Genomic DNA, 72089 nt, shown 5'->3' on the forward strand with positions numbered 1-72089 from the left:
CCCGTGTCGAGAGGTATGAGACCTCTGACAGTACTTTGCCTACAAGATGGGGGAGAATAGCTCAACCAATGAGCATGTGCTCAGATTGTCTGAGTACTACAATTGCTTGAATCAAGTGGGAGTTAATCTTCCAGATAAAATAGTGATTGACAGAGTTCTCTAGTCACTATCACCAAGTTACTAGAACTTCGTGATGAACTATAATATGAAAGGGATGATGAAAATAATTCCCAAGCTCTTCGCGATGCTGAAATCAGCGAAGGTAGAAATCAAGAAAAGCATCAAGTGTTGATGGTTGGCAAGACCACTAGTTTCAAGTAAAAGGGTAAAGGGAAGAAGGGGGACTTCAAAACGAACAGCAAGCCAGTTGCTACTCAAGTGAAGAAACCCAAGTCTGGACCTAAGCCTGAGACTGAGTGCTTCTACTGCAAAGGAACTGGTCACTGGAAGCGGAACTGCCCCAAGTATTTGGCGGAGAAGAAGGATGGCAAAGTGAAAGGTATATTTGATATACATGTTATTAATGTGCACCTTACTAATGCTCGCAGTAGTGCCTGTGTATTTGATACTGGTTCAGTTGCTAACATTTGCAACTCGAAACAGGGGCTACGGATTAAGCAAAGATTGGCTAAGGACGAGGTGACGATGCACGTGGTAAATGGTTCCAAAGTCGATGTGATCACTGTCGGCACGCTACCTCTACATCTACCTTCGGGATTAGTTTTAGGCCTGGATAATTGTTATTTGGTGCCAGCATTGAGCATGAACATTATATCTAGATCTTGTTTAATGCGAGATGGTTATTCATTTCAATCAAAGAATAATGGTTGTTCTATTTATATGAGTAATATCTTTTATGGTCATGCACCCTTGATGAGTGGTCTATTTTTACTAAATCTTGATAGTAGTGATACACATGTTCATAGTATTGAAGCCAAAAGATGCATAATTGATAATGATAGTGCAACTTATTTGTGGCACTGCCGTTTAGGTCATATTGGTGTAAAGCGCATGAAGAAACTCCATTTTGATGGACTTCTGGAATCACTTGATTATGAATCACTTCGTACATGTGAACCATGCCTCATGGGCAAGATGACTAAAACTCCGTTCTCCTAAACAATGGAGCGAGCAACAGAGTTATTGGAAATCATACATACTGATGTATGTGGTCCAATGAACATTGCTCACGGCGAATATCGTTATTTTCTCACCTTCATAAATGATTTGAGAAGATATGGGTGTATCTACTTGATGAAACATAAGTCTGAAACATTTGAAAAGTTCAAAGAATTTCAGAGTGAAGTGGAAAATCATCATAACAAGAAAATCAAGTTTCTACGATCTGATCGTGGAGGTGAATATTTGAGTTATGAGTTTGGACTTCATTTGAAACAATGTGGAATAGTTTCGCAACTCACGCCAACTGGAACAACACAGCGTAATGGTGTGTCCGAACATCGTAATCGTACTTTACTAGATATGGTGCGATCTATGATGTCTCTCACTGATTTACCGCTATTATTTTGGGGTTACGCTTTAGAGACAGCTACATTCACGTTAAATAGGGCACCATCTAAATCCGTCGAGACGACACCTTATGTACTGTGGTTTGGCAAGAAACCCAAGTTGTCGTTTCTTAAAGTTTGGGGTTGCGATGCTTATGTGAAAAAGCTTCAACCTGATAAGCTCGAACCCAAATCGGAGAAATGTGTCTTCATAGGATACCCAAAGGAGACTGTTGGGTACACCTTCTATCATAGATCCGAAGGCAAGATATTTGTTGCTAAGAATGGATCCTTTCTAGAAAAGGAGTTTCTCTCGAAAGAAGTGAGTGGGAGGAAAGTAGAACTTGATGAGGTAATTGTACCTTCTCCCTTATTGGAAAGTAGTTCATCACTAAAATCAGTTCTAGTGATTCCTACACCAGTAAGTGAGGAAGCTAATGATGATGATCATGAAACTTCTGATCAAGTTACTACCAAACCTCGTAGGTCAATCAGAGTAAGATCCGCACCAGAGTGGTATGGTAATCCTTTTATGGAAGTCATGTTACTAGACCATGACGAACCTACGAACTATTAGGAAGCGATGATGAGCCCAGATTCTGCAAAATGGCTTGAGGCCATGAAATCTGAGATGGGATCCATGTATGAGAACCTCGTAGGTCAATCAGAGTAAGATCCGCACCAGAGTGGTATGGTAATCCTTTTATGGAAGTCATGTTACTAGACCATGACGAACCTACGAACTATTAGGAAGCGATGATGAGCCCAGATTCTGCAAAATGGCTTGAGGCCATGAAATCTGAGATGGGATCCATGTATGAGAACAAAGTATGGACTTTGATTGACTTGCCCGATGATCTGTGAGTCATTGAGAATAAATGGATCTTCAAGAGGAAGACGGACGATGATAGTAGTGTTACTATCTACAAAGTTTGAATTGTCGCAAAATGTTTTCGACAAGATCAAGGTGTTGACTACGATGAGATTTTCTCACACGTATCGATGCTTAAAAGTATGTCCGAATCATGTTAGCAGTTGCCACATTTTATGAAATCTGGCAAATGGATGTCAAAACTGCATTCCTTAATGGATTTCTTAAAGAAGAGTTGTATATGATGCAACCAGAAGGTTTTGTCAATCCTAAAGGTGCTAATAAAGTGAGCAAGCTCCAGCGATCCATCTATGGACTGGTGCAAGCATCTCGGAGTTGGAATATATGCTTTGATAAAGTGATCAAAGCATATGGTTTTATACAGACTTGCGATGAAGCCTGTGTTTACAAGAAAGTGAGTGGGAGCACTACAGCATTTCTGATAAGTATATGTGAATGACATATTGTTGATCGGAAATAATGTAGAATTTTCTGAAAAGCATAAAGGAATGTTTGAAAGGAGTTTTTCAAAGAAAGACCTCGGTGAAGCTACTTACATATTGAGCATCAAGATCTATAGAGATAGATCAAGACGCTTGATATATTTTCAATGAGTACATACCTTGACAAGATTTTGAAGTAGTTCAATAGAACAGTCAAAGAAGGAGTTCTTGCCTGTGTTGAAAGGTGTGAAGTTGAGTAAAGACTCAAAACCCGACCACAGAAGGAAATAGAAAGAAAATGAGAAGTCATTCCCTATGCCTCAGTCATAGGTTCTATAAAATATGCTATGTTGTGTACCAGACCTATTGTGTACCTCACCATAAGATTGGCAAGAGGGTACAATAGTGATCCAGGAGTGGATCACTGGAATAAGGAAATGTTTCTCGGTTATGGAGGTGACAAAGAGTTTGTCGTAAAGAGATACGTTGATGCAAGCTTTAACACCGATCTGGATGACTCTAAGTCTTGATCTAGATACATATTAAAAGTGGGAGCAATTAGCTAGAGTAGCTCCATGCAAAGCATTGTAGACATAGAAAAATTGCAAAATACATACGGCTCTGAATGTGGCTGACCCGTTGACTAAATTTCTCTGACAAACAAAACATGATCACTCTTTGGGTGTTAATCACATAGCGATGTGAACTAGATTATCGACTCTAGTAAACCCTTTGGGTGTTAGTCACATGGAGATGTGAACTAATCACATAAAGATGTGCACTATTCGTGTTAAATCACATGACGATGTGAACTAGATTATTGACTCTAGTGCAAGTGGGAGACTGAAGGAAATATGCCCTAGAGGCAATAATAAAGTTGTTATTTATATTTCCTTATATCATGATAAATGTTTATTATTCATGCTAGAATTGTATTAACCGGAAACTTAGTACATGTGTGAGTACATAGACAACCAGAGTGTCACTAGTTTGCCTCTACTTGACTAGCTCATTGAATCAATGATGGTTATGTTTCCTAACCATAGACATGAGTTGTCATTTGGTTAATGGGATCACATCATTACAGAATGATGTGATTGACTTGATCACATCAACAGGAAGCTTACCCTGGGTAAAACTACATAACTCTTCCCTCTTGCGGTCAATGAGAGCCTGAGGAATGTGGTGCTCCCGAAAAGCCTTGGTGAAATCCTTCCAGGTAGGAATCTGGCCAGCTGGAAGCACAGCCTCATAGCTCTGCCACCAAATACTAGCAGGACCTTCCAGGTGATAGGTAGCATAGGTGACCTTGTCACCTTCAGCTATGTTCGCAGAATGCAACTTGTGAGTGATGCTTCGGAGCCAGTCATCTGCATCGAGTGGCTCAATGGAATGATGGAAGGTGGGTGGTTTTAGACCAATGAAGTCAGTGATGGAAACCAACTTCTTACGCTGATGTGCGGTGTTCTGCTCAATCTGTGCCAGCAAGCGGTTAGTCTCACGCTTATTCCTCTCGGATGCTAACAAGAACTCTGCCATCAAAGGTTGGTCAGGAGGATCCTCGTCCCTACCATCTCCGTGGTTCTTTCTATGAGCAACTGAACCTCGGTTAGCAGATGACATCCTGACACAGAAACCAAGGAAACAAGGATGGAATTAGCATCGACATAAGGATGTGGAATGTAATGCAAAAGCATTGGAAACTCTTGAAATCCTGGGACAATTTCAGCAGCATAACGGCTGTAAATGCTCAAAAGGATTTTGAGACATTCATCAAAGGAATAGCATAATCAATCAGCATCATAATATCAAGGTTCTGGGTCAACCTGAGGACACACGGAAGTAGTAAAACTGAACAGAGACACAAACCCAACAATCGTAAGACTTTACGGTTTAGTAACACGTCATCCTGAGAGATGGAGGAGAAGCCTAGGCCTTAACCCTCGTAGAAAAGAAGAGGCTGACTCAGAAAGAATGACATGAGGTAAAGGAGTAAAAAGAACATTACGTTCCCTTCCACAATCAATTCCCTTATATAACTAAAGCATTTCTAGACTCAACTTCGACCAGTTTGGCTTGGTAATCCTATAGTCAGTCAGGCTCTGATACCAACGCTATCGGGACCCCGATCCTAAGTCACACCGATCTAGCATGTAACACTTCATATCACTTTGCGGCCTCACGCATGGTATTCCCACGGGTGCCACCTTAACTGGCCCAGGACCATTTGCGCCTTTTGGCTCACGTATATGATAGTGTCGCTAGCATCCATAGGACAGAGAACCCGGGCCGACATGACTAGTCGTGAACCCAAAGTGGCACTAACCTACAGGGACATGCATACATGATTCAACCTCGAGCATGTCGGTCAACAGTGTATGAATCCGGGCTATAGCACTGGGCTAACAGGACTCCGGGAACCCGGGCTGTAGCAGGCTAGGCAGGACTCCGGATGTCACCGCGTGACATTTCCCCGAAGGGACAGACACAGGAACGAAGTGATTCACATGCCGGCCAGTCAAGTGTTTCGGAGCAGTAGTGCTGGGCTAGCAGGACTCCGGTGAACCGGGCTGTAGCGGGCTACTATGGCTCATGGAAGCAGAAGACTACATTTCCCCATAAGAGAGGCTACCAGGGATAAACAACTAGGTTGTCGGATCCAACACATAGCAATACACGCTACACGTACGCATAACATGCAAGTATGTGTTGTGCAACATGGCATCACAACATAACTCAAACTCATATAGATAAAGGCCCAGAAGAGCCTCATAGCATTCAATACAAACAGGGGTCTCATGACCCATCATTCAGAGCATACAAGCAACGGAAGCATTACATGTCTGCGTACAGACAACTACAAAAGGAAAAGACTAAGAAGCCTGACTAAACATGACCCTCCCAAGGGTACAAGATCGTAGCTGGGATACAAGCTACTCATCGAAGTCACTAGTGTAACCAACTGCAAAACATAAATAAGCAAACGTGAGTACAAAGGTACTCAGCAAGTCTTACATCAGAACTATCTACATATGCAACATTATCAACAAAGGGGTTGGTGGAGTTTTAACAGCAGCAAGCCAGCTTTGACTCAGTGGCTAACCTATACTACGAGTATCAGAAACTTCTTTGAGGTAAGAAGACGCACACGAGTCCACATGTTCACCATATCAATACTCCACTATGGATCCGTTCCCGTCTCCCTATGAGAAGGCCATCCATAGCAATCACGCTTATCTTGCAGATTTTAGGGTATCCACTTCAAGTTGTCTATGTACTACATAAGTCCTCCAAGTTTCCATATCTGGGGAAAACGGCTATTCGAATAGATAATGTTAACCCTGCAGGGGTGTACTTCTTCACACACGCTCTCGCCACTTATAGCCCTGTACACGTCATGTACCTTGGCAACCTTCAAGCGGAAGCCGGGCGAGGGTGTCGGCCACGACCTGACTAACCGCACAAGTCTCTCATCCAGGTTTATCGCCTATTCGGGTTCCATCCGCAAGGAGATCCGGCCGGGGTGTCGCTCACGGCCCCAAATGATGTGTGCAGGGTTCCCAAGCCCACCATCCGGGTGCCACTTGGTACACCGTGCCATGGTGCCTAGTCTGTCCCGAGCCCGTCCCGTCGAACACCACCTGGTAGACAAGTAGCACTACCTACAAACGCCAGAAACTAGTTGCAACTCCTGGACAGAGATCAAGTGGATTAATAAGCCGAGAGGGGCCGGATAACCGGAACCCAATGTGTGGTAGTAACTGGCCTTGGATAACATACACAGATCTCAGTGCTTAGGGACGGTTCCAATAAGACAACCCACCATGTACTCCTACATGGCCTCTCATCGCTACCTTTACCAAAACGTGTTCACACACTTAGCCTTTATCGGTAGGACATGTTCACCACTCCGATTCATTCCCGATGAATCAGACCTGACACAACTTTAAGCATAGCCAGCATAAAGAAAGCAAGCATGGATGAGTAGGCACAACAGGGCTCAAGCAACTCCTACTCATGCTAGTGGGTTTCAACTATTTACTGTGGCAATGACAGGTCATGCAGAGGAATGAGTTCAACTACCGCAGCAGAAAAGTAGCAGTTGAATCATTGTTGTCCTAATGCAGTAAAAGGAGCAGGAGCGAGAGATTGGGATTTATCGAAATGCTCAAGGGGGTTTGCTTGCCTGATAGAACGACGAAGGGGTACGGCTCCTCTGACAGGTACTCGGAAACACCTTCCGGAGTGGAACCTATCGAGAAGAAACGGTGCCGGCGATCAACAGGTGCCGGCGATCAACACACAACCAAATGCAACAAAATGATTCATGAACATGACATGTGCAAATGCTAGTGTTTGGGCTAATGCAAGATGCTACCAAGTTGGTTGAAGCCCATTTGAATTAAAGATTCAAATGCAATTCAAAATGAAGCATTTAAAATGCCCATATTATGTTTTCACTTATACAGCATGTATAAGTTAGTTTTTCATGCATGTAACTGGCATAAATGGATTCCTTGCATTTTTCTGATGATTTTTCATATATAAATTATTTCATTCTGAGGTACGGTTGAATTTCTATGATTTTTAGAAGTTTTAGACATTTTCTGGAATTTTCTAATTATTTAACCCCAGAAAATGATTTAATGCGTCAGCATGACATAGATGTGACGTCAGCAGGTCAACTGGGTCGGCCAGGTCAAACCTGACCTGTGGGACCCATACGTCAGTGTCTCAGACTGGTTTGGTGGATGACAGGTGGGACCGGTCCACGTTGACTTGACCAAAGTCAAAGCTGACACATGGGGTCCACACGTATTAGTACTGATCTTAACAGAAAAATTAGACTAACGTAACTATGCTCGGGGACCCACATGTCATTGACACAGGCAATAACTAAAAGTGATTAGCACCTAACTAATGGTGCCACGTCAGCTACAGGCGTTTAACCGCCGGCGACGACAGGCCGCGGCGGTGCCCTCGTCGGGCTTGCTCTACAGGCCACCGTTCGACGAGCGGTTTGTGGCTACGGGTTGCTGGCGCTTCCGCGCATCCAGTGGTGCCCTCAGCTTCACCGGAGATGGCCCAGAATGACGGCGGTGATGGCAAGTGCGGCGGCCGGCGTTCGGGCGTCGAACGAGTCGACGGTGCAGGGCATGACAGGATCCGCGGTTAGGCGCGTTGGACTCGTGGGGGTGCGGTGAGCTCAGTGATAAGCTTGGACATGTGCTTGCACGGCCGTAGCCGCGGTGGCGACATGGCCGGCGGCAAGGAGCAATCGGCTCCGATGGCCACGGTGGCTAGAAGGCGCGGACGAGCACGGGGAGGGAGGGGAAAGAGACAGGGGCTCACGGGGAATCCAGCAGAGTCAACAGCGAGGCCGGGGAGGGTCTGGAGCTCGCGAATCCACGCCGACGAGCTTCAGTGGCCGACGATGAAGAAGATGGAGATGGTGTTGATGCAGAGCTTCCCGGGTTGCTTGGCTCGTTGAGGACGTAGTACGCGACGAGGCGGGGCTCTGGGCAAGATGAGAGTCCCAAAGGGGCATGGTGGCTATGGTGAATGGCGTCGGTGGCGACGAGCGGGTTCGGGTCTGCTCGGGAGAGGGGCTAGAGGCCAGGGGAGAGAGCAGAGAGCGAAGGGAGAGTGAGAGAGAGTCGAGGGGGTCTGCGTGGCATCTCCAGGGGTCGCGGGAGCAAGAAGGAAGGCGGGAGGTGGCGTGCGGCGGCCGTGCGCGCGTCGGGCACGCGTTGTGCATCCGACTGGCGGGAGGAAGAAGACCTCCCTGCCCCTGGTGGGTTGGGCCGGCCAGATGGGCTGCCAGGTGAGCGCCAGGTAAGTGTTTTCTCCCTCTCTCTCTTATTTGTTTCAGTTTTTCTAATTTCTGCTACTGTTTTGCAAATAAAATACTAACCAAAACACTGGTTAATTCTGTAAATTTTTGTGAGGAATATTTGAAATATTTTCAAACCACACAACAAATTTCAGAATATTTGGAGTAACCAATATTTAATGGTAAATTTTAAACTCCAACTCAAATACCATAATGATTTAATTCAATGACTAAAATGTCCTGGAAAAATATGGATCATCTCTGGTAGAGACTTTCACCTTTTCCATAAATCATGAACATTTTAAAAGGATATTTTGAGGTCATTGAAAATATTTTGGTTGAACCTATTTCAATTGCATTTGTGCTAGGGTTTATCAATCCCCAATTCAACTTCATTTGAAATTTAAACATGATGCACAAAGAAAACCTATAACGTACCAGAGCTAGGGATGTGACATCTCAAAACCCTAGTTCATCTCTTGTATCCAATTCTTGTCTCCAAGTCCGGGATTGGTGCTAGTAGGTTGCTAGTAGTGTTAATTACTCCTTGTAGTTGATGCTAGTTGGTTTAATTGGTGGAACATCATATGTTCATATCCTTTATGCATATTAATACCCCTCTGATTATGAACATGTTTATGCTTTGTGAGTAGTTACATTTGTTCCTGAGGACAAGGGAGAAGTCTTGCTATTAGTAGTCATGTGAATTTGGTATTCATTCGATATTTTGATGAGATGTATGTTGTCTAGCCTCTAGTGGTGTTATGTGAATGTCGACTACATAACACTTCACCATTATTTGGGCCTAGAGGAAGGCATTGGGAAGTAATAAGTAGATGATGGATTGCTAGAGTGACAGAAGCTTAAGCCCTAGTTTATGCATTGCTTCGTAAGGGGCTGATTTGGATCCATATGTTTCATGCTATGGTTAGGTTTACCTTAATACTTTTGTTGTAGTTGCAGATGCTTGCAATATAGGTTAATCATAAGTGGGATGCTTGTTCAAGTAAGAACAGCACCCAAGCACCGGTCCACCCACATGTCAAATTATCAAAGTACCGAACGCAAATCATATGAATGTGATGAAAACTAGCTTGACGATATTCCCATTGGTCCTCGGGAGCACTTTTCCTTATATAAGAGTTTGTCCAGGCTTGTCCTTTGCTACAAAAAGGATTGGGCCACCTTGCTGCACTTTATTTACTTTTGTTACGTGTTGCTCGTTACAAATTATCTCATCACAAAACTATCTGTTACCACTTATTTCAGTACTTGTAGAGAATACCTTACTGAAAACTATTTATCATTTCCTTCTGCTCCTCGTTGGGCTCGACACTCTTACTTATCGAAGGGACTACGATAGATCCCCTATACTTGTGGATCATCAAGTATCCATAGTGAAGATCATGTGGTTGGTACATTTGTGATCCAGAAGCGATCACCGTGGTAAGCTAGTCCGAGGGATTGTGCTCATAGGACCGCGATCACAGCATGTTGGTTACATTGTTGCATTACTAATAATTGGTTAATTATCATGATACTGTTTGTCAATGTACTGACCTGGCGTGTCATGCCAGATTTCAGGAAAGTCTCGTGGAAAGGAGTGCTGCTCGAGTCTAGATCGTATCCACATCGGTGTCCTTGTGCTATGGTGTTCCGCTACGACGTTGTTCCGCTGCCGCGTAGTTGTTATGATCGAGGCCCTTTTATGTTCACTAAATAATGTACATATTGTTCAGCCGCACCGGGTGTACCGCTTGGCCTCGCTACCTGTTGTAATGTAAACTATGAGCCGCTAGTATGAATAAAGCGGTTGTTTTCTGTACCAAGAAGTTGTGTGTTGCCAGAAGACATGGTCTCTAGGCTGGCAATGCAAGGTAAACTGGTTGCTCTGAGCCGGGGTGCCACAACGCTTGGTATCAGAGCCACGCTGACTGTAGGCCACGCTAGCCTATGACGTGTTGAGTGGACGGTAGATACGAGTTTCCGTTGAGTGCTGGTAGCATTGGTAGCTTGTTATTGCATTGTATATACTTGTCTTATTTTTATGCTAACCTACTAATGGTTGTGAGTGTAGATGGATCCGGTGCCATATCCATGCCAGTTGCAGCTGATGCCATACACGTCGCCGCATCTTCTTCATAACGTGTGGCGTCGGCTGTACCCCCTCGGTGAGGACCTAGTTTATCGTGTGTGCCGGGAGCGTCTAGCTGACTCGGTGTATGAGTATCACGCAGTGGTTACTCTGCGCACCATTTTCGATTCCAGCACTTACACTCGTACCTCTCGGAGCGGTTACGCTTCTACCACTTCTCAGGCTGTCCAGTTTGCTGCATTCGAGGTCCTTGTCGAGCTTCGTTACAACAAGGTCCGGATGCAGAACCACCCAGGTTTCTACTACTATCCTTCTCTACACGACAATGGTCGTGTCCGTTTCTCTACCATTGATCCGGAGTCTGATAGTGTTGCTAGTCATCTTGCTCGTTACATCACGGCTAGCTATCTTATGATCCACGAGCTGGCTCGAGAGCTGACTCGTGCTCGTACTGCTTTAGCCGCTGCTTTAGTCACTACTAGATCTGCCACTACTCCATCCTCTCTAGGATTTACTCCTTATATTCCAGTCAGTTCTAGTTCCCCTGTTTCACCAGTCACTCCCCCGAGTAGCTCGGGCGCCTCGACGGTGAACCCTCTCAGTGCCCCTGCTGAGTGGGCTACACTTCTCACTACTCCTGTTGCCCCGATGATTCACCCTGCACCTGCCCCGGAGGGAGAGCCCTCTATGCAGCGTCGTCGTGTTACCTTTAACCTGGAGGTCTCAGTTAACCTCGTCAGTTCCGGATCCGAGTCCGCTTCAGGAGAGGACCCCGCAGCACCAGCAGAGCAGTGGAGCCCCTGAGTATCCGCAGTCGTCGGGATGATGTCCGGATGTAGTATGAGTCATGATGTTTCATTTTCTGTATGAGAGTAGTTGAACCTGGCATGATGGTTATCTTTCATGTATGAGTCTATGTATAATTATGTTGGAACTCTATTTTATTCGCCGTGTTTTCTTCGCCATTTCGGTTTTTCTCGGGCTTTGTTGCAGGCTTTCCCCAATTTATTTTGAATGTTTCTCGTCTCGGTTGCGTTGCCTTGGGAAAATCATAATAGGATGCCGCGGGGAGGCAGCAGTAGCAACGTCCGCGAGGGTACCCCTGTTCGTCGTTCCGCATGATAGGCAGGACACTCCCCCGAGCCGTACGTTCCCCCACCGCCTCCGCCGCCAAATCCGCCCTCCACCACGCAAATTCTGCGAATGTTTGAGGAAAGATGGAATAATGATCTGATTGAAATATTAAAAAGTGTGCAAGCTATGGTTGGTCAGAATGGAACTCAAAATGGTCACCACTCATAGCTATCTGATTTTTAGAGGGCCAAGCCTCCCAGTTTCAGTCAGGTCCTTGATCCCTTCGATGCAGACGATTGGTTACGAACCATTGACAGAAAGCTTGAGATTGCTCGTACGGAAGAAGATGATAAAGTTCCGTTCGCAACTCATTATCTTGAAGGCGCTGCTGCCATATGGTGGGAAAATACAAAAGCCATGTGGCCCGCTGATGAAGAAATTACGTGGACAAAATTCAAAGATCGGTTCCGGAAATATCATATCCCAATTGGAATGATGAAGACTAAACAACACGAATTTCTCTCGCTCCTCCAAGGAAATCAGTCTATGGGTGAATATCTGCAAAAATTCAATCAGCTGGCCCGTTACTCCCTTCATGACGTGGCCACTGAAGAAAGAAAGATTGACAGATTTCTTTGTCGGTGTACTAGAGTAGGGGTACCCTTAGTACCCCGAACTTGTGCACGGGCAGTCGCAGCATCCCGCGGCAAGGCTTGCCGGGTGACCGCCAAGACCCTCCGCGGCTACTTAGAAGACCATTCAAGAACAAAGTACTCAAGACAAGACCCCGGCAAGAGGAGCTTGCCGGGAAGAAGACAAGGCCCCGGCAAGAGGAGCTTGCTGGGAAGAAGACAAGGCCCCGGCAAGAGGAGCTTGCCGGGAAGGCTATCAGAAGCGTCCCAAGACCCCGGCAAGAGGAGCTTGCCGGGAAGGCCGACCAAGGCGTACCAAGAACACTTGCCGCGGCGCGCCACGTGCCCCGGCAAGGCCCGGTGAGCGACAAGCTCCCGGACGCGACAAGACGACGACCGCGGCAAGGAGCTTGCCGCGGGAAGCCCCCACTTCGTGCCCACGCTCCAGCACGCCCACCACGTGTTGCTCTGGGACCCTCCCAAGCACACGTGGCAGGAGGCTGTGCAGCGAGGAGTGCGAGGTGGCAAGCAGGCGCTGGCAAGATAACCACCGTGGCTAACGGTGGCGTCCCTAGCGGTCCCTTTCGCTGCTGTCTAGGCGACACAGACGGGCATTTAATGCCCTTGTCCCCTGCCGTCAGGGTTAGGTATGATAGCACTATAGCAGGTAGCTGTGCCTACTACAGCACCTAGCTGCCCCTACTGCGGCACCTTTTCCATTTTTTCCCTTGACTCCCGTTGCTCTATGTCGGTAACCCCTTGAACATATAAAAGGAGGCCCGAGTGCAACGGAGGGGGAGGTTAGCCATTTACGTGCACACACCCGCGAGAGAGCCTTCTCAGGGTTAGCCACCACACACACACACGCGCGAGAGAGAGCCTTCTCAAGGAAGCCACGCTCGATCTCGTTAGCAGCGGGAGAGTACTGTAGCACTCCACGCTCCCGAGCTAGAAATCAATACAATCCACAAAGCAGGAGTAGGGTTTTACGCATCCATGCGGCCCGAACCTGGGTAAATCGCCCGCGTGCTTCGCCTCGATCTGCTCTTTGCGCCACCTCCGCCCCCCGCCGAACCGAAAGGGACCCGGTCCGCCGGTCCCATAGGTGTCCGTGGATCAGCAACCCCGGCATCTTTGGCGCGCCAGGTAGGGGGCGTCGAAGTGGTGTGAACCAGATCCGGCGTTCTCGCGAGCTAGATCTTCATCATCTTCCTCAACATGCCGCCGAAGAAGAAAGTTTCGGAGGCAACTGCTCCGTCCGCGCCGAGGGCCAAAGATAAGTTGCCAAAGTTTGAGCAACCGAATCTTTTAAATTTTAAGTTACCTCCCTCGAACGACCCCCCTTTGTATGGAAAACCTGTGCGCGGAGGAGCCGACTCGTAGCTAGCTGCACCCTTGCGTTGTTTCGAGCTCGCTCAACGACATTAAGTGAGCTGCGGCTGGTTGCTTAACCAGCCGCGCCCTTGCATTGTTTCGAGCCTGCTCAACAACGTAAGTAAGCTGCGACTAGTTGCTTAACTAGCCGCGCCCTTACTTTGCTTCGAGCCCCGCTCAGCAACTTAAGTGAGCTGCAGCTAGTTGCGACAAGGTTTCTTGCCGGTAGCGGCACCGCCAGCAGGCTGCTGATGTCCCGCACTCAGCGCTCGCGGCTCAGGCGCCTGCACCGGCAAGTTCCCTAAAACCGTAGGGCGAAAACATACAAAGGGAGGAGTCAAGTAAAGGGAGTAGTGTTGCAATCGTTGCCCACGACCAAGCTACATTACCAAGATAGCTTGTCGCAGCCCTAACAGATTGTTTTCATGACATGATGGGCAGTGACAAGCTTGCCAGGGAACATCACGCTCCGGCAGAGCCGCAAATTCTCGCCGTAGAAGCAAATGTTCCCGCGGCAGCAGATTTGCCTTTAGTTTTTGTTGTCGAGCCACAAGCTCCAGCATGGACCCCTGCAACCACCTTTTGTACAAGTCTCGCCGCTGTTGCGTGTAATCCTTTGTACAAAGCCGGGCGCAGACCCCGTGCATAGCATCTACCCCCCCCCCGCGTAAGCAATAACGAGCCATAAGGCTCCATATCTGTATTTTCTCTTCTTTCTTTTTCACAAGGAAAGGAAGGCCCCCTCGCGCACAAGTTTGCCGGGGGGAAAGGAGAAGGTGATGGTATGGACCAGGCGTCGTTCAAAAGTTTCGCCTTGCCGGGAAGCAAGCAGCAGAAAAGATAAGTTGCCAAAATTTGAGCAATCAGATTTTTTAAATTTAAAGTTATCTCCCTTGAACGACCACACTTTGTATGGGAAACCTGTTTGCGGAGGAGCCAACTCATAGCTGGCTGCGCCCTTGCATTGTTTCGAGCTCGCTCAACAACGTTAGGTGAGCTGCGGTTAGTTGCTTAACTAGCGCGCCCTTGTATTGTTTTGAGCCTGCTCAACAACGTAAGTAAGCTGCGACTAGTTGCTTAACTAGCCGCGCCCTTACTTTGCTTCGAGCCCCGCTCAGCAACTTAAGTGAGCTGCAGCTAGCTGCGACAAGGTTTCTTGCCGGGAGCGGCACCGCCAGCAGGCTGCTGACGTTCCGCACTCAGCGCTCGCGGCTCGGGTGTCTGCACCGGCAAGTTCCCTAAAAGCGTAGGGCAAAAACATACAAAGGGAGGAGTCAAGTAAAGGGAATAACATTGCAATGGCTACCCAGAAGAAAGTTATATTACAAAATAGCTTGTCGCAGCTCTAATAAATGTTTTCTATGACATAGCTAGCAGCGACAAGGAAAGAAGGCAGCAGACGGCCTAGTCGACGCGGTCGCCCTCGATCCTCTTGATCCCGCTCACCTTGTCCACAATGGGTGCGACAAGGGCCTTGAGCTCCTCCTAATCGATATCGGCCGGCAGGGGTCTGAGGACGTTGTGGAGGCGGAGGCCTGGATTGCGGAAGGCCACCTTCATCAACACCTTCTGAAGGGCTCCCGCACAGATCTCGCACGACTCGTCGGCCAGCCGCTTCGGGATCCTATCCCGGAGCCGCTGGAGCGCCGTCGCCACACCCTGGAAGAACAGAGTGAGCTTGGCGCTAGGTTGGAGGTTCTCGTCGGAGGAGTACCCGAAGTCCTCCACCCCCAGCTGCGCCAGCTCCTTATCGATGTCCCCGGTGGCGTTCGCGAGGCTCTCTGTCTAGTGCTCCACCGTATCCCTAAAGGCGTTTTGGGTGGTGGCAGCGCTCTCCAGCAATGCCTTGTCGGCTTCGATCTCCTTCTTTAGGGCCGCCTCCTGCTCCTTGGCGCCGTCCAGCGCCTTGGTCAGAGCGGCCAGTCTCGACTCAAGAGCGGCGTTGGAGTCCTTGGCGGCGCTAAGCTCTTCGCCATATGCTTTGCGATCAGCCTCCAGCTGCGCCACCTTTATTTCCAGCACCTTCTTGGCGGCCTGGGCAGTGGCGGCAGCGTCCTCTGCTTGCTTGAGGGTTCCGCCGAGCTTCTCCTCGCGCGCGGCAAGCTCCTCCTCGTGAGCATCAAGGTCGACCTTCCGCTGTGCCTACTCGCCCACCTCCGTGGCTAGCTTCACAGCGGCCAGTCGCTGCAGCTCTTCGGCTTTGGCCTTCTCAAGGAGGAAGGCCTTCTTCGCTTCAGCGAGCTGCTCCCGCTCCTCCGCCAGGGATCGGAGGGCTCCCCGGTGGAAACCCCCGAGCTCGTCTGCACGCTTCTCAATGTCTGCTCCCGCCTTCGCGACAAGCGCCTCGCGGGACTCCAGCTTGGCTTGTCGCGCGCGGTAGAGCGACATCAACCTACGCAGCAGCCGCTCCTCTTCGGGCTCGTTGCTGCTGCTGCTTGGCGCGTCGACCAGCTTCAGACCCGCGGAGGCGAGCACTTCTCCGTCGAAGACCTCCCCCTCGACCGGCGCCCTGGAGCTTGATGCCCAGGGAAGGTTGATGAAGACGCCTTCGCCGGCCTTCAAGTAGACGCCCGGCTGGGGCTCCTCGGCGCTTGGCGCTGCGGCTTCGGCTGACGGGTCAGCGGTCGGTGTAGCGCCTGGCGCTCCCGTGGCCTCTGGGCCGTCGGTACGATCGCCAGACTCCTCGCCAGTCGCCTCGGCGCCCGCCTTGGCGGCCTCGGCGCTGGCGGCGTTTCCAGCACCGGCAGCTCCATCGGCGGCGACCTCTGTCTCCATCTGCTCCGCAGTGGATGGATCTGACGGCCGGGAAAGGGGAGAAGAGTCAAACAGAATCCGGCAGAAGTTCGCAAAGATCAAGAAAAGAAGGATCCAAGAGAAGTTTTGAAGCAAGGGGAGTACCTGCGCCAGGCTCTGCGGTCGTGGTCTCCATCGTCGGGGGGCCGCCAGCGCTGCCCCTCACCGGAGAACCCTCCCTTGCCGGAGTCTTCTCCCTCACCGGGGAGCCTTCCCTCGCCGGAGACTTCTCCTTCTCTGGAGAGCCCTCCCTTGCCGGAGAGTTCTCCCTTGTCGGGGAATTCTCCCGTGGCTCCTGGTGGGGCTGCTCGGCTCCTGCACGAGTCAACAAACCGATATCAGCAATGGCAAGTACCCGTGCACACCTCGCCGCGGAAAGTAATTCACACACACTTACGCTGGGGGCTGCTCTGGAGGAAAGTCGTCGGGTCCGGCAGAGTTGTCTCGGGCGCGCCACCTGCAGTCGCAGTGGGCTCATCCTCGATGATGATCGCTGGAGCCCTAGCTCTCTTTGCCGCTCTTTGGGCCAGAGTCCTAAAGAGGAACAGATTCAGGGAAAGGCAAGTGAGAAGCAAGACCAACAGCAAAAACCGAAGAAATGCAAGTGCAGCAAGAGAAGCTTACTCTTCTTCATCCTCCTCGTCGGAGCTCAGCGCGGAGAAGTCGAAGCCCGGCGCGCGTCCGGCGGGAGGAGGCGGGGGAGAGGCTTCCCTTGGCCGCTTGGCGGGAGCAGTGGCGGCGGTCCGGGAAGACCCCGCTCCGGCTGTCGGCGCGGCATGAGAAGCGGCGGAAACCGAAGCGGTGGTCCGGCTAGACCCCGCTCCAGTTGTCGTCGTAGCATGAGGCGCTCCCGCGGCAACGGTGTTTGCCATGGTCGAGCATGTCACGCGGCGTGGCGACTGTTGGCCCACTTGCTGCTCCGCCACATCGCCAACCTTGCGGAGGCGCCTTTTAGGTGGGGATGGAGGCTCTGCTTCTGGTGGGCTGTCCGGGGGCAAGGAGGAAGAGGAGCCGATTTGCCGCGAGCTACCCGTATCTTCGGCAGGCTCGCTCGGCTCGGCGTCTTGCCCGGCAAGCCCCTTCTTGCCGGCAGGCTCCCCTTGCTCGCCACAGCTTGCCGCTTCTGCCGCATCTGCCTCCGCGGCGGTGAACCCAAACTCGCCCGCGGCTGCGGCAGCCGCCGCCTCCTCCAGCCTGGTGGCGATGCGCGCCATCTCCGCGTCGGTGGTGTCACGGGTAAGGCCGTCCTTCTCGTCAGCACGGACTGCCACTTCCACCAAGTCGTCGAAAAACTGCTGCACGACCTCGTCGGCAGGCTCCTGCCAAGTTGGCACAATCCCGTGCGAGTCGCATTCCGGCATCATTGCACGGATGTGGTCGAGCGCGGAATTGTTGCACAAAGGCACGACGCCCCCCGGCAACCTGAACACCTCGGGATGCTGGGGGTCATATTTGAACAGCTCCTGCAGCATCGCATGGAGCTCCAGAACCGTGAAGTTGTAGTTGAGGCCCGGCCGCAGCCTCATAATGTCTGCCGCGTTCTTGAACTCCCAAGTGGGCCTCCTCCGTTCCTGTAGGGGGGCGATGCGGCGGCGAAGGAAGTCCGCGCCAACAGCGCCAATAGTAAGCCCAGCAAGCCTGAGGCGCAGGACCCTAGTGGCGGCGATTCTCAGCCTGTCGTCCTCCGGGGCGAGGTTGCTCCAATCGCTGCCGCGCGCTACTGGGGTTTGGCGCAGGATGGTGAATGGCTGCGGATCCTCTTCGACAATCCAGCACCAATCCGCCCTCCACTCCTCCCACTTGCCGCGGAGCTCTCCCTCCAGACACGTCTCCTTCTTGCCGGCCCTTGAGACCCAGGCAATCCCGCCGGATAGGGGCTCTCCTCTCTCTACTCGGGGGATGAAAAAGTGGTGGAAGAGGGCTACGTTGGGAAGGACTCCGACAAAGTTTTCGCAGAGGTGCGCAAAAACTGCCATCGTCAGAAAGGCGTTGGGGGTGAAGTCGAGGAGGTGGAACCCATAGGTGTTCATGATGTCGCAGAAGAAATTAGAGAAAGGCGGGCAGAGCCCGCAGTAGAAAAACAATGCGAAGAAGGGGTACTCGTTCGGAGCCCTCTCCCGAGCGGCGGCGGGGAGAACCCTTGTGCGCGGATGCGCGCGCGTCTCCGCCGACCAGAACAGAGAGTAGTCCGCCCTCAGCTCCTTCGCGCCGAGCCTGGGGGGAAAACAGATCGCGCCTTCCGCAACGCCGCGAGCCGTTGCGCCTCGGTCGTCTTCACGGTCTTCCCTAATGGCGATGGGGGGGCCATGACGGAAGTAGTGGAGAAGGTCGACGGCGTTGGTGGTGCTAATGGCGATGGGGGGGCGGAGCGCTGCTCTCTCTCTCTCTGCTTTGGGGAGGCAAGAGGGCAGCGGAGATTTCCAAGATTGGGAACGGCAACAGGCGAATGGGCCAACTGCCCCCGCTTCCCCTGCTCTTAAAGGGGGAGGGGGGGCGGACGTTCCGCATTTCGAGAGAAGGAACCCCCACGACCTCCCCCACGACGCCGCATTCAACGCGTGCCGTTCGGGGAGGGCACGGCGGATACGGAGGAAGATTCGGCGTGACCTAGGCCGCGCGTGCCCGTGCACTGTTTTGGGCCTGGCCCAACAGCGCTCGGCACCGTGTCTGGCCCAGGCCCGGGGGCTCCTGTCGGTGTACTAGAGTAGGGGTACCCTTAGTACCCCGAACTTGTGCACGGGCAGTCGCAGCATCCCGTGGCAAGGCTTGCCGGGTGACCGCCAAGACCCTCCGCGGCTACTTAGAAGACCATTCAAGAACAAAGTACTCAAGACAAGACCCCGGCAAGAGGAGCTTGCCGGGAAGAAGACAAGGCCCCGGCAAGAGGAGCTTGCCGGGAAGGCTATCAGAAGCGTCCCAAGACCCCGGCAAGAGGAGCTTGCCGGGAAGGCCGACCAAGGCGTACCAAGAACACTTGCCGCGGCGCGCCACGCGCCCCGACAAGGCCCGGTGAGCGACAAGCTCCCGGACGCGACAAGACGACGACCGCGGCAAGGAGCTTGCCGCGGGAAGCCCCCACTTCGTGCCCACGCTCCAGCACGCCCACCACGTGTTGCTCTGGGACCCTCCCAAGCACACGTGGCAGGAGGCTGTGCAGCGAGGAGTGCGAGGTGGCAAGCAGGCGCTGGCAAGATAACCACCGTGGCTAATGGTGGCGTCCCTAGCGGTCCCTTTCGGTGCTGTCTAGGCGACACAGACGGGCATTTAATGCCCTTGTCCCCTGCCGTCAGGGTTAGGTATGATAGCACTGTAGCAGGTAGTTGTGCCTGCTACAGCACCTAGCTGCCCCTACTGCGGCACCTTTTCCATTTTTTCCCTTGACTCCCGTTGCTCTATGTCAGTAACCCCTTGAACATATAAAAGGAGGCCCGAGTGCAACGGAGGGGGAGGTTAGCCATTTACGTGCACACACCCGCGAGAGAGCCTTCTCAGGGTTAGCCACCACACACACACACACACACGCGAGAGAGCCTTCTCAAGGAAGCCACGCTCGATCTCGTTAGCAGCGGGAGAGTACTGTAGCACTCCACGCTCCCGAGCTAGAAAGCAATACAATCCACAAAGCAGGAGTAGGGTTTTACGCATCCGTGCGGCCCGAACCTGGGTAAATCGCCCACGTGCTTCGCCTCGATCTGCTCTTTGCGCCACCTCCACCCCCCGCCGAACCGAAAGGGACCCGGTCCGCCGGTCCCATAGGTGTCCGTGGATCAGCAACCCCGGCATCTTGGTGGATTAAAACCGCAACTCCGGTGTACTCTCATCATGTTTGATTTCCCAGATTTCCAAACTTTGGTGAACAAAGCTTTCATTGCTGAAAGGGAGCACAAGTTCGTATCAGACAACAGCCATGTCAATAATGATCACAAGCGCAAGTTCGAGCCAAAGAAGGGTGGGCAACCCGTGCAAAAGGCATGTACCTAGCAGCAAACTCAGGTGGAATACAAGCCATTGGCAGCAGAATGTTAACAAGACCACCACCCAAGTCAAGAATGTTGTGTCCAATCCAGTGCATGAGGAGCGCCAGCGCATCAATGCTTGCTTCATTTGTGGGCAAACCGGACATTATGCCAGACAGTGTCCCAAGAACAGCAAGGCAAATGCTCTATACAGACCACAAGTCAACTATATGGAGTCATGCCCAAACCAGAAAAACATCAATGGACACGTTTATCACCTCTCTGCCAATGAAGCCCAAGAGAACCCCGAAGTCGTCATCAGTATGTTCTCTGTTAACAACATACATGCAGTAATTTTATTTGACTCTTGGGCTTCCCACTCTTTCATTTCTCAGAGTTTTGTGGCCCAAAACAAATTTCCTTGTTCGCTTTTGGGCAAGAATATGCTGGTACAAACCTCGGGATCAGTAATCAGGAGCAATCTGGTCTACCGTAATCTAGAAATCAATATCAACGGAGTCTGTTTTCCAACTTCCTTGATAATCATTGAGTCAGATAAGTTGGATGTCATCTTGGGTATGAATGGGCTAACTCAATATCAAGTATGCATAAATTGCGCGACCCGAGAAGTTACTTTGACCAGTCTGAAGGTGCAGACTACCAAATTCTATGCTCGTAGAAGCACACCCAAGAAAGAAATGGCCTTCACCGCTGTGGCTGAATCGGAATTAATTCCAGTGGTTAGTGAGTTCCCAGATGTATTTCCCGAAGAGTTGTCAAGCATGCCACTAGATCGACAGCTTGAGTTTGCAATAGATCTCGTGACCAGAACCGCACCGTTATACAAGAAGTATTACTGGATGCCCTCATCAGAATTAGTGGAGCTAAAGAAACAGTTTGATGAAATGCTCCGGAAAGGATATATCCGTCCCAGCTCATCACCATGGGGATCACCTGCTATCTTCGTGGACAAAAAGGATGGCAGCCTCCGCATGTGTGTGGATTACCGTCAGCTGAACGATGTCACCATCAAAAATAAATATCCAATGCCAAGGATTAATGATCTGTTTGATCAGCTCAGTGGGGCCAAAGTATTCTCCAAGATTGATCTAAGGACGGGATATCATCAGCTCAAGATTAAAAAGGAAGATATTCCTAAGACCGCATTCACTACTCGGTACGGTCTTTACGAATATACAGTTATGTCCTTTGGTCTCACCAATGCCCCAGCATTCTTCATGCATATGATGAACAAAGTATTCATGGACTTCCTCGATAAGTTCGTGGTAGTCTTCATCGATGACATACTTATTTACTCAAGCAGTGAAGAAGATCCCAAAAAACACCTCCGAGCAGTACTATAACGACTCCACGACCATCAGCTATACACCAAATTCAGTGTGAGTTTTGGCTCAAACAAGTTGGGTTTCTTGGACATGTTCTATCTATCGAAGGTATAGCCGTGGACCCGAGCAAAGTAAAGGATGTGCTCGAATGGTTTCCACCCGCAACCGTATCACAGATCTGGAGTTTTCTTGGATTAGCCGGGTATTACCGTAGTTTCATTGAAGGGTTTTCCAAGATTGCTAAGCCCATGACGGAGCTGCTCAAAAAGGATAAGAAGTTTGAATGGACCAAGGACTGTGAGAAAAGTTTTAATGAGCTAAACATATGGCTGGCGACCGCACCCATGTTAACCCTTCCAGATATCTACCGCAGTTTTGATGTGTATTGTGACGCCTCCAGACAAGGACTGGGATGCGTGTTGATGCAAGACGGCAAGGTAGTAGCTTATGCATCACGACAGCTATGACCCCATGAGGGAAATTATCCCACTCATGATCTGGAATTGGCCACGGTGGTTCATGCTCTAAAAATTTGGAGGCACTACCTCATCGGGAAGAGGTGCCAAATTTTTACCGATCACAAAAGCCTCAAGTATATATTTACTCAGCCAGATTTAAATCTCCGTCAACGAAGGTGGCTTGAGTTAGTCAAGGATTATGATCTTGAAATAAATTACCACCCGGGTAAGGCCAACGTGGTCGCCGATGCGCTCAGTCGAAAGCCTGTCAGCCTGAATGTCATATTGGGATCCTTGCCTCCTGAACTTCAAGAGGACATTGCTCAGCTCAACCTAGCCATAGTTGATGCTGGCCTTGCTAATATTTTGGAAGTTGCCCCCACACTTGAGGAAGAGATCCGCAAGGCCCAGCCAACTGACACCGTTCTGCAAAACATGCCAAGAGTATGGTAGCAGGACAGACTTCAGACTTCTCGAAGGATCAATTGGGTACCCTCCGTTTCCAGGGAAGGATTTGTGTACCCAATCAAGCAGATCTAAAGCAGAAAATCTTGTCTGAAGCACATGAATATTTGTATTCCATTCACTCGGGAGGTACAAAAATGTATGAAGACCTCCGACAAATATTTTGGTGGGACGGAATGAAGAAGGACATTGCCTATTTTGTGGCATGTTGCGACATATACAACAAGGTAAAGGCAGAGCATCAGAAGCCAGCCGGACTCCTCCAACCTCTGCTAGTCTCACAATGGAAATGGGATGATGTCTGCATGGATTTTATAACAGGACTGCCCAAGACTCAGCAAGGCAATGATGCAATCTAGGTCATAGTGGACACCTTAACCAAGGTTGCTCACTTTATCCCGATCAAAACCAAATATCGGGCAGACCAACTCGCACAGTTGTATGTATCCAGGATAGTCAGTCTGCATGGAGTACCTCGAACCATCACTTCTGACCGAGGTTCACTTTTTACATCCGCTTTTTGGTCACGTCTCCATCAAGCCTTGGGGACAGCGCTGAAATACAGTACCGCTTATCATCCTCAGACTGATGGACAGACAGAGCGGGTAAACCAAATACTCGAAGATATGTTGCGAGCCTATGCTTTGGCTCAAGGACCTAAATAGGAAGACTGTCTACCGTATGCCGAGTTCTCTTTTAACAACAGCTTCCAGGCCAGTCTAAAGATTTCACCATACGAGGCGTTGTTATGGCCGTAAGTGCCGCACTCCTTTAAATTGGTCTCAAACTGGAGATAGCTGCATTTTCGGAACAGATCTCATGATGGAAGCTGAGAAGCAAGTTAGGGAAATCAGAGATAGATTGCAATTGTCCAAATCTCGACAGGAGAGTTATTATGATGCAAAGCACCGACAGATCAGTTTTGAACCCGGAGAACATGTATACCTCCGAGTCACTCCTATGAAAGGAGTCAAGAGATTCCAGACTAGTGGAAAGTTGGCACCTAGGTTTATTGGTCCATTTCCAGTCATGTCCCGAGTGGGTACTGTTACTTATTAGCTGGAACTACCCCCAGAATTGTCAAACGTGAACAATTTGTTTCATGTCTCATAGTTGAGGCGATGCATGTCGCCGCCTGAGAAAAGGGCTGCTATGACCGAAATAGAGTTGGCAAAGGATTTAGCATACGAAGAGAGGCCAGTCAAAATTTTGGATCAGATGGAAAGGGTCACTCGCAGTAAAGTGAGGAAGTTCTACAAAGTCCAGTGGGAGCATCACACCGAGTCCGAATCAACTTGGGAACGCGAAGAATTTCTAAGGGCACATTATCCCGAATGGTTTTCCCAAGCAACCGAATCTCGAGGATGAGATTCATTCTAAATGGGGGAGGTTTGTGACAGCCTGGTTTTTGCCCTCTTTCATTTGCCTGATTTTCATTAGAAATGATTTTGGAAGTTGGAGTTTCTGAATCTTTTCATGGGGACTTAACCACTTGGGTACCCTTGGCTTTCATCCAAGTGCCTCATCTCCCTCCCTAAGCATCATTTCCTCTCTAGTTCACCTCATAATAATATTTGGAATATTTTTATTTAATGAAAAATATTCATTTCCTTCTCTTAAACCCTAGATAGATCAATGTCCTCCAAAGCAACCCCAATTTTTCTTGCCCACAAAAATCTGATACAATTACCAAATATTCTTTAAACCCTAGGGAACCTTCCTGAGCAAAAATATTGCACCACTTTTTGGAATATTTTTGCCACAGAAAATATTTTCTGTTCTGGGCAGAAATGGTGGTTTCTACAGCAACTACCATTTTACTTGCTCTAATGAGGCTGATTTTTCTTGTGTACCATCACCTTAGTAGATGATTGCTAGCCTCCAAAACCCAGCTCCAAACTCCCAGCCATTTTACCTCGGTAAACTCTTAAAGTTACTGATCAGAAACATACTTGGCTTGTAAAATCTTTTATATTGCGTCTGGATCCAAACCAAAGTGTGGTAAACTTCAAAACTACCACGAACAACAAGCTAGACATGAACTTTGGACGTCGGCCGGCCTGAGGCCAAAGTTCATGCGGTGATCACGCGTGTACACGATGCGAGCCTGCGTGTTGACGCGCTCTGGGTGCCGCCGAGCACTCTGTTTCGCGCGTGCTCGCTTCCCCGACTGACAAAGCGTGTCAAACCTCGCCACCATCTTCTTCCAAACCCCCTTAACTCTCCCCTGGCACCCGCCGACGCCGGAGCTCTCCGCAGCAAGCACGGGCACGGTCCGGCCAACGTAATAGTGCGGTGTGCACTGTGCTCGTCGCCTTCTCTTCGATCATGTGCTCGTGCCCATTCACCCACAGTTCCCGCATGAGCTGCGTCGCCTTCTTCCCCTCTCACTGACGCCGCTCGTTGCCGGGCGCCGTGTCCAGGTATCGATGGCAGAGCCCGATCCCTCCCTCACCGCTCGCCTATAAATGGAGCCACCCCCAGCCTCCTCGAGCACCATCCTCCACTACCACACACCCCACAACACCGTAGGAAACCGTAGCCCGGCCAGGTAGGCCGCGGGCCGCCGTCCCCGAGCTCAAGCTCACCAGTGATCCTCTCTGGTTGCCACGATAGCTCCAGCCCCTCCCAGGCCTGGGCAATCCTTCCAGGGCCTCCGCCACTCTCCGGTGGTGCTGTTCCGCCTGGTTGAAGCCCCTGGAGTCCTTGAAGTTCGCTGTGGTCTTCATCTCCGAAGACCTCCGCTCTCTGCCTCCGCTTGTGAGGTCGATTCCGACGTCGTCCGACCACCCTTATCTACGCTACGGGTACGGGCTGGTGCGCCTCCATCCCCTCTCTCGATCCCTCCCTCTCGTTTTGGCCGAGGAGCCCTCATCGCCGGCGTGAGCTCTAGTGAAGCCGCGACCTCCTTTGTTTCCTTCTCCCTCTTCCCCCACCTGACTTGTGGGGCCCACTAGTCAGCCACTCAGTACGCGCGCGAAGCGGTACGAGTGGTGGCGCCCCGAGGCTTTACGCCTTCGACGTCACCCCCTATGTCTGTTTTATTTAAATTCAAATTTCATTTATATCCAGAGAGATTCAAACAGCTATAACTCTTCAACCATAAGTCCAAATGAATTGATTCTTTTTGCATTGTGTTCTTTGCAAAGAAATCTAGCAGCTCACCAAAAATGGGATTTTTCCCTGCTGTCTAGATTTTCTGGTGATTTTCAGAAGGGTTCTTGATATTTTCTTTTTGTGTTTAAATTTATTTTCAGCGAGTGAAGCTTGTCTTGAGGAACACCAGAGGGCTTGTGAGCCTCATCTGCACTAAGGCAAGCCAAGGCAACATTTTCATGATGCCACTTCAATATTTGTGATATTTTTTTCTACTTGAATGAATAATTTAATCCATGCATTTAAATCATTATCATTAGGTTATTTATATTCTATTAGTGTTTGCTTAAGTTTACATGCTTATGTTATCAAAAAGTTTGTAGCTACTAAGTGGTTATAGAAACTAGAGTTAATCTTTGCTATGATAGAAATAATATGGTTATGGATATAAGTAATTTATTAGAACTATTTTCTTGCATGAGAAAAATGGTAAAATTTGTTAGAAAAGATTCTGTTTAATGTGAGTTTAATCCTAACCAGAGAAGTATGAGGTGTTGTTGATGTTTATGCTTAGTGTGAATTTAGTTGACTCAGTCATTTCTGTTAATATGTGGTGCTTATGTTAGTGCTTGCAATTTAAGTTGAACCTGATAATAATACAACTTGAATTTATCGTTGACCGAGTCATGGTGCCACTGAATCGAGTTTTTCCCAGTGCAACCACATTTTCCTGTATGGGAAGGCCTTTATTCGGTCCGTTGTCATGCCTCTGGTCGGTGCCTCCAACTAGGGAAGGTTATAGGTGTGCGGTACCCTAGCCTGGTAAGCAGACATAACCTTGTGAGCCCGTTGTTGAGATTTTTGGTACCGGTCCCCGTGAGGGGTGGTCCCCGTGAGGGTCGTTGGCCACGACGGTGGTCGTTGTGTCTTTGGTAGAAACGGGGCCACCCAGGACTAGACCAGTTGGGGAGTGGGTCGGAGTGGCCGAGAGAGTGTCATGGCAATGGAGGGGTTTCGTCGGAATGCCGTTTATCCACCCTGAAAGGGAGTATGAGGCCATGGGTTCCGTGGTGTGGGTATAGTGCGCTACCTCTGCAGAGTGTATTAATCTATCAATAACCGAGTCCACGGTTACGGACACCTCGAAAGAAGGTCACACCATGGGTTAACATTTAATTAATCTTGCACACTAAGTCATGAACTTTGCACTGTTGAGGATGGCGGGAAGGTCATCCTGTAGATTGAGACCAAGTGTTGGTCGTGGTTGTGATCGCCGGAAGGACCACTGTTTGGGACAAAATATTGGTCGTGGTTGTGGCCGCTGGAATGATCATGAAGTATCCATAGTGAAGATCATGTGGTTGGTACATTTGTGATCCAGAAGCGATCATCGTGGTAAGATAGTCCGAGGGACTGTGCTCATAAGAGCGCGATCACAGCATGTTGGTTACATTGTTGCATTACTAATAATTGGTTAATTATCATGATATTGTTTGTCATTATGTTTATGCTTGTAGTGAGCTTGCAAGTACATTCAATGCACTAACCTGGCGTGTCATGCCAGATTTCAGGAAAGTCCCGTGGAAAGGAGTGCTGCTCGAGTCTAGATCGTGTCCACATCGGTGTCCTTGTGCTATGGAGTTCCGCTACGATGTTGTTCCGCTGCCGCGTAGTTGTTATGATCAAGGACCTTTTATGTTCACTAAATAATGTACATATTGTTTAGCCGCATCGGGTGTGCCGCTTGGCCTCGCTACCTGTTGTAATGTAAACTATGAGCCGCTAGTATGAATAAAGCGGTTGTTTTCTGTACCAAGAAGTTGTGTGTTGCCAGAAGACATGGTCTCTAGGCTGGCAATGCAAGGTAAACCGGTTGCTCCGAGCCAGGGTGCCAAAAAGGGCTTGCTTCCCAGTGAGCCTGCGCAGCATACAGCTTGCACGCTTCCAAGTGAGCCTGCACATTGGAGGACGGCTTGCACGCCGCTCGGTCAGCCTGCGCACCGGACTCCACTCGCACGCCTCCCATTCAGTCAAGGTCAAGCAGATGTCCACACGGCACCTCCTATAGCCATTAAAACTAAGACACGTGGCGTCACGTGAATGGTTATCAGAACGCGCACGATTTGAATTATACAACCGTTTGAGATATTAAAGTGGTAGCCATTTTTCAAAATGCCTTTGTTGGTTGTTATTCGAGTGCGCCTTCTCTCAAAATGGACACGAAAAATACCACAGCATGTCGGGTGCCATTCCTTGATAGCATGCCAAGTTTCATGAATTTCAGACGAGTTTTAGAATTACTAGAATTTAAAAACAAAGTATCTCAACATTTTGCCGGCAATCAACGGTGCCCTGGTGTTTGAAATTCATTCTCATTTCGTGCATGGGACCTAACCATGCACCCAAGGACACATATTTGATTTTTCAACCAATTTATATGCATTGGAGCATGTGCATGTAGTTCAAATTTGAATTATGCACATAAATGCATTGAAACCACAGTTAATGCATAAAAATGTCCAAACGAACCGCGAAAAATCACAAAAATTGACATAACACTCATGTTGTTCTATGTTGACATCAGAAAAAAGTTGAAAGCAATAAGAGGCAATGGATATCGTTTCGTCCCCAAAGGTGGGACGTTCCCTATCGAAACCATCATGCTTGTTGTGAGAAGCTCTCGTCTGTGAGAACCATACACCCAAACCTGCCCCAAATGGGACAAATATTTTACCACGACATGTTGATGCCGCTCCATGATAGCATGCCAAGTTTCATGAATTTCAGACGAGTTTTGGATTTACTAGAATTTAAAAACCAGGCATCTCAACGTTTGCCGACAATCAACGCTGCCCTGGTGTTTGAAATTCATTCCCATTTCTTGCATGGGACCTAAGCATGCACCCAAGGACACAAATTTGATTTTTCAACCAATTTATATGCACTGGAGCATGTGCATGTAGTTCAAATTTGAATTATGCACATAAATGCATTGAAAACTCAGTTAATGCATATAAATGTCCAAACGAACCCCGAAAAATCACAAAAATTAACAAAACACTCTTGTTGTTTAATGTTGACACGAGAAAAAATTTGAAAGCAATAAGAGGCAATTATATCGTTTCGTCCCCAAAGGTGGGACGTTCCCTATCGAAACCATCATGCTTGTTGTGAGAAGCTCTCTTCTGTGAGAAACATATACCCAAACCTGCCCCAAATGGGACAATTTTTTTACCACGGCATGTTGATGCCGCTCCGTGACAGCATGCCAAGTTTCATGAATTTCAAACGAGTTTTGGATTTACTAGAATTTAAAAAACCAGGCATCTCAACGTTTTGCCGGCAATCAATGGTGCCCTGGTGTTTGAAATTCATTCCCATCTCTTGCATGGGACCTAAGCATGAACCCAAGGACACAGATTTGATTCTTCTACCAATTTATATGCACTGGAGCATGTGCATGTAGTTCAAATTTGAATTATGCACATAAATGCATTGAAAACTCAGTTAATGCATAAAAATGTCTAAACAAACCCCGAAAAATCACAATAAATGACAGAACACTCATGTTTTTCTATGTTGACACGAGAAAAAAATTGAAAGCAATAAGAGGCAATGGATATCGTTTCGTCCCCAAAGGTGGGACGTTCCCTATCGAAACCATCATGCTTGTTGTGAGAAGCTTATACCCAAACCTGCCCCAAATGGGACAAATTTTTTACCACGACATGTTGGTTCCGCTCCATGATAGCATGCCAAGTTTCATGAATTTTAGACGAGTTTTGGATTTACTAGAATTTAAAAACCAGGCATCTCAACGTTTTGGCGGCAATCAACGGTGCCCTTGTGTTTGAATTTCAGTCCCATCTCTTGCATGGGACCTAGAAATTCACCCAAGGACACACATGTGATTTTTCAACCAACTTTAGTGCACCAGAGCATGTGCTTGTAGTTCCAATTTGAATTATGCACATAAAATGCCTAGAAAACCCAGTTAATGTATAAAAAGGCCAAACGAACCCCGAAAAATTCCAAGATTAAACACAACACTCATGTTGTTCTATGTTGACACTAGAAATTTTTTGAAAGCAATAAGAGGCAATGGATATCGTTCTGTCCACAAAAGTGGCACGTTCCCTACTGAAACCATCACGCTTGTTGTGAGAAGCTCTGGTTTGTGAGAAGCTTATACCCAAACCTGCCCCAAATTGGATATAATTTTCACCACAGCATGTTGATGGTGCTCCATGATAGCATGCTAGTGCCCTTGTGTTTGAAATTCATTCCCATCTCTTGCATGGGACCTAAGCATGCACCCAAGGACACACACATGTGATTTTTCAACCAACTTTGGTGCACTGGAGCATGTGCTTGTAGATCAAATTTGAATTATGCACATAAAATGCCTAGAAAACCCAGTTAATGTATAAAAAGGCCAAACGAACCCCGAAAAATTCATTCCCATTTCTTGCATGGGACCTAAGCATGCACTGAAGGACACAGATTTGTTTTTCAACGAATTTATATGCACCGGGGGATGTGCATGTAGATTAATTTTGAATTGTGCACTTGAAATGGCTAGAAACCCAGTTTAATGTATAAAATGTCCAAACGAACCCTGAATAATTCTAATTCTTTTACGACACACCTATAGTTGCATGTTCACTATATATAAAAGGTCTAGCAATTCAAACAGCGTCCATTGCTGCTATGACCCCATTATGTAATTCAAATCAAGTAGATCCCACACAGTTTATTATCACCAACTATGTGAGATGTAGTACAAAATATCTTGGAGCACCGTCGGTGTATAGTACGCCTATGGCTTACTTCGAGAAGGTGCGTCGGCTACAGTCCACAGCCGGCATGTCAAGCACACTAGCTCACTCCCCAAAAACTCCTGCTCTGCTTCAGTCCCTTAATTCAAATTTTCAGTAGCCCTGGCATTTTACTCCCGCCTCTGCATCCCTCACAATCTCAAAAATATCTGCTCGCCCTTGATCCAAATTTTTAGTAGCCCCGCCTTGTTACTCCCGCCTAGTAAAATTTTTAGTTGCCACAGTATTTCCTCAAACACAACCTTGCTCCCCCTCGAAACCATTGTTAGGTCGCCGCCATCACCGACGCTTCCATCCTCAACCTCTGCCTATGTGTCGGGGAGCTCGAAGAGCCAATGGTCAAAAAGAGGTTTATCACGGACTTTTCGCCCGACACCGGCGAGGTGGCCACCGAGGTTCCCCGTCATCCTCCGCAAGCCCGATCCGTCGTCACCGGTCCCTCGATCCGCCCGCCGCCGCACCCCTACGCCGGTTCGAGGACTTCCCCGTCCTCCCTCGGACCCAACAGCCGACGAGTTCCTACCTCGGGGTCAGGCAGTGGAGGCGGGGACGTGGGTCACCGAGATTACAGATCGAGAGACCCACACCCGCCGGTGGCTCGGTAGCTTCCACACGGCCAAGCTCGCGGCCATGGAGTACGACCTCTGGCAGGTCCGCTACCACGGTGCAACGGCTAGGCTCAATTTCCCTTTCGGCACACATCCGGTCGACCTCGTTCCGCCAGAGCCAGGGTGGTGTGCTCAGCTATGGCGCGGGAGGACCGCGATGCGTGGGAGCGCCTCGAGGATGAGGCCACTGACGAGGCCTACATGCAAGAGCTCCGCCAGCAGCAACATGAGCTCGTGGAGGCAGAGCGGACGATCTTTGCCAGCGACGGAGGGCGGCGAGGTTATCGCGCTCTCCTCCAATGACGAGGTCGACGGCGGCGCGGAGGGCGGCAAGGTTATCGCGCTCTCCTCCGATGACGAGGTCGAAGGCGGCGGTGACGGCGGCGCGAAGGGCGTCGAGGTGGGCCCCGAGGACGAGGAGATCGACATCGACGAGTGGAGGTGTGCCTTCCCCAACGACCCCAATGACGGTACCGGCCCAGACCTGTGGCACACCGTAAATTACGAGGAAGGATAGGCTCGACCTCTACTTTGACCGAAAGTAGTTTACCTTAGTTTAAATTTAGTTTTTATGTTCGGTTATGCAAAACTATCTATGTTTATGTTTGAATGCATGCTACTTTCGGTTGAACCTACTTTGAACTTGATCAAATTGAAGTTTACAACCTTAAGTTTAGGGGGTCGACTAGAAATGGCCAAAAATTGTTGGAGTATATATATATATCCACTAAGGGTTTTAGTCCTTTAACTTTTTAAGGATCGCCTAGAGATGTCCTTATGACTTTTTTATTTCAGTTCTTCACAATGTGATGCTCTATATGTGCAACTATTTGCCGTGTAGTTCAATTTCATCAATAATAGTTTCAACAATACCACTATGAATTACGATATTTGGTTGTTGTTGTTAAGGATATTGCAGTTAACATGCCTTTTCATTTTTCATTTGTTGTTTAGCAACATGCATTGTATTGAATGACTAAATATGCAATCCCAGGCTACATAGCAACAAGGAAGAGTGTTACCTTAATGTTTTGATGATGTATAGATATACATGTAATAAAATCTTATATAGTGGGATGGAGGGAGTTTTGTACTACATCATTTTTCAATTGTTGTTTAGCTTCTAATATTAACTAGGTGCTTTTAGGTACATATATCATTGCCAAAGATCCGCATTTCGACCCTTTCTGCGTATGGGGCAATGAGATATTCATGAACCAACATCAAGTGAGGAAAATGATAAAGATTGTTATTAAAATGGGTCAAAAGATGTCAATCGAACTATTTGTTTACACTTTATGCAAGACAACAATGAACTGCAGGATGGTAAGTAAGAACCATGTAGCCTTCTTTTTACTACCCGTAATGAGTTGTGTTAGATGACAATATCTGAATCTTTTTTTTTCAGTGGACCCTGAAGTAGTTTACTCAAGATTACCTCTCAAACTACATGATTGGCGGTCGGCCATCATAAGGTGTTGGACTAGAGTCCTGCATGCCTTCTTCATCTAGGAGAGCACAATAGGGCCATTCCGCTTCACCTTGTTCAGCAACCGGAATGTCTATCACCTCTTTATTTACCATGTGTAATAGTACAAGTATAGAACCCTGGTTCATCATTCTTTATTTGGTGCTTATGTAATTCTTAAACATATGTACCTGTGAATCGAATAATGCACTGGTTGTTTGAACCTGATGGATATGAATAAAGCTATAGCCTACTTTCAAGTTTAAATTAGGTAGAATTTTAAATAGCAGCAATTAAATTAGGGCGAAATTACGTTCTGCAGGTCATTACGGCACACACGGTTGGTAAAACACAAATGTTTGCGATATACACCATAATCCAAGATGGTTCACAGAGAGGAAACGTGTGCAAGCATGCACATAGTTGTCGTTTACAAAGCGTGTGTGATGTCAGACACTATCACATACGGTGCGGGAAAACTAAAAATGTGTGCGATTGTCTACCTATCGTAAACGGTTTATAATCATGAACTGTTTGTGATGTGCCAGGCATCGTAAAACTCCCGTGCCTGGAAAGCTCTCGTGCCTGGAATCTGCGTGGTTTTAGGTAAAACCACAAAACTCTGACTGTGATGGCAATGCGAGCACAAACGAGTAGCAAGGATGAAGCGTTTGGGATATTTGAGATATCAGAAACGGTTATATAGGGACAACTGTATGCATCAAGGCTCCCTATTCCCGACGGTTTCTGGGTCGTGTGGGAATGACCGCCCTATCGCCCACACTCACTTGGCGACGGTTCCAAATGCCATCGCGGAAAGGGGTTAAAACCGTTTGTAGAGCACTGACACGCACCAGTGATAATAAAGGTTTCTATCACAAGGGGCAATATAAAGTGATGTTCCTTTACATTAAGATCTTGGACATCCAAACAGAAAAGGCGCATGACTACCTCTGCTTCCCTCTGCGAAGGGACTATCTTTTACCATTTCGGTATTTACTTTTTATGCAAGAGTCAATAGTGTTCTTATCTATTCCTTTTTCATTTTCTCTTTGCAAGCATAATGTGGTGGGGAAAGATCTAGTAAAATATATCTAGTTGGATATGAGTAATAATCATGAGTTATTATTGTTGTTGACATTACCCTTGAGGTAAATGAGTTGGGAGGCTAAACTATAAGCCACTATCTTTCTATGTGTCTGACTGGAATTTTTTGCTCCATATATATGCCATGATTGTCAGCAATCATAGAAGACTAAATGGTAGTCGAGTATGTGGACTTGCGAAACAAAACCTCTTACATAAGATTCTTCCTGAGAATATGATGAATTGCGATTGTTTCATTGACTAGGAATAAAGTTTGTTAGTTTTCAATAAAGTTTATGTTTTATACTTCGATATTGTGAGGAATTGTTACTAGATCATGAGAAGTTTTATGATGATATGTTGTTGCTATGATAATGATCATGATGCTACTATGTTCGTATTTTGTTTTCATCGACACCTCTCTCTCTCTCTAAACATGTGGTCGTGATTATCGATTTCGGTGTTTGTTTGAGGACAAGCGAGGTCTAAGCTTGGGGGAATTGATACGTCCATTTTGCATCATGTTTTCCTATTGTTTCTTATAAAGTTTTTGATCATTATTACACTTTATGATGCAATTCTAATGCCTTTTCTATCCTAATTTGCAGGATTTACATGAAGAGGGAGATTGTAGGCAGCTCGAATTCTGGACCTGGAAAAGCTACAGCAGAGATACCTATTCTATTGAGCTCCAAATGACATGGAATTTCATGGAGAATTTGTATGGAATATATAAAAAATACTGGAGCAAAGAAGTACCAAAGGGGGCCACCAATTGACCATAAGGCAACAGGGTGCACCCTGATGCCTTGTGGGACCACTGGAAGGCCTACGGCCCCCATCTTCTGCTATATGAAGGGTTTTGACCTAAAAAAGATGAGGACTTTCAGGATGAAGCGCCACCATCTCGAGGCGGAACCTGGGCAGGAGCACTTTTGCTCTCCGGCAGAGGGATTCTGCTGGGGATACTTCCCTCCAGGAGGGGGAAATCAAAGCCATTGACGTCACCAACGATCCTCTCATTGTGGGAGGACCAATCCTCATCAACATCTTCACCACTGCTACTTCTTGAGCTTGCATTGGTTTTTCCCTTGAAGAGGAAAGGGTGATGCAGCAAAACAGAGATAAGTATTTACCTCAGTTAAAAACTGAGGTATCAATCTACTAGAAGGAACACACAAGTCTCCCATGATAGCACCTACACAAACAAAAGAATATTTACACCCAACGTGATAAAGGAGTTGTCAATCCCTTCACATTTACTTGCAGGGACGAGATCTGATAGAGATAGCTATAAAAGATAAGTAAAAGTGAAAAATAAGATAAAAGTAAATAAATTGCACCATGGTATTTTTGTGTTTTTCATTTTGTAGATTTGAAAATAATACGATAAAAGATAGACCCGGGGCCATAGTTTTCACTAGAGGCTTCTCTCTTGAAAGAAAGCATACAATGGGTAAACAAATTAATGGTGAGCAATTGATAGAAAAGCGCATAGTTATGAACATATCTAAGGCAACGATCATGTATATAGGCATCACGTCCGTGACAAGTAGACCGACTCCTGCCTGCATCTACTACTATTACTCCACACATCGACATCTATCCAGTATGCATCTAGTGTATTAAGTTAACAAGAATAGAGTAACGCCTTAAGCAGGATGACATGATCTAGAGGCATAGATCCAATCAATATGAAAAAACATCTTTTTATCCTTAATGGCAACAATACAAATACGTGTCATGTCCCTTTCTGTCACTGGGATTGAGCACCGCAAGATTGAACCCATTACAAAGCACCTCTCCCATTGCAATAAAAATCAATCTAGTTGGCCAAACCAAGTCAATAGATCGGAGAGAAATACAAAGGTATATAAATCATGCATAAAAGATTTCAGAGAACCCTCAAATAATATTCATAGATAATCTGATCATAAACCCACAATTCATGGGATCGCAACAAACACACCGCAAAATAAGATTACATCGAATATATCTTGTCCGGGGAATGGCCCCTAGGCAGGCAACGGAACCCAGATCCCTTTAAAAAACATCGGGGCTGGCAAAGCCCCTCAATCTGGCTCGCCCCTAGCCGGCTCCTCAGCGTGAGCCGGCCGGGTGCCGTGACCCGGCCAGCCGGATGGCGCATGCCGGCCGGCCCCAAGAAGTCAACCTCCAGCGACAAGTGGGCATGGCAACAGTGCGCCCTCCTTTACACTGGCCCCGGCGGGCATGGCAGCGGCGGTCCCCACGCCCTCGCCCAGGACGGATGGCGTCCCGGAGGCACGGTCCTGTAGCGAGGCAACGCTGACCGTCCCATGATGCCCGGCGCAGCGTGTCACAGTACCCATCAGCCAGTCGTACCTGTGCCCGGCAGACCCAGCGGCCACCACTGCCAGCTCCTAGACACTGACAGCAGGGCCCCGCGCCCATGTAACATGTAACGCCCCAAGACCGATGTGCCAGACGTCTTCCAGTTGTTCACCGTTGTTGCCATGTCATTTGCTTGTGTGTTGCACTTTGCCATGTCATCATGTGCATTTCATCTGCATGTTTTTGAAAACTTGCATCTAGTCATGTTCATCATTTTCTCCGTTGTCTGTTTCGGAATCCGACACTCTTACACGCACCGCTGCACCTCCGAGATCTTGTTTTGTGAGGGGGACAAAACATTCTCGGAATGGGCCGAGAATTGACGAGCGGCCTTGGTATACCACCGGCATACCGCTTGTCAAATTTCATTCCATTTGGAGGTCGTTTGATGCCCCAACGGTTAACCGCGTTAACCGTCGGACCCCTCTCTCTTTGCAGCCCAACACCCCTCCACAACAGCCCACTAGCCCATCTAAACCCCCTCCATGCTCTTCGCTGTTGGCACACGATCGTGTGGGCGAAAGCCACACCTCCATAGCGCTCTCCTAGCTCCCACCATCTATATAAACACCTTCCCCCTCCAAAATTCGGGTAAAAACCCTAGCTCCCCTCCTCCTCGCGCCGTCGGAGAAGTCCGCCCACGCCGGACGCGTCCGCACTGCCTGCCCAGACCAATCCCGGGGCGACACATCACCAACCCCACCGCCAGCCAGCTCCTCCCACCGCGTGGGCCCGCAGAGCCTGAAGCAGGTTCACCCGGGCCTGAAGCTTCCACCGCCGCCTCCTCACCTCACCGCCTCGCTGGATCCTCGCCGGCCACAACCGCCGCCTCGCCTCACTATCCACACTCGCGCCTCCACACCATGCCGCCCGTGCCACTGCGTCGCCGAGCACTACCCGCGCCGCTGCCTTCCTCGCTGCGTGCCGCCGCCGAACGCTGCCGCCCTGCGCCATTGGGACCACCACCGCACCACGCCTCGCCGCCGCACCACTGCCACCACCGCGTCGCGCCTCGCCGCTGCACCACCGTCGCCTCAGCGCCACGCCGCACCGCCTTGCCATTGTCACCGTCACCTCGCTGGAGACGTCGCTAGAACTCCCCCCGCCCGGATCCACCTCGGGTGGATGAGATCCACTGGTCCCGTGAACCAAACGCGATGCCCCATCCCGGATCTTCTCATCCCGCACCTCCTCGTCCACGTTTTTGCGAGGTTGAAATCTTCCAAGTCCCAGATCTGCTAATCCATGTGTGCATGTTTTTCATATCATAACTTTGTGCATGTGGCTCCGTTTTGCGTCTATGACATGTCAAATTGTTCATCTCTTGTTGATCTACATGATGGTTGCATTTACATTCATGTTACTGTTCATCTTGATGCCTTAATACTCATTGCGAAAGTGCTAAATGATGTAATCTGGTGAAGATTGCTGTAACTTGCCTATTTGTCTTTTTCATAGCATTTTGTGTGATTTTATTTTGAGTATCATGTCAACTTGTTTTAGGAGCATAATCATGCCATATTTGCAGTGGTGCAATCCATGTATTTTGATATGCCCTGTGGTGATTAGCATGAGCTTGAAAAGTGTGCTACTCGTTGTTTGTTGTTTTCATGCACTTTGTAATTTCTGCTAAGTCTGAATCTGTCATATTATGATGCCATGTTTAGTTGATGCTACCATCAATTCTATGCATATTTTGGAGATGCCCAGTAAGCACATTTTGAATACCATGTTATGCGCTATCCATCCATGCCCTTTGTTGCAATTATAGACTATTGTAGCTTGTTGTTATCATGCTCTCAAATTGCTAAATATTGTTTCTATCAGCCTGTTATCAACAAGTTCTTTTTGCCGTGTGAATAGCTGGTGGTCTATGCATCCTATGAACATGTTCTTGACATGAGTAGCTGCACAAATATGCTTTCTTGCTGTTGGTTGTATTTGCATGCCATGACAAGCTTTGTGGTGTGTTAACCAAGCTTGCAAAACATGCCTACTTATTGTTGTTTCTGCCATGTTCAGTAAATTCCACCAAGTATGTGAATCTGTTATCATTTGCGATCTTGCCATAATGTTTTAGACATGTTCTATTTGTATTCAGCAGTAGCTCAGTGATCATGTTTTGTAGTGCTTGACATTTTCTTTAACTAAATGCTTTTTGTTGCTATGATCTTGCACTATAGCATCATTGTTTCTTGCCTCCAACATGTCAACATGTTATTTCTGCTCACTTGTATGCCCAGTTTTTCACCAAGTCCTAATCTGTGTTATAAAGTTGCTTCTTGCATTGATCATATTGGTTGAATCTTGATGCCTATGAACCTGAACCTTGATGATAATTGAATCATGTAATCCATACTTGAAGTGCATATCAAGTTTTTGCTCATTTGGTTCCTGTAGAATGTTGTTTTGATGACTGCAAAGTGCTTGGTTGTTGTTTTGGGCAGATTGTTATTATATCTTGTTTTGAGTGTATGTGTTGATCCGTTGCTCCGTTTTGATCATGTCCTATATGAAACTTGCTTAGATTTGCATGTAGTTTCATATTACCTTGTTGCATCCATGTTTTGGAGTGTTTGTGATTGTGTTTTGCTTGCATTTGCTTCAATTCCATGTTTAACTTGTGATGCTCATATCTTCTAGACCGTAGCTCTGAATTAAACGAACTTTATATGTAACTTGATTAGAAAAGCGAGTAGATCATCATGGTGCACTTTAACTTGTTGTTTAACAACTGTAACTTAATGTTTTGTTCAGAATAGTACAAATTCAAAATTTGCATATGAGGAGTTTTTGAAATTGTTATATGTTGTTTTCGACCTCATTTAAACTTGCTTTGATGTGGTGTTCTTGTATGCATCATCTCTTGCCATGAGTAGCATCATGTACCCTTGTCATGCATCATACTTGGTTGCGCATCATTGTCAGGACCCCAATCGTAAGTCACACTGATCTAGCATGTAACACATCATATCACTTTGCGGCCTCACGCACGGTATTCCCACGGGTGCCACCTTACCTGGCCCGGGACTGTTTGCGCCTTTTGGATCACGTATATGATAGTGTCGCTAGCATCCATATGACAGAGAACCCGGGCCGACATGACTAGTCGTGAATCCAAAGTGGCACTAACTTATAGGGACAGGCATACATGACCCAACAACAAACATGTCGATCATCAACGTATGAACCCAAGTTGTAGAAAGCTACAAGGACTTAAACGAACAACGCGTGACATTTCCCCGAAGGGACAGAGACAGGAATGAAGAAGGACACATGCCGGACAGCTTAAGTGTTCTGGAGCAGTAGCAAGCTACCATGGCTTAGTGGAAGCACTAGGAGAAATTTCCTCATAAGAAAGGCTACCAAGAATAAACAACTAGGTGTAGGATCCCACACATAGCAATACACATTACACGTACGCATAACATGCAAGTATGTGATGTACACCATGGCATCACAACATAAATCAACAACTCATATAGATAAAGGCCCAGAAGAGCCAGCATAGCATTATATTACAAACAGGGGTCACATGACCCATCATTCAGAGCATACGAGCAACTGAAGCATAACATGTCTGAGTACAGATAACTACAAATGAAAAAGGCTGAGAAGCCTGACTATCTACAAGACCGTCCCAAGTGTTCAAGATCGTAGCTGAGGTAACAAGCTACTCGTCGAAGTCCGTGAGGAACTACTAGTGAGACCGAGGTCTCCTCTGCAAAACATAAATAAAGCAAACGTGAGTACAAAGGTACTCAGCAAGACTTACATCAAATTTTATCATACATGCATTAGTATCAAGAAGGCAATGTGGGGTTTGGCTGCAGCAAGCTAGCTTTGACTCAGTGGCTATCCTGTTCTACGACTACGAGTAACTTCCTTGAGGTGAGAAAGCACACACGAGTCCACTAATCACCACTTCAATACACTATTATGGATTCATTCTCGTCTCCCTATGAGAAGGCGATCCATAGCACTCACACTTGTCTTGAGCATTTTAGAGTATCCACTTCAAGTTGTCTATGTACCACATAAGCATCCAAGAAGTCCATAACCGAGGACGCAGCTATTCGAATAGATCATGATAACCCTGCAGGAGTGTACTTCTTCACACACGCTCTCGCCACTTACCGCCATGTACATGTCATGTATCTCGGCAACCTTCAAGCAGAAGCCTGGCGAGGGTGTCGGCCACGACCTGACTAACCTCGCAAGACTCTAGTCCAGGTTTATTGCCTATTCGGGTTCCATCCGCAAGGGAGTCCGGGCCAAGTTTCCATAACGGCCCCAAACGATGTGAGCGGGGTTCCAAAGCCTACCATCCGGGTGCCACTTAGTACACCATGCCACTGTGCCTAGTCTGTCCCAAGCCCACCCTGCCGGTTGCCACTTGGTAGAAAAATAGCACTACCTACAAACACCAGAAACTAGTTGCGACTCCTGGATAGAGATCAAGGCAGTTAATAAGTCGAGAGAGCTTGGAGCGCCCGGAGCCCAATGTGTGGTAGTAGCTAGTCATTGGACAACATACACAGAACTCAGTTCTTAAGGACGGTCCCAATGAGACACCCACCATGTACTCCTACATGGCCTCTCACCGCTACCTTTACCAAATCGTGTTCACACGCTTAGCTCTCAGCATCAGAACACCATAACACTCCAATCCATTCCCAATGAATCAGACCTGACACAACTCTAAGCAATAGCGGGCATGGCAAGGTAGGAACACAACATGACTCAACCAACTCCTACACATGCTAGTGGGTTTCAACTATTTACTGTGGCAATGACAGGTCATGCAGAGGAATGGGTTCAACTACCATAGCATAAAGTAGCAGTTGAATCGTTGTTGTCCTAATGCACTAAAAGAGAGTAGGAGCAAGAGAGTGGGGTTGTATCAGAATGAACAAGGGGGGTTTGCTTGCTTGGTACATCAATAGTAGAGCACTACTCCTCTGACAGGTACTGTGGAACGGTCTCCGGAGTAGGACCTATCGAGAAGGACGGTGCCGGCAACTAGTACACAAGCATATGCAACAATATGATGCATGATCATGGCATGTAGATGTGATGTGGTTTGTGCTAATGCATCTAACAACAAGTTCAATGGAGCTCATTTGAATCAAGGATTCAAATGCAACTCCAAACGTAAGCATTTTAAATGCCCTTTATGTGTTTTCACTTATAAAGTAGGTATAAGTTGGTTTTTCATGCATGAAACTGGTACGGATGGGTAGATTGAATTTTTCTAATAATATATATATATATATATATATATTATTTCAAACTGAGCTACGGTTGAATTGCTGTGATTTTTGAAGTTTTGCTAATTTTCTAGAATTTCCTGAATTATTTTAAACCTAGAAAATCACTTATTTCGTCAGCACTACGTCATGCCTGCGTCACCAGGTCAACTGCACTGACTAGGGTCAAACCTGACGTGTGGGGTCCACACGTTAGTGTCACGGGTTAAACAGGGGGGTTATTTCTAATCTAACTAAAAGATTAGGGCGTCGGGGCCCACTGTCAGTGTCACTAAGGGGGGATTAATGCTAAACCAATCTCCAGGCCAGTGGGGTCCACCTATCAGGCCGGCGAGGTCGTCGCCGACGACCATGGACACGGCGGTGTCCATGTTACGGGCAATGGGGGCGGCATCTGGGAGCACCGGGAGATAGCCCGGGCTCGTCCGCATCTAGGGGATCAAGCAGGAGGCTGCGAGGTGATACGTCTCCAATGTATCTATAATTTTTTATTGCTCCATGCTATATTATCTACTGCTTTGGACTATATTGGGCTTTATTTTCCACTTTTATATTATTTTTGGGACTAACCTATTAACCGGAGGCCCAGCCTAGAATTGTTGTTTTTTGCCTATTTCAATATTTCGAAGAAACGGAATATCAAATGGAGTCCAAACGGAATAAAACCTTCGGGAACGTGATTTTCTCACCGAACGTGATCCAGGAGACTTGGACCCTACTCCAAGGAGTCAAAGAGGATGTCACGAGGGTGGGGGGCGCCCCCCCCCCCTAGAGCGTGCCCCCTGCCTCATGGGCCCCTCGGAGCTCCACCGACGGACTCCTTCCTCCTATATATACCTACGTACCCCCAAACGAACAGATACGGAGCCAAAACCTAACTCCACCGCCGCAACTTTCTGTATCCACGAGATCCCATCTTGGGGCCTGTTCCGGAGCTCCACCGGAGAGGGTCGTCATCACGGAGGGCTTCTACATCATCATAGCCTCTCCGATGAAGTGTGAGTAGTTTACCTTAGACCTTCGGGTCCATAGTTAGTAGCTAGATGGCTTATTCTCTCTTTTTGGATCTCAATACAAAGTTCTCCCCCTCTCTTGTGGAGATCTATTCGATGTAATCTTCTTTTTGCGGTGTGTTTGTTGAGATCGATGAATTATGGGTTTATGATCAAGTCTATCTATGAATAATATTTGAATCTTCTCTGAATTCTTGTATGTATGATTGGTTATCTTTGCAAGTCTCTTCGAATTATCCGTTTGGTTTAGACAACTAGATTGGTAGTTCTTGCCATGGGAGAAGTGCTTAGCTTTGGGTTCGATCTTGCGGTGTCCTTTCCCAATGATAGAAGGGGCAGCAAGGCACGTATTGCATCATTGCCATCGAGGATAACAAGATGGGGTTTATTTCATATTGCATGAATTTATCTCTCTACATCATGTCATCTTGCTTAAAGCGTTACTCTGTTTTTAACTTAATACTCTAGATGCATGCTGGATAGCGGTCGATGAGTGGAGTAATAGTAGTAGATGCAGAATCGTTTCGGTCTACTTGTCACGGACATGATGCCTATATACATGATCATGCCTAGATATTCTCATAACTATGCTCAATTCTGTCAATTGCTCCACAGTAATTTGTTCACCCACCGTAGAATACTTATGCTCTTGAGAGAAGCCACTAGTGAAACCTATGGCCTCTGGGTCTATTCTTATCATATCAATCTCCATCACTTTAATCTTCCTTTGCTTTTTTACTTTGCCTTTACTTTTTACTTTGCATCTTTATACCAAAAATATTATATCTATCAGATCTCACTCTCGTAAGTGACCGTGAAGGGATTGACAACCCCTAATCGCGTTGGTTGCGAGTAGCTATCGTTTTGTGCAGGTACGAGGGACTTGAGTGTGGCCTCCTACTGGATTGATACCTTGGTTCTCAAAAACTGAGGGAAATACTTATGCTACTCTGTTGCATCATCCCTTCCTCTTCGGGGAAAACCAACGCAAGCTCAAGACATAGCAAGAAGGATTTCTGGCGCCGTTGCCGGGGAGTCTACACAAAAAGTCAACATACCAAGTACCCATCACAATCCCTATCTCTCGCATTACATTATTTGCCATTTGCCTCTCATTTTTCCCTCCCCCCAATTCACCCTTGTCGTTTTATTCGCCCTCTCTCTCTCTCTCTCTCTATCCTCCCTCTCTATTTGCCTCTTTTGCCCGCTTGCCTTTTGTTTGCTCGTGTGTTGGATTGCTTGTTTGTCGCGATGGCTCAAGATAATACTAAATTGTGTGACTTCACCAATACCAACAACAATGATTTTATTAGCACTCCGATTGCTCCTCTTACCGATGCTGAATCTTGTGAAATTAATACTGCTTTGTTGAATCTTATTATGCAAGATCGATTCGCTGGCCTTCCTAGTGAAGATGCCGCTACTCATCTGAATAGCTTCGTTGATTTATGGGATATGGAAAAGAAAAAAGATGTCGATATTGATGTCGTTAAATTGAAGCTATTTCCTTTTTCGCTTAGAGATCGTGCTAAAGCTTGGTTTTCGTCTTTGCCTAAAAATAGTATTGATTCTTGGAACAAGTGCAAAGATGCTTTTATCTCTAAGTATTTCCCTCCCGCTAAGATGATCTCTCTTAGAAACGATATTATGAACTTTAAGCAACTTGATCATGAACATGTTGCACAAGCTTGGGAGAGAATGAAATTAATGATACGTAATTTCCCTACTCATGATTTGAATTTGTGGATGATTATACAAAAATTTTATGCCGGATTGAATTTTGCTTCTAGAAATCTTTTAGATTCGTCCGCGGGAGGCACTTTCATGGAAATCACTTTAGGAGATGCTACTAAACTCCTAGATAATATTATGGTTAATTATTCTCAATGGCATACTGAAAGATCTTCTAATAAAAAAGTGCATGCGATAGAAGAAATCAATGTTTTGAGTGGAAAGATGGATGAACTTATGAAATTATTTGCTACTAAGAGTGTTTCTTCTAATCCTAATGATATGCCTTTGTCTACTTTGATTTAGAATAACAATGAACCTATGGATGTGAATTTTGTTGGTAGGAATAATTTTGGTAACAACGCTTATAGAGGGAATTTTAATCCTAGGCCATATCCTAGTAATCCTTCTAATAATTATGGGAATTCCTACAACAACTCTTATGGAAATTATAATAAGATGCCCTCTGAATTTGAGAATAGTGTTAAAGAGTTTACGAATTCACAAAAGAATTTTAGTGCTTTGCTTGAAGAGAAATTGCTTAAAGTTGATGATTTGGCTAGAAATGTTGATAGAATTTCTCTTGAGATTGATTCTTTAAAGCTTAGATCTATTCCTCCTAAGCATGATATCAATGAGTCTCTCAAAGCCATGAGAATTTCCATTGATGAGTGCAAGGAAAGAACCGCTAGGATGCGTGCTTCTAAAGATGCCTTTATTAAAGTGTGTTCTTCCAATTCCTATGAAAATCAAGATGAATATCTAAAAGTTATTGATGTGTCACCTATTAAATCCTTGTTTTGCAATATGAATCTTGATGAAACTGAATATGATCTTCCTTTACCTAGAAGGCGTTCTAAAAATTCGGAGTATTTAGATCTTTATGATGAAATTGATGAAAGTGGGATTGAAAGAAATAAAAATCTAGATGTTGCTAAACTCACTATATTGGATTTCAAGGAATTTAATTATGAAAGTTTCTATTTAATTGATTGTATTTCCTTGTTGCAATTCATGCTAAATTCAACCACATGCTTATAGTCAACATAAAGCCTTCACCGAACATATTGTTGATGCCTTGATGCAATCTTATGAAGAAAAACTTGAGTTGAAAGTTTCTATCCCTAGAAAACTCTATGATGAGTGGGAACCAACTATTAAAATTAAAATTAAAGATCATGAGTTTTATGCTTTGTGTGATTTGGGTGCTAGTGTCTCCACTATTCCCAAGACTTTGTGTGATTTGCTAGATTTCCGTAATTTTGATGATTGCTCTCTAAACTTGCATCTTGCGGATTCTACTATTAAGAAACCTATGGGAAGGATTAATGATGTTCTTATTGTTTCAAATAGGAATTATGTGCCCGTAGATTTCATTGTTCTTGATATAGATTGCAATCCTTCTTGCCCTATTATTCTTGGTAGACCTTTCCTTAGAACGGTTGGTGCGATTATTGATATGAAGGAAGGGAATATTAGATTTAAATTTCCATTAAAAAGGGCATGGAACACTTTCCAAGAAATAAAATAAAATTACCATATGAAACTATCATGAGAGGCACTTATGGATTTCCTACCAAAGATGGCAATACCTAGATCTATCCTCGCTTTTATGCCTAGCTAGGGGCGTTAAACGATAGCGCTTGTTGGGAGGCAACCAAATTTTATTTTTATTCCTTGCTTTTTTCTCCTGCTTAGTAATAAATATATTATTTAGACTCTGTTTTGGTTGTGTTTTTTGTGTTTAATTAGTGTTTGTGCCAAGTAGAACCGTTGGGAAGACTTGGGGAAAGTCTTGTTGAACTTGCTGTAAAAACAGAAACTTTAGCGCTCACGAGAACTGCTGTCATTTTTATTTGAAAAGTGCTATTTAGTTAATTATTTTTTCATATGATTAATATCTAAATTACTCACGTCCAGCAATTTATTTTAGAATTTTTGGGGTTCCAGATCTTGCGCTAGCTACAGATTACTACAGACTGTTCTGTTTTTGACAGATTCTGTTTTTCGTGTGTTGTTTGCTTATTTTGATGAATCTATGGTTAGTAAAATAGTTTATAATCCATAGAGAAGTTGGAATACAGTAGGTTTAACACCAATATAAATAAAGAATGAGTTCATTACAGTACCTTGAAGTGGTCTTTTGTTTTCTTTCGCTAACGGAGCTCACGAGTTTTCTACTTTAAGTTTTGTGTTGTGAAGTTTTCAAGTTTTGGGTGAATTATTTTGAGGGATTATGGAACAAGGAGTGGCAAGAGCCTAATCTTGGGGATGCCCATGGCACCCCCAAGATAATCCAAGGACACCAAAAAGTCAAAGCTTGGGGATTCCCCGGAAGGCATCCCCTCTTTCGTCCACTTCCATCGGTAATTTACTTGGAGCTATATTTTTATTCACCAACATGATATGTGTTTTGCTTGGAGCGTCTTGTATTATTTGTGTCTTTGTGTCTTAGTATGCCACAATCATATTTGCTATACACACCTTTTGAGAGAGCCATACATGAATTAAAATTTGATAGAATACTCTATGTGCTTCACTTATATCTTTTGAGCTAAGTAGTTTTGCTCTATGTGCTTCACTTATATCTTTTGAGCTATGTAGTTTTGCTCTATATGCTTCACTTATATCTTTTGAGCTAAGTAGTTTTGCTCTATGTGCTTCACTTATATCTTTTGAGTGTTATAATTTTGCTCTATGTGCTTCACTTAGATCTTTTAGAGCACGGTGGTGGATATGTTTTAAAGAAACTATTGATCTCTCATGCTTCACTTAAATTATTTTGAGAGTCCCTTAATAGTATGGTAATTTGCTTAATAATAATATGCTTGGTATTCAAGATTTGTGAAACTTTATTTTGAGTGTGTTGAATACTAAGAAAAGATTGAAGCATGATACTTGTTTTGAGATATGGAGATGATAATATTAAAGTCATGCTAGTTGAGTAGTTGTGAATTTAAAGAATACTTGTGTTAAAGTTTGTGATTCCCATAGCATGCACGTATGGTGAACCGTTATGTGATGAAGTCGGAGCATGATTTATTTATTGATTGTCTTCCTTATGAGTGGCGGTCGGGGACGAGCGATGGTCTTTTCCAACCAATCTATCCCCCTAGGAGCATGCGTGTAATACTTTGCTTTGATAACTTCTAGATTTTTGCAATAAGTATATGAGTTCTTTATGACTAATGTTGAGTCCATGGATCATACGCACTCTCACCCTTCCACCTTTGCTAGCCTCTCTAATACCCCGCACCTTTCGTCGATATCATACACCTACCATATACCTTCCTCAAAACAGCCACCATACCTACCTATTATGGCATTTCCATAGCCATTCTGAGATATATTGCCATGCAACTTTCCACCATCTAGTTCATCATGACACATTCATCATTGTCATATTGCCTAGCATGATCATGTAGTTGACATAGTATTTGTGGCAAAGCCACCGTTCATAATTTTTTCATACTTGTCACTCTTGATTCATTGCATATCCCAGTACACCGCCGGAGGCATCCATATAGAGTCATACTTTGTTTTAGAATCGAGTTGTAATCATTGAGTTGTAAATAAAAAAAGTGTGATGATCATCATTTAATAGAGCATTGTCCTAAAAAAGGGGGGAGAAAGGCCAAAGAAAAAAAAAGAAGGCCCAAAAAAAGAGACAAAACAAATAAAAAGGGGCAATGCTACTATCCTTTTACCACACTTGTGCTTCAAAGTAGCACCATGATCTTCATAGTAGAGAGTCTCTCATGTTATCACTTTCATATACTAGTGGGAATTTTACATTATAGAACTTGGCTTGTATATTCCAATGATGGGCTTCCTCAAATTGCCCTAGGTCTTCATGAGCAAGCAAGTTGGATGCACACCCACTTAGTTTCTTTTTGAGCTTTCATATACTTATAGCTCTAGTGCATCCGTTGCATGGCAATCCCTACTCACTCACATTGATATCTATTGATGGGCATCTCCATAGCCCGTTGATACACCTAGTTGATGTGAGACTATCTTCCCCTCCTTTTTGTCTTCTCCACAACCACCATTCTATTCCACATATAGTGTTATATCCATGGCTCACACTCATGTATTACGTGAAGATTGAAAAAGTTAGAGTACGAAAAAATTGCTTGGCTTGTCATCGGGGTTGTGCATGATTTAAATACTTTGTGTGGTGAAGATAGAGCATAGCGAGACTATATGATTTTGTAGGGATAACTTTCTTTGGCCATGTTATTTTGAGAAGACATAATTGCTTTGTTAGTGTGCTTGAAGTATTATTATTTTTATGTCAATATAAACTTTTGTCTTAAATCTTTCGAATCTGAATATTCATATCACAATTAAGAAGATTTGCATTGAAATTATGCCAAGTAGCACTCCGCATCAAAAATTCTCTTTTTATCATTTACCTACTCAAGGACGAGAAGGAATTAAGCTTGGGGATGCCTGATATGTCTCCAACGTATCTATAATTTTTTATTGCTCCATGCTATATTATCTACTGTTTTGGACTATATTGGGCTTTATTTTCCACTTTTATATTATTTTTGGGACTAACCTATTAACCAGAGGCCCAGCCCAGAATTGCTGTTTTTTGCCTATTTCGGTATTTCGAAGAAACGAAATATCAAACAGAGTCCAAGCGGAATAAAACCTTCGGGAACGTGATTTTATCGCCGAACGTGATCCAGGAGACTTGGACCCTACTCCAAGGAGTCAAAGAGGAGGTCACGAGGGTGGGCCCCCCCCCCTAGGGCGCGCCCCCTACCTCGTGGGCCCCTTGGAGCTCCACCGACGTACTCCTTCCTCCTATATATACCTACGTACCCCCAAACAAACAGATACGGAGCCAAAAACCTAATTCCACCGCCGCAACTTTCTGTATCCACGAGATCCCATCTTGGGGCCTGTTCCGGAGCTCCACCGGAGAGGGCCGTCATCACGGAGGGCTTCTACATCATCATAGCCTCTCTGGTGAAGTGTGAGTAGTTTACCTCAGACCTTCGGGTCCATAGTTAGTAGCTAGATGGCTTCTTCTCTCTTCTTGGATCTCAATACAAAGTTCTCCCCCTCTCTTGTGGAGATCTATTCGATGTATTCTTCTTTTTGCGGTGTGTTTGTTGAGATCGATGAATTGTGGGTTTATGATCAAGTCTATCTATGAATAATATTTGAATCTTCTCTGAATTATTTTATGTATGATTGGTTATCTTTGCAAGTCTCTTCAAATTATCCGTTTGGTTTGGCCAACTAGATTGGTAGTTCTTTCCATGGGAGAAGTGCCTAGCTTTGGGTTCGATCTTGTCGTGTCCTTTCCCAGTGACAGAAGGGGAAGCAAGGCATGTATTGTATCGTTGACATCGAGGATAACAAGGTGGGGTTTATTTCATATTGCATGAATTTATCTCTCTACATCATGTCATCCTGCTTAAAGTGTTACTCTGTTTTTAACTTAATACTCTAGATGCATGCTGGATAGTGGTCGATGAGTGGAGTAATAGTAGTAGATGCAGAATCGTTTCGGTCTACTTGTCACGGACGTGATGCCTATATACATGATCATTCCTAGATATTCTCATAACTATGCTCAATTCTGTCAATTGCTCAACAGTAATTTGTTCACCCACCGTAGAATACTTATGCTCTTGAGAGAAGCCACTAGTGAAACCTATGGCCCCCGGGTCTATTCTCATCATATCAATCTCCATCACTTTAATCTTGCTTTGCTTTTTACTTTGCCTTTACTTTTTACTTTGCATCTTTATACCAAAAATACCAAAGATATTATATCTATCAGATCTCACTCTCGTAAGTGACCGTGAAGGGATTGACAACCCCTAATCGCGTTGGTTGCGAGTAGCTATCGTTCTGTGCAGGTACGAGGGACTTGAGCGTGGCCTCCTACTGGATTGATACCTTGGTTCTCAAAAACTGAGGGAAATACTTACACTACTATGCTGCATCATCCCTTCTTCTTCGGGGAAAACCAACGCAAGCTCAAGACATAGCACGGGGGCATTGGAGCTCGCCGGAAACAAGCTCGGGGCGGTGGTCGGAGTTCGATGGTGTGCGGGTTTGGCGCTACAGGGCACGGGAGAGCGAGTTGAGGGGCTTTATGGCCTCCTGGCGCCATAAGGAGCAAGGTGACGTGCGCGGTTGCGAGCTGTGGTGGCTCTAGCCACGACGGTGAGGATCCAGGGCGATGTGACTGCTCAGGTCCGGTGGTTAGAGTGGCTACGGTGTGCGAACGACAAAACAGAGAGGGGGAACAATGGCGGGGCTCACAGCGGTTCCGGCGGAGGCTTCAGCGAGCTCGGGAGAGGTCCGACGCGGGCGGAACGGCGACGACGATCTAGGCCGGCTGGAGGTCAAGACGACGGTGATGGCGGCATTACGGTGCGTCCCTGGTTGCTTGGCTCGTCAAGGACGATACGGGTGATGAGGCAGAGCTCTCAGGCACGAAGAGAGGGCGAGGGGGAGGCAGTGGCTGTGGTGGCAGTGAGCGGAGGTGATGGGCGCGCTCGGCCGTGAGAGAGAGAGCAAGGGAGAGGACGGGATGAGCACGGGGGAGAAGTGAGAGGGGCCGGGGTGTTGCGTGGTGACATCCAGGGTATCAAGGCATCGAGGAAGAGGGACAGGCAGGCAGGAGGTGGCGCAGTGGATGCATGCGCGTGGCGACCACGCGCCCCTGGCCTCCTGGCGAGAGGTTGGGGTGACTGGCGCTGTCAGTCGGCCGGGCCAACCTGTTGGGTCGCTGGGCTGCACAGTGTCGGGTTACACAGGTAAGTTTCCCTTTTTCTATTTTTTCTGTTTTCTGTTTTATGTAATTGTTTTGATTTAGTTTTAAGGACTAAATCATTTTTTGCCTCTGATAATTTTTGTAGGGACTAGTTGGATTAATCCAAAGCCCTTCACCAAAAATCAGAAGTACTGGAGCTACTAAATATTTTATATGAATTAATAGCCCCAATTCAAATACAATATGAATTGATTCAAAAATCCAAATGTTAGGGGAAAATGTGCATCACCTCTGGTTACTGTTTCCAGCATTTTACAAAAATGATGAACATTTTTGAAGGCCATTTGGAATCATTGAAAATATTTTAGTTGAACCTGGTGGATTCCTTTTGATGCTGGGGTTTGAATATCCCCCATTTCAAGTTCATTTTAAATTTAAACATTATGCACACATGAAGGGCTAGCCTAGTGCATACCAGAACTAGGGATGTGACGATCATGTCATGTTTATGTGTTGTGTGTTTACCATGTTGTTTGCTTCTTTCCAGGTGTGCTTCTTCTCGATAGTTCCTGTTTTGTTGCGATCGTGAGGATTCGTTCGACTATGCTTGTTCATCTATGCCCATTCGTCTTCTTCATGGAATCGTTCTTCTTCCTAATGGGATTTCAGGCAAGATGACCGTCACCTTGGATCTCGCTACTATCTTTGCTATGCTAGATGTCTCGATGCTATTGCTATGTCGCGCTACCTACCACTTTTTTATCAAGCCTCCCAAATTTCCATGAAACAGCCTCTAGCCTTTTCACCATCCCAACAAACCGTTGTTTGGCTATGTTACCGCTTTGCTCAGCCCCTCTTATAGCATTGCTAGTTGTAGGTGCAGTTGCAGGTTGTTCCATGTTGGGACATGCATATCATGGATATCATGGGATATCACAATATCTCTTATTTAATTAATGCATCTATATACTTTGTAAAGGGTGGAAGGCTTGGCCTTATGCTCGGTGTTTTTCTCCACTCTTGCCGCCTTAGTTTCTGTCAAACCGGTGTTATGTTCGTTGATTTTGCGTCCCTAACACGATGAGGGCTTATGGGCCCCTCTTGACAGTTCGCTTTGAATAAAACTCTTCCAGCAAGGACCAACATTGGTTTTACCATTTGCCTAATAACAATTAAAATTTGCATAGGGACTTCCCGGGCCTGAGGACTTAATTAACAACCCTGGCCAATGCTCCTCATGAGTGTTGGTCCAAACTAGAGCACGTGCGGAGCCACCTCAGGGCAACCTGGGTTATTTTGACACCTGTATGCGTAGCTCATCCATCGTGGCCTGAGACGAGATACGCGTGGCTACTATCAGGGTGTCGGCACGTCGGGAGGTCTTGCTGGTTTTGTTTTACCATTGTCGAAATGTCTTGTGCACCAGGATCCCGAGTTTGATTGGATGTCCCGCGATAGAGGATTGTCTCCGCGGATCGTGAGCTTGTCATGGGCTAAGTTGGGACACCCTTGTAGGGTTTAAACTTTCGAGAGTCATGCCCACGGTTATGTGGCAGATGGGAATTTTTAATATTCGATTGTAGAGAACTTGACACATGATCCAAAATAAAATACACCAACCGCGTCCATAACCGTGATCGTCTCCTTTTGAGTGAGTTCGGGAAGAGAACACGGTGGGGTTATGTTTGAACGTAAGTAGTTCAAGATCACTTCTTGATCATTACTAGTTTGTGACCGTTTGCATAGTTTCTCATATTATTCTTGTACTCGTAAGTTAGCCACCATACATTTCTTAGCCGCTTGCTGCAACCTCACCACTTACCCTTTCCTACCCATTAAGCTTTGCTAGTCTTGATACCCATGGTAATGGGATTGCTGTGTCCTCGTGGCTCACAGATTACTACAACAATAGTTGCGGGTATAGGTAATGTGATGATCATGACATGAGAGCGATGTTTACTTGTTTGGAGTTCTTCTTCTGCTTCTTCTTTGATCGGGGGATAGGTTCCAGGTCGGCAACCTAGGCTAGCAGGGTGGATGTCGTTTGAGTTTTTGTTTGTGTTTCATCCGTAGTCGGATGTTCTTCTCATGTATGATGTTCGATGTATTCTTGTGGCATTATATGCCTTTGTATGTATCCCCAACTATTATGCGACGGTACGATGTAATGATATCCACCTTGCAAAAGTGTTTCAATATGCGGCTCTATCCTTGGTGGCACCTTCAAGTTCCTCTCGGATATGATCGCATATTGGGTGTGACAAGTTGGTATCAGGGTTTAGGGTTTAATGTTATGGTTAGATTTATTATTAATACTTTTCTCGTAGTTGCAGATGCTTGCGAGGGGGTTAATCATAAGTAGGAGGTTTGTTCAAATAAGACCATCACCTAAGCACCGGTCCACCCACATATCAAATTATCAAAGTAGCGAACACGAAACAAACCAACATGATGAAAGTGACAAGATGAAATTCCTGTGTACCCTCAAGAGTGCTTTGCTTATTATAAGAGACCATTTTGGCCTGTCCTTTGCTACAAAAGGATTGGGCTACCTTGCTGCACTTTACTTACCATTACCATTACTTGCCCATTACAAATTACATTCGTATCAAACTACTCATTACCGACAATTTCAGTGCTTGCAGAAATTACCTTGCTGAAAAGCACTTGTCATTTCCTTCCGCTCCTCATTAGGTTCGAGACTCTCACTTATCGAAAGGACTACGATTGATCCCCTATACTTGTGGGTCATCAAGAATCTTTTCTGGCACCGTCGCCGGGGAGTGAAGCGCTCTTGGTAAGTGGAAACTGGTAAGGAAAAATTATTACTATGTGCTGAAATTTATTGTCACTTGTTACTATGGAAAACCATCCTTTGAGGGGTTTGTTCAGGGAATCTTCACCTCGTCCGGAACCACAATTAGTTGCCCCTCAACCTACTGCACCTACTAAAAATATTGGTTATGAAATTCCTTCGGGTATGATAGAACAACTGCTAGCTAATCCTTATGCGGGAGATGGAACTGAACATCCTGATATTCACTTGATCTATATGGATGAAATTTGTGGATTATTTAAGCTTGCAGGTTTATCTGGAGAGAAGCTAAGAAGAAAGTTTTCCCATTATCTTTGAAGGGAAAGGCATTGACATGGTATAGGCTATGTGATGATATTGGATCTTCAAACTGGAATCGATTGAAATTGGAATTTCACCAAAAAAATTATCCTATGCATCTAGTTCATCATGATCGGAATTACATATATAATTTTTGGCCTCGTGAAGGAGAAAGTATTGCTCTAGCTTGGGGGAGGCTTAAGTCGATGTTATATTCATGCCCTAATCATGAGCTCTTGAGAGAAATTATTATTCAGAACATTTATGCTCGGCTTTCTCATGATGATCGATCCATGCTCGATACTTCTTATACTAGTTCTTTTATGAATAAGACTAATGAATTCAGGTGGGATCTTTTAGAAAGAATTAAACGCAACTCTGAAGATTGGGAACTCAACAAAGGTAAATAGTCAGGTATTAAGCTTGAGTTTGATTGTGTTAAATCTTTTATGAACACTGATGCTTTTCACAAGTTTAGCACTAAATATGGACTTGACTCTGAGATAGCAGCCTCTTTTTGTGAATCATTTGCTATTCATGTTGATCTTCCTAAGGAGAAGTGGTTTAAATATCACCCCCCCCCCCTATTAAAGAAGAAATTAAAGAATGTGTAATAGCTAAAGATGAAACTATCATTTACAATGTTGATCTAGTTGTGCCTACTGCTAAGGTTTCAACCGTGGTTCGCAAAAGAAATATCAAAGCACCTAGACCGTCAAAACAAATCAAAGTAGAACCTAGTGTTGCTATGGTTAAAGATCTCTTGGTAGGAAATATTGATGGGCATGTTATTTATTTTTGTGCTGAAGCTGCTAGAATTGCCAAACCCGATGAAAAAGATAAACATAGACCTGTTGTTGGCATGCCTGTTGGCTCAATTAAAATATGAGATCATTGTTATCATGGTTGATGTGATTTAGGTGCTAGTGTGAGTGCTATTCCTTTCCCCTTATACCAGGAAATTATGAATGACATAGCACCCGCTGAAATAGAAGACATAGATGATACTATTAAACTTGCTAATAGAGACACCATCACACCACTCGGGATTGTTAGAGATGTTGAAGTCTTGTGTGGGAAAATTAAATATCCAACTGATTTTCTAGTTCTTGGTTCCCCACAAGATGAGTTTTGTACAATTATTTTTGGTAGACCTTTCTTGAACACTGTCAATGCTACTATAGATTGTCATAAACAAACTGTTAGTGTTAGCTTTGGTGATGAGTCTCATGAATTTAATTTCTCTAAGTTTAATAGACAACCTCATGATAAAGAATTACCTAATAAGGATGAAATAATTGGTCTTGCTTCTATTTCCATGCCTCCTACTAATCCACTAGAGCAATATTTGCTCGACCATGAAAATGATATGCATTTACGAGAAAGAAATGAACTAGATAAAATATTCTTTGAACAACAACCTCTGCTTAAACAAAATTTGCATATTGAAACTCTAGGAGGTCCTCCTCCACTAAAAGGTGATCTTGCATTTGAATTAAAACAATTTCCTGACACTTTGAAATGTTCTTATCTTGATGAGAAAAAGATATATATCATGTTATTATTAGTGCTAACCTTTCAGGACATGAAGAGGAAAGATTATTGAAAATTCTGAAGAAGCACCGAGCTGCTATTGGGTATACTCCTGATGATATTAAGGGCATTAGTCCCACTCTCTGTCAGCACAAGATTAATATGGAGCCGAATGCTAAACTCGTTGTTGATCATCAATGACGTTTGAATCCTAAGTAAGAACTGAAATATTAAAGCTTCTGGAAAAAGGTATAATCTATCCCATAGCTGATAGTAGATGGGTAAGTCTCATTCATTGTGTCCCCAAGAAAGTCGGTGTTACTGTCGTTCCTAATGATAAAAATGAACTTATTCCACAAAGAATTGTCACTGACTATAGAATGGTAATTGATTTCAGAAAACTAAATAAAGCAACTAGAAAAGATCATTACCCTCTTCCTTTTATAGAACAAATGCTAGAAAGATTATCTAAGCACACACACTTCTATTTTCTCGATGGATATTCTAGTTTTTCACAAATACCTGTTTCACAACCTGATCAAGAGAAAACTACCTTTACTTGTCCTTTTGGAAATTATGCTTATAGACGTATGCCTTTTGATTTATGCAATGCACCTGCTACCTTTCAAAGATGTATGACTGCTATATTCTCTGATTTTTGTGAAAATATTGTTGAGGTTTTCATGGGTGATTTTTCCGTTTATGGAACTTCTTTTGATGATTGCTTAAACAACCTTGATCGAGTTTTGTAGAGATGTGAGCAAACTAATCTTGTCTTGAATTGGGAGAAGTGCCACTTTATGATTAATGTAGGTATTGTCTTGGGACATAAAATTTCTGAACGAGCTATTGAGGTTGATAAAGCTAAAGTTGATGCAATTGAGAAAATGTCATGTCCTAAAGATATTAAAGGTATTCGTAGTTTCCTCGGTTATGCCGGTTTCTATAGGAGATTTATTGAAGACTTCTATAAAATTTCTAGGCCTCTTACAAATCTTTTATGAAAGGATGTTCCATTTGTTTTTGATGATGATTGTGTACAAGCCTTTGAAACACTTAAGAAAGTCTTGACTTCTGCACCTATTGTTCAACCACCTGATTGGAACTTGCCTTTTGAAATTATGTGTGATGCTAGTGATTATGTTGTTGGTGCTATTCTAGGAAAAAGAGTTGACAATAAATTAATGTTATCCATTATGCTATCAAAGCCCTAGACAGTGCCCAAAGAAATTATGCTACTATTGAAAAAGAATTTTTAGCAGTTGTGTTTGCTTTTGATAAATTCAGATCTTATATTGTTGATTCCAAAGGAATTGTTCACACTGATCATGTTGCTATGAAATATCTTATGGAAAAGAAAGATGCTAAACCTAGACTCCTTATGTGGGTTCTCTTGCTATAAGAATTTGATTTACATATTACTGGGAGGAAAGGAGCTGAGAACTCCGTAGCTGATAACTTGTCTAGGTTAGAAAATATTCTTGATGACCCGCTACCTATTGATGATAGTTTTCCTGATGAACAACTAGCTGCAATAAATGTTTCTCATAACACTCCTTGGTATGCTGATTATGCTAATTACATTGTTTCTAAATACATACCACCTAGTTTCACATACCAATGCAAGATTAAATTCTTCTATGATTTAAGACAGTACTTTTGCGATGACCTACATCTTTATAAAGGAGTAGATGGTATTATTAGACGTTGTGTACCTGAGCATGAACAGGAAAAAATCCTACAAAAATGTCATTCTGAAGCTTATGGAGGACATCATGCGGGAGATAGAACTGCTCATAAGGTATTGCAATCTAATTTTTATTGGCCTACTCTCTTCAAGGATGCCCGTAAGTTTGTTTTATCTTGTGATGAATGCCAAAGAATTGGTAATATCAGTAAGAGTCAGGAAATTCCTATGAATTATTCACTTGATGTTGAACCATTTGATGTTTGGGGTTTTGATTATATGGGACTTTTTCCTTCCTCTAATGGGTATACTCATATTTTGGTTGTTGTTGATTATGTTACTAAGTGGGTAGAAGTTATTCCAACTAGTAGTGTTGATCATAAAACTTCCATTAAAATTCTTAAAGAAGTTATTTTCCTAAGGTTTGGAGTCCCTAGATATTTAATGACTGATGGTGGTTCACACTTTATTCATGGTGCTTTCCGTAAAATGCTTGCTAAATTTGATGTCAATTATAGAATTGCGTCACCTTATCATCCTCAATCTAGTGGTCAATTTGAACTTAGCAATATATCAATAAAATTAATATTACAAAAGACTGTCAATAGGTCCCGAAAGAATTGGTCTAAGAAATTGGATGATGCACTTTGGGCCTACAAAACAGCTTATAAAAATCCCATGGGTATGTCTCCTTACAAAATAATTTATGGAAAATCTTGTCATTTGCCTCTTGAGTTAGAACATAAAGCATATTGGGCAATTAAAGAACTTAACTATGACTTCAAACTTGCCGGTGAAAAGAGGTTATTTAATATTAGCTCACTAGATGAATGGAGACGCCAAGCTTATGAAAATGACAAACTATTCAAAGAAAATGTTAAAAGGTGGCATGATAAAAGAATCCAAAAGCGGGAATTCAAAGTTGGAGAATATGTTCTTTTCTACAACTCTTGTTTTAGATTCTTTGCAGGAAAACTTCTCTCCAAATGGGAAGGACCATACATTATCAAAGAGGTTTATCGCTCTGGAGCTATCAAAATTAATAATGCCAAAGGTACTAAGCCGAAGGTGGTCAATGGGCAAATAATTAAACACTATATCTCAGGTACGCCTATTAATATTGAAAGCAATATTATTCAAACCATGACACCAGATGAACACATAAAATAAACCTTTCGAAACACTCCAGAATTGTGAAAAAAGTTGGAGGTGCGTGCTACAGTAAGTAAACGGACTCCAAAAGATCCGCAAAAATATTTTATGTCAGTTTTGGAATATTACAAAAATTAGGAAAATAATAAATAACCAGGAAGGCAACCAAGGAGGGCACTAGACACCAGGGCATGCCTGCATTTCCTGGCATGCGCAGGTGGGTTGTGGCCACCTCGAGAACCTTCCTGACTCCGTTTTCCCCTCGTTTTGCTTCTTTCCCAAGATAAAAATATCTTTATATACCCCCTGAATGTATTAACCACCATATCACTAAGAGATCTTATGTTCTTCTTTCTTGCTGTTTTCTGACAAATCTAGATCTTCATGGACGCTCCGAGCTCCTCCAAGGACAAGTTCTTCTAGAGGTTAATCAACCCCTACTTGTCGGAGGTGGTGAAGCACCCTCAAACCATCAAGATGCGTGAGGAGGTTCTCCACATTCGGGACGTTCAAGGGCCCAAGGGGAAGGGAACCATGGAGGCCCGGCTCGATGCCATGGAGAAAGAGGTCTTCAAGTGCAAGGGGATGGTGGAGCGCGGACTCAATGACAATCACCTCATGATTATGGATTTCACCTGTGATCTCAAGGTGGATGGCCGGTCCATGAAGGACGTCGTCTTCACCCTCAAAGAGCAAATCAACTTTCTGCAAAGCCAAATCTATGATCTCCAAAACCCAGTCTTTGAATATGACGCAAGATTTAAAGGTATGAGTTTGGATGCCAGTTGCAGGACTCGCGAGACTCGCGCTTCCTCTTATGAGGGTGAGCCACTACCATGGAAACTGGAGGATAAGCTCGCTACTACCGCATCACCACCACCTCCTTCTTCATCACCGAAGGAGACTTGAGTACATGATATGGCACTCCCCTTGGCTTGTGCCAAGCTTCACTACTGCAGGATGCTGCTAACGTGACACTACGATCAGAGACCCTTTGACAAATCTGTGTGTGATGCATTAATCGCAAACGGGGATGTAAAAAATGGTCTAAAAAGATGCAAAACGTTTGCATTGGCGGAGACATCAAACATGGTTCAAATTTTCGTGACGTGTATGATGCGGGGCATACGGTTGATCCATACGAACTGTTTGCGATTAGACAAAACAACAGAAACAGGCAGCCATATCAATGTGTGTGCGATATACGGCATATAGTTCGCTTTGATGAACTGCTTGCTATTAGGGAATGCAACAGAAATGATTGGCTAGATCAAGGTGTGTGTGATATACGGCATACGGTTCACTCGGACGAACTGTTTTTGATTAGGGAAGAGAACAGAAACGGTTCAACTTAACAAGATGTGTGTGATATGCGGCATACAGTTCACATAGATGAACTGTTTGCGATGCGCCAAAAGAACACAAATGATTCGTGTAAACAATATGTGTGTGATACGCAACAAACAGCCCACTCGGATGAACTATTTGCGATGAGAAATTGTAACACAGACGGTTACTATAGTTAGTTCGTGCGCGATTCTGTTTGTACAAAAAACTTTGAAAAATGCAAACTAGTTGCTTGTGGTGGCTAGGAGTATCGCACACGATGCGTCTGTGAATACTCGTGTGCGATGATTAGTAAGTTACACATATGTTTCCTTATGTTAACACGTGTGTGACAAATAACACGTGGCACCGCATACGGTATTCAGGTTGTGTGTGTGCTCCACTTAGTCTTCTCGCACTCTAGAGAATGCTTCCCGCGCTCCACATGGGTGAATTGTAAAATCCACGCCTCTTCCCTCATCGGTTTCCCGCCACCAGCTAATGGCTTGCTGCATATAACCCAGGCGGCAACGCACCGTCGCGACACTCTACACAGATCTAGTCCTTACCCATCTACCATTAGTTATTCCAAGCATGCCAAGCAATGACCAAAACTTCGACATCTCCCCTACCTGTGTTACATCTTTGGCGAGGAGAACGAGTTGGAGCAAGTCGGGGAGCAAGAGGTTCATTGGCCAGTGCAGGCACCATGGCCTATCGGCAGCGATATCGACATGACAGTCCTTGGGCGCACAAGCGACATATTGCAGAGGAGGTGTAATGAGCAGTTTTCCATCCACCGTGCAAAAGATCCAGAGCTGCTCGACGGCATGATCGACGACCCACCAGAAGAGCCGCCATCACCACCGCTAATCGAGAGCCTGATGCCCCGCACGGAATGGTCAGAGGACCTCTACGATTCAGTCAAGACACAGTCAACATGCAGCTTCATCATTGCCCGCGGCAGCCGTGTCAACCTCGATCCCGACGATGTGGGGGCCATGCTCGAGCGCATCCTTGGCAGAGTTGACATCCCCGATGAAGTAGAACATCACCAACATGATATCTTGAGGATACAGGTGATGGACGGAATTTTCTACCAGCCAGAGACATGGAAATGGAGCGGTTCCGCGGAGATATCATGCTCATGATTGCACGCTGTCAAGCTCTTCTGGAAGAGGCCCAGCAGCCCCAAGAGCCTCTCAGCGCGAGCAGCTCCGTAGGTGGAGGCGGGTCGGGACACTTGGAAGGAACGGACGCAAGGGTGCTATGCTAATCATGGAGTCCGAGAAGACAGCCGTCGGAACACCGCCAGCTCAGCCTTTTAGCCTATATTGTATTATAATTGTATGCATATGTGGGTCGTGAGTGTTTTGTGCATTTTCGCATGTGGCATTTTAAATAATCCTGAATATGTAAGATAATTATTAACCGATGCCATTGTAAATTTGCCTCAACGGCGAGCAGAGCACGCGCAGGGACGCCAGAGTAGAGCGCACTATGGCTGCCTCAAAGGCGAGCAAAACGCACAGCCGAACGCAAGCAGAGCACGCCACGGCCGCCTCAACGGCGAGCAACCACGTGGTCAACCTTTTGGCACCCCGTGGGAGGCGTGACGGCGCATCCATCATGCACGATGGTGATATCTTGACCATGTGTGATAGTGGGCAGATGCGTACACGTACATCCGAGAACGCGGGTCCATGTTTCGGGCTTCCCATGCGTGGCATGCAGTTGATCCATAAGAACGGTTTGCGATGAGCCAGAACAACAGAAACGGGCTTTGTAGGCCAAGAACCATCAATAAATTTTGACCTTGTTTCTCGTCACATTGCAGATTACAACGCAATAAGTAATTGCAAATCTGTTCACAGTGATCAAACTAATATGTGTTCACACTTAGCACCGGGCTATAAAAACTACCCACTCAAAAATTACTTCATAGTTCCTCTCCTCATCACCCACAAAATTGGTCTTTCATGTCAAGTCGTTCTGCCATGACCGGTAGGAGGAGTTTCAGGTGGACATATAACCAGGAAGCAAAGACCAAGGCCGCGGAAGCACTAGAGAGGTCCCGCCGCCAAGCGGCAGCCGCAGCAGAGATGTCCCGGTGTGCCGAGGAGCCCTCGAACGAGATCTCACGGGCACGCGAGGGCTCTCACAAGTGCACTCGCCACATTGGTGATTGCGACGAGGTGGCGTTGCTGAAGTCCTTGGCCGGCGATGATGACATTCTCGCTGGCCTCATTAAGCAGCACGAGTTGGTCGACGGCTTGATGAAGCTGCTTGAGATCAGCGATTCGTCGGTTGAGAAGGCGACCAGCCTCGTCGAGCAACTCATGGGTGACAATGTAAATCTCCTTAAAACAATCGCCGAGAAGGAGGAGGAGGCCGCCGGCTAGAAGATGCTGCATGGGCGGAGCAGTGCCTCGGGGATGACGCTGACAGCGGTCGTCGAGGAACTGGTGGGTGACTTGAGGAAGCTCCAGATCAAGCGCGAGCAGGATGTAGGAATCCATGGCTGCTTTCAAGCAAAGTCATGGGGAATTGAAGAAGGAGCTAGAGGATGTCATCACCCGGCGATCCATCGAGGAGTAGAGACAGTAGCGACCCAAATCATTGTATGCGATTTCCTTCTTCTCTTGCCCCCGTGACTTCCGGGCTTTGCAATATGTGGTATTTTAAATTATCCGGAATATGTAAGACAATTATTATCTACGCCATCGACACATTAATATCGCAAACAATTGTATTATATGAACCGTGTGTTCTACTAACCATTTAAGTGCGGCCATGCATCCCTCTTTTCTTTTGGCCATTAATGTCTGCGACTTGTCTCAAACTGTATGGATTTTTTTACCATGGCATATATGTGCCATGTCATGAAACCATGCTAGGTTTCATGTTTTTTGGGTGAGTTTTCGATTTACTGGGATTTAAAAACTGAGATTCTAATGTTTCCGGATAACAAGAAGTTTGTAATTCATTCCCATTCCTTCATTGATACCTAAGCATGCACCTAATGGCACGTGTATGATTTTCCACCCATTTTGCTTCACTGGAGCATGTGCTTGTAGTTCAAATTTGAATTATGGACTACTGTAAATGCCTAGAAAACTTAATTAATATATAAAATGGCCAAACGAACCCTGAACAGTTTCAAATTTCAGCACGACACTCCTGTTATTCTATGTTGCCTGTAGAAAACAAAGTTCAAGGCGAGAAGAGGCAGCGATTATCGTTTCGCCCACAAGAGGGGCATGTTTCCCTACGGAACCACGAGGGTTGCGAGAAGCTTCGTTTTGTAAGAGGCTTGAAATATAGCTTGGCCCAAATTGGACAATTATTTTACCATGACATATATGTGCCATGTAGTGACACCATGTCAAGTTTCATGATTTCCTAGTGAGTTTTGGATTTACAGAGATTTAAAAACCGAGATTCGCAATGTTTGTGGCCAAGCCAGGATGCCGAGATGGTTGAATTCATTCCAACTCCTTCCATGGGACCTAAACATGCACCCCAAGGACACATGTGTGTTTTTTCTAGCCATTTCGGTGTGATATGTCTCCATCATATCTATAATTTTTGATTGTTTCATGCCAATATTCTACAACTTTCATCTACTTTGACAACTTTTTATACTATTTTTGGGACTAACATATTGATCCAGTGCCCAGTGCTAGTTCCTGTTTGTTGCATGTTTTTTGTTTCACAGAAAATACATATCAAACAAAGTCCAAACACGATAAAAACTTACGGATATTTTTTTGGAATATATGTGAGTTTTGGGAAAAAGAATCAACGTGAGACAGTGCCTGAGGGGCCCACAAGCCATAGCGGTGCACCCTGGACCCTGGTGGCCACCCCGTAAGGAGGTTGGTTCCCTTCTTTCGCCGCAACAAAGCTAATATCCAGATAAAAATCGTGTTAAAATTTCAGCCCAATCGGAGTTACGGATCTCCGGGAATTTAAGAAACGGTGAACGGCCAGAATCTGGAACGCAGAAACAGAGAGAGAGAGAGAGAGAGAGAGAGAGAGAGAGAGAGAGAGATCCAATCTCGGAGGGGCTCCCGCCCCTCCACCACCATGGAGGCCCTGGACTAGAGGGGAAACCCTCCTCCCATCAAGGGGGGAGGCCAAGGAAGAAGAAGAAGGAGGGGGGATCTCTCCCCCTCTCTCTCGGTGGCGCCGGAACGCCGCCAGGGCAATCATCATGTGACGGTGATCTACACCAAAACCTCTGTCATCTTCCCCAACATCTTCATCACCTTCCCCCATCTATATTCAGCGGTCCACTCTCCTACAACCCGTTGCACCCTCTACTTCAACATGGTGCTTTATGCTTCATATTATTATCCAATGATGTGTTGCCATCCTATGATGTCTGAGTACATGTTTGTTGTCCTATCGATGATTGGTGAATTTCTATGATTGGTTTAATTTGCTTGTGGTTATGTTGCTATCCTTTGGTGCCCGTCATATGAGGGCATGTGTGGATCACACCATAGGGTTAGTTGTATGTTGATAGGACTATGTATTGGACGGCAAGGGTTACAGCAGCTTCATCCTAGCATAGAAATTGATGCATATGGGATTGAAGGGGGACCAATATATCTTCTTGCTATGGTTGGGTTTTACCTTAATGAACGTTATGTAACACCCTGGAGTTTGCCCTTTTCTTTTTCTGATGATTTTCTTGGATTTCTTGTTTTGATTTGCTTTTCTGTGGCTATGTGGTTCTGAAACTTGGGAAGATCATGTCTCCCTAGGTTTTATAGTGGCTTGTCATCCTCATCATCATCCCAAGACCATGTCATTTTCATCCTTGACCTAATCCAATATTCTATTTTTCTTGGGAATATTCCTTTTCTATTAAAGGAATAATCCTTTTTACCCTAGGTTGTGTAGCAACCTATATTTCTGTCACTCCCAAAATTCTCAAATAATTCTCAAAAAAAATTGGGTCCTATCTTGCTCATATATGGCAAAACTTTTCATTGCCATGCTGATAGATCATCCTCAAATAATTCTTTTCCATTCTGCCCTAAATGGCACTTTGCAAAGCAAGTGCTATTTATCTTTGCTTGTTTGCCTCCATAATTTTTGGAAACCTTTTCATGTCCATATAATTGCCCCATGCCAAAATTCAACTAATGTGCCTAGTAAATATTCCTGGGCAATTTTTCAAAGTTCATGTCTAGGGGAAGCCTGTGTGAAGGAAGTGCAAGCTAACCATATCCAAATGATTTGAAATTTTTCAAGGTCCTTCATTTGATCGAATCGTCACTCTCCACCAAATTTGAGCTCATGTGACTCATCTATGTGAGCCCAGCTCCAAATCTTGGTTTCTGGTCAGATTTTCAGTTTGTGAAGCAACCATATTTTATATTGCTTCCTTTAAGCGGAAATTTTAACAGGGCATTCTCCTATCCATATCAACTCTCTCCACCAAGTTTTGGCTCAATTCATTAATCCACTTGTCCTATGTAATTTTTCCAAGTTTCTGTCCAGAGAGGAGCTATATGAAGCAAGTGCTGGTTTGACTAATCCAAATGGCCTGAAAATTTTTGAGCATCTTCATTTCTTCAAATCATAGGGTTGTGCCCAATTTTAGCTCAATTAGGTACTTCATGTGAGTGCATCATCCAAATCTCTATTCTGGACCAGATTATGTAGTTGCTAAGCAACCATGTTAAATCTTGGTCCAAATCCCTCCAAATTGCACAGGGTCATAGTCCTTCCTACTCTAAACACCCCAGACATCATGTTTGGCAGGTAGAATCTCCCAGTGGATCACAGTGATCTGATTAAGTTTGCAACTGCAAACTTCAGAGCATCATTACCACCTAACCACAGTGCCCCTAATCGAGTCATCACCCCAGTTGTAACCTACCTTGGACGGACTACATGCCAGACATGGTCGGCCCGGCCAGAACGCGCCTCTTTCACCCGTGCACGTGGTGATCACGCTTGTGTCATGACTAATTGTGTGCTCTAGCTCGTTCCATCCACTGTTCTCGTCCACTCTCTCATCGTCTCGACATCCAACCTTGTCTAGTAGCTCCCCCGTGCTCGACTGCATCACCTCGTCCCTCTGCCTCGTCCTATTTGTCATAAATGCGTCGCCGTCGCCGCGCATGTGCCGCGTCCAGCCACTGTCCTCCATTAGAGTCATGTTGGAGCTCGCTCGTGATGCTCCAGAGCATTCACTGGGTCTATAAATAGCGTGCCCGAGCCCCTCTGCACCTCACCCACTCCTCCCTCGCCTCATTTGCCCATCGGAGTTGCCCAATCTCGTCGTTCTTCTCGGACTACCGTGGCCATCGCCAGAGTTCGTCTTGTTTCCGGCGAGCCTAGCCCTCCTCTCTCTGTTCCACCACCACCGACGTCTTCCTCTCTCTTTGGTGCATCTCTGTGACAGCCTGGTTTTTTCCCATTTTCTTTTTCTGGATTTCTTTGCCATTTGATTTGAATTTGGAGTTTTGAATCAACTCAGTTGGACTTAATCACTTGGGTATATCCTTGATTTTCACCCAAGTGACCCATCTCTCTCTCAAACACATCATCTCCTATCAGGACCCCGATCCTAAGTCACACCGATCTAGCATGTAACACATCATATCACTTTGCGACCTCACGCACGGTATCCCCACAGGTGCCACCTTACCTGGCCCGGGACCGTTTGCGCCTTTTGGCTCACGTATATGATAGTGTCGCTAGCATCCATATGGCAGAGAACCCGGGCCGACATGACTAGTCGCAAACCCAAGGTGGCACTAACTTACAGTGACAGGCATACATGACCCAGCAATGCACGTGTCGGTCATCAACGTATGAACCCAAGTCGTAGCAAGATACAAGGACTTAAAGGAACAAAGTGTGAAATTTCCCTGAAGGGATAGAGATAGGAGCAAAGAAGGACACATGCCGATCATCCCATGTGTTCTGGAGCAGTAGCAAGCTACCATGGCTCAGTGGAAGCACTACATTTCCCCATAAGGGAGGCTACCAAGAATAAACAACTAGATTGTCGGATCCCACACATACCAAGCATTTCAAAATCATACACACAATATGCTCGATATGTGCAAATACAACATGGCATCACAACAAAACTCTACGACGCAAAGTATTTATTCAGAAGGCTCCAAAGAGTCATACATAGTAAGAATTACAATCATGGGTCACATGACCCAACACAGAGAGCATACAAGAAACAAAAGCATAACATGTCTCAGTAGAGACAACTACAAATGTAAAAGGCTGAGAAGCCTGACTATCTATGAGACCCTCCCAAGGGCACAAGATCGTAGCTGAGTTAACAAGCTAAACGTCGAAGTCCAAGCAGAACTACTAGTGAGACTAAAGTCTCTCTGCAAAAACATAAATTAAGCAAACGTGAGTACAAATGTACCCAGCAAGACTTACATCAGAACTAGCTACATATGTATCAGTATCAATAAAGGGGTGGTGGAGTTTAACTACAGCAAGCCAGCTTTGACTCGGTGGCTATCCTGTACTACGACTACCGGTAACTCTTTTGAGGTGGCGCACACGAGTCCACATATTCACCATATCAATACACCACTATGGATACGCTCCCGTCTCCCTACGAGAAGGCCATCCATAGCACTCACGCTTATCTTGTGTGTTTTAGAGTATCCACTTTCACTTGTCTAAGAACTGTATAACCAACCAAGTAGTCCATTACCATGGACGCGGCTATTCGAATAGATCATTTATAACCCTGCAGGGGTGTACTTCTTCACACATGTTTCCACCACTTAGCATCTGCACATGACATGTGCTCGGCAGACTTCAGTGAAAGCTGACGTGGGTGTAGACCAAGACCTGACTAACCACACAAGTATCTAGTCCAGGTTTATCGCCTATTCAGGTTCCATCTGCAGGGAGTCCGGCTGAGGTTTCCACTACGGCCCCGAATGATGTGTGCAGGGTTCCCGAGGCACCAAACGGGCGACTCGGTACACCGGGCCACTTGCCTAGCGCATCATACCCCACCCCTAGGGTCAGCGCTATGCACATCCTCTAGCATACTACAAACACCAGAAACTACTTGCAACTCCTGGATAGGGTACATGGGGGTTAATAAGTCGAGTGGGGTCATATTTCAGGGCCCAACGTGTGGTAGTAGCTGTTCTTGGATCACAAACACAGAACTCAGTTCCTGAGGATGGTTTCAATGAGACAACCCACCATGTACTCCTACATGGCCTCTCACCGCTACCTTTACCGAATCATGTTCACACGCTTAGCTCTCAACAGTAGGACATGTTCACACCATTCCAATCCATCCCAGATGAATCAGACCTGACACAACTCTAAGCATAGTAGGCATAACAAGAAAGCATGAAAGAGTAGGCACATCATGGCTCAAACAAATCCTACTCATGCTAGTGGGTTTCAACTATTTACTGTGGCAAAGACAAGGCATGCAGAGGAAAGGGGTTCAACTACCGCAGCATGCAACAGTTGAATCGTTGTTATCCTAATGCAATAAAATAGAGCAGGAGCGAGAGTGTGGGATTGTATCAGAATGATCAAATGGGGTTTTGCTTGCCTGGAACTTCTGAAGATAGTATAGCTCTTCATCGGTGTCAACAAACTCATCATCGGAACTATGTCCACTGAGAGGGGACAAATATCGGCAAACAAAAAAGGAACACAATCAATGCAATGCAACAATATGATGCATGAATGTGACATGGCAATATTCTGTGATTTGAGCTAATGCAAATTGCTGCCATGTTAGTTGAAGTTCATTTGAATCAAAGATTCAAATTCAAACTTCAAAAGAAGCATTTAAAATGCCCTTTATTTGATTTGACCTGATTAGTATGTAAAGTTGTTCAAACATGCATGGAAATGCCATAAACAGATTCCTTGAATTTTTTTGATGATTTTTCATATCACTAGTATAACGAGGTGCTATACAAACGGTTTTTAACCCCTTTCCACGACGGCATTTGGAACTGTCGCCAAGTGAGTGTGGGCGATAGGGGGGCCCGTCCCACACGACCCAGAAACCGTCGGGGATATGCCCTCCTGGCACACACGCTTGGCAAAATGAGGTCGTGTGTGACCGGCAAGCGCTCAAATATGGAAATATGTATAGTAGATCTCAAAACAATACAATTATACATGCAAAATCATTTCCGATCGCAAGTACATCCCACACAGTTAGTCAATTCTAAACGTTTCCGTTCGTATATACATCCCACACAGTCGCTCCAAGGATAACATTTATGTTTGCAAGTACATCACACACAATTTTCCCTGTTAAATCGTTTGAGATAGCGTTTCCATTGCACACGGTATTAACAATTTTATCATTTGCGTTATTTAATGCATCATAGACAATGCATAGAAGAAACTGTGTGTCAAGGGTTATCCATCACGCACACTTTTTATGTGGTAAACATTTGCGCCAGGTGGCCTAATGCAAACATTTTTCAAGAGGATGTCATGGGTGATTGTTCGTTAATCTAACACGGTTTATTCCTAGAAACTGTGTGCGTTATTGAATGCATCGCACATGGTGTTTTCTCAATAACTGTTTGCAATAGGAAAACCCTAATTAGCAGGCTAATTATCCAATTATTAATAATCCATATAATAATCTAATTAACATTTCATACTAAGCACACAATATGTTTCATTTTCATAATTGAAATACATCAGTGTACAACATCATATAGCTTCAGCACTCAGCTACCCCATTACACAACTACACCAGCAACAAGTTTCACATTCAACATCTATAACCTTTCGAAATTAGCATCATAGACGGTACATAAACAGATGTATCTCATCTGAAAAACTGCTAAAGCAGAAGGCGAATATTGAGCCTTCATTGATGTTGAACGTCTTTGTAACTTTAGGCCAGTGCCTGTGGATGATTGAACACGCATCCTTCGTCCTCTTCAGGAACACTTCAATATTGAACCATGGGTGTTGTATGAATACCTTCCTCGCCTCCTGACCATACAGGTGGTTTGAGAGGTAATCATCAATGAACTGCTTTGGAAAGGCTTGAAAACAAGGATGTGCATAAATATCTTCTCTATATTGGAAATGGGGCAAAGGAATAAAAAAGGCAAGGTATAATAGTTAGTACCATCATGTAGTGAATTGATGTCTTCTTCATTGTGCAGACAAAGATCTTGTTATTTTTTTCGCTAATTTCTTTATCCTAAAAATCTTTCGGAGTTTCTTGACTTGACTGATATTCATGGACAACTCATTTCTCCATATGCAAAAAGGGTCGAACAGTGGGTCAAAACTTCTAACAACAGGACCTACATGTGCAAGACCAAATTGTTAAAAACCTAAATATTAGAATGGTTCCTGCAATTGCACAATAATGTGCTATTAGACAATAGACCATGCATGTGCTAACATCGATCGTAAACCTCAGTGCTTCCCATTGTTTCCCTGCAACACATATAAGGTAGTTAGTCATCAGGTCAAGTAAGGGTTTGCATGCTATCAGTAAAATATGTTGATGAAAAATAAGCACATTGCAGATTCATCAGATTAATTAAAGCCACATGGAAAACCCATTTATCCAAACCAAGCATGATTAAGAACTAGGAAATATAGCACTTGTATATGTTTCTCATGTATTAAGTGCAGCCAAATTTGATTTATTACTCACATGCACAACAATACAAAACTCTACCCACAACAGTTGGACATCCCATTGCAGAACCAAGCAGTTAACTAAACACCACAACAAATGAACCAAACATTAACTGAGCACCACATTGCACAATATAACATACTCCTAATAGAATATCACACAGTTAACCAAACAAAGCATGTTTAACAACTTAGAAATATAGCAATTGTATTTGTTTCTCATGTATTTACTACAGCCAAATTCAATTTATTCCTCACATGGTATACAATAATAGAATGCACTCACAACTATTGAACATCGCATTGCAGAATTGAACCAAACAACTAACTAAACACCATAACACAAATGAACCAAACGTTAACTGAGCACCACATTGCACAATGTATAACCAAACCAAGCATGCTTGACAACTTGTAAATGTAGCAATTGTATTCGTTTCTCATGTATTTTGTAAAGATAAATTAGATTTATTTCTCACATGGAAGACAATACAAAATTGCAGTCTAAAGAATTGAACATCACATTTGCAGAATTGAACCAAACAGTTAACTGAAGATGATAACTAATTAACAAAACAGTTAATAAGTGAGCACCACACTGCACGACATATAGAACATATACACTAGAGCACAGATTGCACGGTAAAATTAGATAGCACAATTCACTAGAATTTGTGAAGGAAAGGCAGGAGCGGCACATGCAACGGGTAAACCGAGCATGCTTAACCAACGTGGCTAGCAAATGGCAAAGTGCTCCTCCAAGATCTGGTGGTCGACACGAATGGCAGCCATCGCGACCTCATCCGCGCGTGCGGCTGCGATTTGCTTCTCCGCTGACAAATGCTCCTTGAGATCCTGGCTATACTGCGTGCACCATGGCTTAGGGCGGCGCTTATTTGGTGGAGGGGTCAGTAATTTGTGTGGAAGGTGTCGTGCTCGCGCCGACGGTCGAGGCATGTGGGATGTGGAAGGAGGAGGAGGATGGGTCGGGTGTGGATTACCTGCCTGGATAGGCGAGGCCGAGCAGCGTGAAGGAGGGTCGTCGGCGAGGAGGCGGCGCTGCAAGCCAGGAGTGAAGGTTCCACTTGGAAAGGAAGGCGGAAACAGGGGAAATGTGGCTTTTGGTAAGGGAGCGGGGAGGTAGATATTTCCACAGAAGCCGAAATTTTGGAATTGCTTCAGCCCAAAAACTGGCGCGCAAAGTGTCATCATACACGGTCCCTTATTCAGAACTGTGTATGATATGTGAAAACCACAAATGATTCAGATAGCTTAACCCGTGTGTGATGAGTTTGAACGTCAAAAATTTTGGTTCGAATTTCCATGGTTACAGTGGTCATCCAAGTCATTGCATAATTTGGGTATACAAAGGAGACTATAGCACACCCACACTTCTTAATCGAGCAAGTTCAGCAATTAAACGGAGCTAGCTGACCTAAACATTACTCTAAAAAATTAAAGACGGGTGCTCTTAATTAAACAAAACAAAGAGTACTACTATGGCTGGTGCTCGTCGATCTCCGCCGCCGCAT

Source organism: Triticum aestivum, chromosome 5A (assembly GCF_018294505.1).
Source record: "Triticum aestivum cultivar Chinese Spring chromosome 5A, IWGSC CS RefSeq v2.1, whole genome shotgun sequence".
NCBI lineage: Eukaryota > Viridiplantae > Streptophyta > Magnoliopsida > Poales > Poaceae > Triticum > Triticum aestivum.